Source organism: Rosa chinensis, chromosome 5 (genome assembly GCF_002994745.2).
Source record: "Rosa chinensis cultivar Old Blush chromosome 5, RchiOBHm-V2, whole genome shotgun sequence".
Taxonomy (NCBI): Eukaryota; Viridiplantae; Streptophyta; class Magnoliopsida; order Rosales; family Rosaceae; genus Rosa; species Rosa chinensis.
Genome location: NC_037092.1, coordinates 8,569,280 through 8,630,227, shown reverse-complemented (window position 1 = coordinate 8,630,227; position 60,948 = coordinate 8,569,280). Strand labels below are relative to the sequence as shown.

Here is a 60,948-nt window from a genome sequence, read left to right as displayed (position 1 = left end):
GACGCTCCGATGTTTGAAATGATTCCAGAGAACAAAGAAATCTCAAAGGATTACGAGAGTACGTATGAGTTGATAGAAAGATCTTCCATACACATTGATGATATATACTGTTGCTCAAGGAATCATAGAGCACGATGATATCGAACCACACTCTGTTGAAAAATGTCAACAAAGAGCAGATTGGCCTAAATGGAAAGAATCAATCCATGTAGAATTAGATTCTCTGACAAAGAGACAGGTATTTGGTCAGGTAGTGCTAACCCCACCAAGTGTAAAGCCTGTAGGACATAAATTAGTCTTTGTCAGAAAGCGTAATGAGAAGAATGAAGTCCTGAGGTACAAGGCTCACCTTGTGGCGCAAGGTTTCTCACAACGCCCTGGAATTGACTACGAGGAGACATACTCTCCCGTAATGGACGTTATAATGTTCCGCTACTTAGTTAGCTTAGTAATTTCCGAAGGACTGGAAATGCAACTCATGGATGTGGTTACTGCATATCTCTATGGGGATCTAGATTCAAAGATATATATGAAAAGTGCCTAATGGCCTTACATTACCCAAGTCAAGTGACTCTAAACCACAGAGTGCGTTTGCAATTAAGTTGAAACGCTCACTTTACGGATTGAAACAATCTAGACGGATGTGGTATACCCGTCTAAGTGACTACTTGATTGGGAAGGGATATAAGAACAATGAATTATGCCCCTGCGTATTCATAAAGAAAACAAGTTCCGGATTTGCAATTGTAGCAGTATATGTCGATGATATGAACGTAACAGGTACTCTTGATGAAATAAGAGAAAGCGCGAGCTACTTGAAATCCGAATTTGAGATGAAGGATCTTGGGAAAACTCGATTCTATCTAGGTCTTGAACTAGAACACCGAGTTTGTGGAATATTAATCCACCAGTCTGCATATGTCCAAAAGTCAGGCGATATAACATGGACAAAGCACATCCTGCTAGCACTCCCATGATCGGTCGAAGTTTGGATGCAAGGAAAGATCCATTTCGTCCAAAGGAAGATGACGAACAAGTGTTGGGAGCTGAAATTCCCTATCTAAGTGCAATAGGCGCATTATTGTACTTAGTCCAGTTTACTCGACCAGACATTGCATTCTCAGTGAACTTGTTAGCTAGATTTAGCTCAGTGCCAACGCAGCGTCACTGGAATGGTATCAAGAACATTTTCGATACCTAAAAGGAACCATTGACTTGGGACTGTTCTTTCCCTACAGAGAGACAAGAGGGACCGCAGATGGAACTGCAATCCCTAAAGGAAATGTTGATGGCGAAAGCGCCACTCACTACACTGAAACACCAAATGACGTTTTGGTTGGTTTTGCTGATACTGGGTACCTCTTTGACCCACATAAAGGTCGTTCCCAAACTGGTTATGTATTTACCAATGGGAACACGACGATATCTTGGAGATCAACCAAGTAAAACCTTGTGGCTACCTCCTCGAACCACTCAGAGATCATTGTTGTACATGAGGCGGTTCGTGAGTGTGTATGGTTAAGAACTATCATTGCACATATTTGAGGGATTAGTGGTTTGAGTTCTACCACTGAAGAGCCTACTTGCATTTATAAACACAATGCAGCTTGCATCGAACAGATGAAGCTAGGTTGTATTAAGGGTGATAACACAAAACACATATTGCCAAAGTTGTTCTACAATCAGCAACAACAGGCCCTTCTCAAGATTCAAGTGAATCAAGTAAGGTCTGAGGAGAATGTGGCAGATTTGTTCACCAAATCACTGCCTAATGCCACATTTGAGAAACATGTGAAAAGCATAGGAATGCGAAGACTCTCCAAACTCACTTGATTATTGTAATGATCAGGGGGAGGTGTAGACGTCAGGGGGAGTCTAACACACACATGTCATTCTCAAATGTAGAAGGTGCGTTGTGCTCTTTTCCTTCGACCAAGTTTTATTTTTGTCCCACAGGGTTTTTATTGTTACTTGGCAATGTTTTTAGTGAGGCAACAACTCATGCACCATTTCGTCTTTGACTTGGCACAAGGGGGAGTGTTAAAGGAAAAGCACATTATGTGCCTTCGTCAAAGAAACAGACGAAGAGGGAATCAAGCAATTACAAATCACAGTTCAATCAGCATTTAGTATCATCAATGTAATTGATATTTCCGTTGTAATCCTATCCCTATATAAAGGGGTTATGAATGAAATGAGTAGACCAATTCCAATCCATTTTTACTTTTACAATAAATTATTTCTATATGAGGATAAGATAGTCAATATACTATATCATATTTGAAAAACTTGCAATACCTCTCATGAAAAAAGGAGAAGCTTCCCTAAAATTAGGAGAGAAATTGCTGTAACTTTTTTAATTTAAAAAGAATAAAAGCCAACTGACATGTGCGGAGCACATGTTAAAGGGCTAGTACAAGTTAAGCCAAATGTCAAATGGTGAAACTTCCAGCTTCATAGGGAAATTTTACCAAATATCACTTTATAAATAATTTAAGCTCTCTCAAATTGGTCCATTGGTCGGGCCGTGATATTTGTCATCTTGGTGTGCGTTGAAACTCAACGAGCTCAGCCCAATAAGAAAATGTCATTTTGAATTTTTAGCACTGAATTGCTTAATCAATTACCAGAAACCCATTTTCTCAAGCTTACCCCAGTTCATCTTCTTCATTCTATTCTGCATTTCTTTCTTCACCATTCTCATACCAGAAACCCATGTTCTCAAGCTTACCCAATTTCATCTTCTTCAGTCTTAATTTTCTGCATTTCCTTCTTAACATTCTCATACCAGAAACCCATGTTCTCAAGCTTACCCAATTTCATCTTCTTCAGTCTTTTCTGCATTTCCTTCTTCACCATTCTCAAGCGTCAATCCCTACAATTCTATATATACTGATGGCCAATAAAAGTGTTTCGGAGGGTGATCATCATCTTCAACGCGACGAAACCGACCAAGATTCTGAGGAGGGTATTGATCTTCCTCCAAGTTTCGGTTCCCAACTTGCTGTGCACTATACCCAACCGGGATCATTCTTGGTTCAGTCCAAGAACGACGCGCTAACAGTGTCACTGAAGAACAAGGGAAAGCTTATTGAGGAAGACTCCGACTCCGACTTCGACGACTGCGAGTTTTACTTTCCCGTTTCTTTTCGCGGCGGTGTTGTCCCACCACATATCAGGCGCCGTGACGAGATGCTGCAACTTCGAGCCGAGCATTGCTCCAGGGGGTTGGATCCACATGAAGCAGAGTACTTGGCCTTCTTCCTCAAGCAAGAGAGCTCGCGGAATTTCAAGAGTGCTTGCCGGAATTCCATGATTCTGTGTCAGAGACCCAACTGTCTGCAGATGATTCTGTGCCACCGCCTGCAGACCTGGTGAAAGTGCAGAATAGAACCACAAGGTGGTAGGAGGCCCTTACGTTGTTGAAATCGCTACTGCCTACTACTTCATAACTTTGCCCGTGGCCGCTGTCATCCACCGCATCGCAAGCTTTGTGGCTGCGCACCCCTGGAGTGTGACGGCATTTGACTACTTGGCTCCGCCTCAAATCAAAACTGGCTACAAAGTCCATGACGTTTTGCTCCCGGATGAACAAGTATTTCGAATTTATGCGCTCATTGTCCGCGGATCAAATCAATATGTTACTCGATTACTCTGCGGAAATAGTAGCTGATGAACTTCAAAGGATGATGCATACCTGTATGTGATTCTTCAAAGGTGACAGAAGATCTGAAAGAGAAACACCTAGCCTGGAGAGGCTGAAGTAAGGGAGGGAGAAGGGGTCACACAAGACTCAAACGCAGCGGCTGCACAAAGTGGGGTTTCGGAATCTGAAAAGAGGGATGGCAATAAGATTCGAAGGCAGAAGCTCAGGCAGTGGAGTATTCAGATTCAAAAGAAAAGCCTCAAGGAGAGGAGGATTCAGATGCACAACAAAAGCAGCGGGACTAGATGATGAAAGGCAAAGGAGCTAAGAGTTACTTTTGGTAGCTGCTAATATTGTTTAGTTGTTTAGCTGGAGTGCATTACATTTACAACTGCTCTAGAAATTTGATGAAATATAATGATATGTCCTAGTTTCTACTTCTTGCTCTAATTAGCTTATTGACTGCTCTAAAAGGTACCAACTTCTCTCTCTCTCTCTCTCTCTCTCTCTCTCTCTCTCAAATAATGTCTTCGAGTTTCTTTGTAGGATGTTTGTTTTGGGATTGATATTGATGATTCTGAAGTGGGTATTTTACTTCTCAAAAAAAAAAAAAAAAGTGGGTATTTTAAATTCATAGTTTATTACATATTGCCTTAGCTCAATTTTGAAATGGGTCTCTATGCTTCGCTACCCCACATTTAGCTGAACATCCTTTGAATTCACAACTTTCATGTCTGTAGTTCAAGAGAAACATCATATTTTAAAGTCAAGGTAAAGATTATTTTGGTACATTAATTGTTTACCTTTTCATTCACCACTCGTTGTGTCGGAGAAGGCCAGAATAGCTTTCTTGAACCGTGGGTATTAGTATTTTGAATGCTCAAGAAAAAATCACAAGCACTTCGATTTTGAAGAGGAGGCACTATTTGCTCTTGAAGAGGAGGCACTATTTGCTCTTGAAGGGGTCCCCGTTTCAAATCATATGTTCATACTTTTTTTTTTTTCCATAAATTGGAAAGCAAAAATTAAAAATCAGTACGCTTCTGTCCCTATGTTATTTATCGCATATTTGATAATGATATTATGTGCCATTGTTTGTTGTGATGCTTGTATCATGATTGGTGCATATAAGGTTTCGATCTTTGCATATCATTATCATTCTCTCTGACCTGATTGTGGTTAATTTTGCATGTATGTAGTGACACAAATAGTTCATTGGACTCCTAAGTACCGTTCCTTCCCTCAATCGAGGTTTCAGTAAAGGCTTTACTTGTTCTATCATCAGCAGCTCCAAGTGCATCAATGCGAGCTTTATTCTGCAGACAACATCCATTCTTAGTTGGAACTGCAAAAAGATATGCAGTTTGGAGGTAAGTTTTTCTGTGTTATTTGTTTTTAAGTTTTTGGTGCTTCAGAAAAATTAGACATTATTTAGTTGAATTTGCAGATATTGAATTGGGGATTAAAGTTTTGAGTTGAGAAAAAGTTCATGGCCGGTGATGTGAATGAATTGAGAAACCTATATATGCTAAGCTGGTTTCTTTTCGATTGCCTCGCAGATAATAGGCGAAGACAAGTTTCAAGTGTAGAACCAAGTAGGTTTCAGCTAGAACAAATGGACTAGCAACTTGGAAAAATTCTTGATGTTGTGATTTCCAAGTACAAATGTGTGTGTTTACACACACACATACACACACACACACTTTATACAAAGTTTATCATTGAGTGCACTTCCTTACTATTCTGTTTGGTTTGGTTCAGTTTATGGCCCTAACTTGCTGGAGATATGTACATGTTCTTAAATTTTTATAGATTTGTTTTGCTTATTGTAGGAAAGACAAGCTTGGTGAACCAATAATATCTCAACGACAGCTTGTTTCGTCTATGTGGAAAGGTACACAATGACCCCTTTTATGTCTCACTCTCCTTATTTAAATTACAGGTCTTCATTGATCATTTTATGAATATTGTTTCTGAGCACAAAGTTCGTAGAATTGCAATTAGTAAATTCATTAGTGTATTTTATGAATATGTCTTCTACACTAGTGTATTTATCATCTTGTCTATATTCTTTACTTAACATTGATCTATTAGAGTGCTTTATGGATCTTGTTACTCTGTTTTGTTTTGCAGAGTCTATCATATGAAGTGTTTTTGTATTTCAAAACAACCATTACTTGTTCCTTACCAACTCATCCAGAATTCATATTTCTGCAAGAACCAGGTATGGTTCTCTCTATTCCTCGATGTACATTTGTATTTTTTCGAGTATTCTGTTATAGTAATTTTTAACTAATTTTATAGTGCAACCATCAAGTAACTTACTATCTGTGAGTTTGATTTTGTTGAGTTGTCACTTATCTGTGTATTCTTGACTTTATTGAATCACAGGTTTGACATTTTCAAATACTTCTCACAAATTTTACATGGAAGCAAAATCTATTGGGATTGGAAGGGTACTTAAGTTCACTGTTGTTCAATTTTTCTTTTCTTTTCTAGTTCTGTTTTAGAGTGAGTTTACTCTTATGCTTGTTTAATTGTTTCATAAGGTTAACTTGAATTCAGGAAACTGTTTGCAGGTCATACACTTGTTACACTTTTGAGAATGCAGGTTGTAAATAAGCAAGGTTTGATATTTATGGTTTGAAGTAATTTTGTTTAAATCTCTCTCTGTTTTGATTCTCTTAGCTGTAGATTTATTTATATATAGTTACCAGTAATCCTTCCCTTTGTCTTCTCTCTTAAATGTGAATCTCACCTTTTATTTAGTGGGTTTCTAGACATTTTACTTGTATGTATCTGTGTCTTTGGATAAGAAAGAAGCTTCTTAGACATTTCATCTTAGTGTTTTGGGTATTTGAATTTCAAATCTGAAATTAGCATCCTTAATTGGGTTTTTTGTTAACACTTGAGCAGGTTTGTGGAGAAAAATCTGAGCAACGATGGGTATAGAAGGATGCTATTCACATAGATATGTAAGTTCAAGATCATAATTAGTAATTTGATTAGTAATGTGGTACAACACTGTGTGTTTGTTCTTGTATGCAGTATTTTAATTGCTTAACCTGCTATTCATGATCCTTCTTTAAAATGCTTACACATATGCTTTGAAATTCTTAACTATAAGTTTACTGAAATTTTGCTACAACATTTAACTTGCTGAGAAATAATGTCAATCTTGTTTCATCTTGTCTAGAAAAGTCCTACTGGTTTTGCCCTTACATTATGCAATGATTAACCAAGTATTGGGCTATTTATTTTTCTTTGTTTATATATGTATGTTGCGTTCTTACTTCCAAGTTGTCATATGTTTAGCACGAATAATATGATCCTTTCTTATTACTTGTCATGTGTTCCACGCTTGAACTTGTATAAGTGGTGCAGGAATGGAGTATTTATAATGAAATAATGTATTTCCTTTTTTGTTGGATGACTAAATCTGCAGTTTTCTTGTTACAGGTTAATACGTCTCTTGAAATTTGCTGATTATTTATAATATTTATCCTTATACTGCTTGAAGATTTTGTGAGGTTAGTTCCTACTATGGTTGATCCGAGTATTCAATAATGAAGTTAGAAATTGTTTAAGACATGTACTCTCTAAGACAGTATTTCATGCTTATGAATTAGTTTTGCGTGTTATCTTCTTTTTAGCATTACTCTTAACATTGACAAATTTTATAATACTCTTCTTTAATCGTTTTTGCAGTTCAAATTTGACTTGCATGCAGTGCAGCCATGAGGAAATTGATGTAGATAGGAACTTGTTAGGAATTTTGTATTTGGTTTCATTCAAACAGTACTTAATTTGGTCAATAATACACAATTTTGGTTAGCAATGACATTCTTAGATCATTGGTTTCTAATATATATAAATATATATATATATATATATATTTTTTTTTGCTTCATATGGAAGTTTTAAGGACGTTTTTTTTTCATATATGTTGACATTTTTTGGATGTCCTATAATACATACAAGGACATCTTTTTTAGATTTAAGGACACTAATCTAGTGTCATAGTAAATATTAGAGGACATTTTTTGAACGTCCTAATAGATATTAGAGGACGCTTGTTCAAGTTATAAGAACATTTTTTCAATGTCCTAGAAGACATTAGAGGACGTTTTTCTAGAGATACAAGGACACTTTTCACGCGTCCTAATAAACATTTTAGGACGTTTTTCCAACGTTCTTAAAAGACACTTACAATGACTCCTTGATAGATGACCTTTTTTTTTGCGTGTCATTTAAAATTTTTAAAGACGGTTTTTTGAACGTCCTTAAATGCATTTTTTGTAGTAGTGATGTCAAATCCCTAGTCCCTGAGTTTATAATTTCCATTGAAGTTGATTTGGGTTTTCAATCAAGTTTACATGAAAATAAAAGGAGAGGGTAGAAACATCATTACCTCTATAGCTTCACCGCTCCCCTTCACCAGAGCATCCACTTTCGCGGTCAATATCTGCCTCTGTGCCGCCTCCGTCAAGGGCGGCTCGCCCACTTTGCCGCAACTACTGAGAGCTCTTTCTTCACCAGGCAAACGAGGCCAAAAACTACTACCGCAGCTCCCATAGTCTTGCACGTGGACATAATCGTAGCTCTCGCCTCGCTTTCTGGACACTTTGATAGATCAAAGATTAGTTTCACAAACTTCGGGATATACAAAGCGGAGGAAAGTGGAAACCCAACTGCCTCGGGGAGCTCTTTTAACATGTTTGCCACCTCGAGATACTTGTCACACAACTCATCGTATTTGTAAGAAGAAGCTTGGCCGAGGCGCGAGAGAAGAGACTCGTCACCGTCGTCGTCATTTCCTTGGCTCGGCTCGTCATCTCTTCTTCTTGCCGCCGTTGTCGTCATTTCCTTGGTTCATCGTTTCTTCTTCTCACCGCCGCCGTTGTCGTTTGCTTGGCTTGGCTCATGGTGATGTTGTCTCTTCATGACTAAGCGAGGGAGAGAATGAGAGAGAGAAATGCAGGAGGAGAGGAATGAGGCAGAGGAATGTGGGAGAGGAATGTGGGAGAGGAATTTGGCAGAGAATTAATGAAGGAGATGAGAGAGAGAGAGAGAGAGAGAGAGAGAGAGACGGAAGGGTTTGGAGAGGGTGTCAGAGAGTGACGTTCATGGCGGTTCGGTTCAAAAGCATATCAGTGACAGTGGCGTAGCCAAAAATCTCACTTAGGAGGGTCAAACTTTATTAACTAACGAATTATACTCATTTCCAGTCGTTCTCTAAAAATAACACAATCTTTTGCCCAAAAAAAAAAAAAAAAAATATATATATATATATATATATTAGAATAATTAAGAAAATTTAGGTGTAATATTTCTTGTACTAATGCTGAAATTGAAAGATCCTCAAATCATGTTGAATAAATTTTGGGATTTGAGATGAACGATAAATATGAAAAAATTATGTGTTACTTCAATTTAGCATATTAACAAAGAATCGTTTTCTCAAAAAATAATAATAATAAAGAATCGTAAATATGCGCATATGGGCATATATCGATCAATAGGGTAAGAAAACCTTGAAAAGATTCGTATTAATTAGATAAATGTAGTGTATTAATAGTGTAAAATATTATTTCATTCTATTAAAGTTCAAGGATAATTAAAACTAATTAAGATAAATTTGTATTGAATTTTGAAAATTGAGAGTAATTAAGGATTTTTCAAAAATTGAGAAGGGTCAATTTTATTTCATTCCATTAAAGTTCATAGATCATTAACACTAATTAAGGACTCTTTCCAAAAATTGAGAAGGGTCAATATATCACTACTAGAGAAAACCCATTTAGAGACAAAATTTTTTGGGACAGACCAATTTTTTGTCCCCCAAACACATAATTAGGGACAAATTTTTTGATTTTGTCCCTAAAAGTTTTGTTGTTCAGAATTGTCCATTCAATGCCATTAGAGACAAATAAATTTCAATTGGGGACAAAAAATATGTCCCAAAATTTAATTGGGGATGAGATTTAATTTGGTCTCCTATGTTTTTCTAATTTGTAAATAATTGGTAAAAATTTGAGTGGGGAATTATGCTGAATTTCAAAATTTGGACAAAAAGAAATAGGGACAAAAATTTTTGCCTCTAAATATGTTGGTGATATTTTTGTTTTATTGAAGTTTATTTTTGGCAGGGTTTAGCAAAGTTAATAAATATTTTGCTTTATTTACTTTTGTTTTTGGCGGGATTTTGCAAAAGTTAATAAAGCTTGGGGCAATAAAGAGTGGTAATTATCATTTAGGTCTCTATAAGTAGGAAATTATTTATCTTATTTCAACATATGGATGTTTTATGGAGGTTTTCATAATTTTTTTCTCTATTTGAAGACTTAATAAAGCAGCAGAAGTGCTTAGTTTGTTTAAGTTGATGTAGTTGGAACAATTTTTTTTTTTTTTTGAGGCAATGATCCATCTATTTGGTGGTCCACAATGGGGACTAAAAGGAGGTCGTCGCCACAATGGGGTTTCCTTATTACTTCTGATCTCTAATTTTACTTATTTACCCTTCTAAATTAATGTGGTTTTCATAGTATATGTATAAGGGGTATTTAAGTAAAAAAAGGTTATGATCATATGATGTAGGGTCATCTATTTATTATTTTTTCATAATTATATTTATCATATATAATTTATCTTTAATTAAAATTTACTCGGACATTTAATTTAGCCAATGCGCAACAAAGATTTGAGTCTCTAGATAGTCCGACCTTAACAAGTGTGATCGAGTTCTTCAACTTTAGTGATATGAATGTCAACATATTAGATTTACATATAACAAAATATGAATGTTAACTTCATTTACATCCAAAAAGATATTATAGGTGGTTCTATCAAGTTTTTAAATTACAATGAGTTACTTTTTGAGACATGGCTTCATCAAGTTTATTTTCTTTTGCTAAAATTGCTTCATCATGAATTATCTTCACCCAAATTCGTCTTGAGGAAATTTCTCCTCAACTGGATTCCACTCTTCACTCGGATTTCCCTTAAAAGGATTACTCTTCACCCAAATTCTCTTTTAGGAGATTTCTCCTCACCTGAATTCCACTCTTCACTCGGATTTCCCTCAAAGGGAATACTCTTCACTCAGATTCTCTTTGAGAAGATTTCTCCTCACTTCGATTCCACTCTTCACTCGGATTTCCTTCTAAAGGAATACTTCTCACCCAGATTCTCTTTGAGGAGATGAGAGATTTCTCCTCACACAAATTTGTATTTGAGGAGTTACTTCTCACCTAACTCTTTGAGAGAATTTTCCCTCACCCAAATACACTTAGAGGAGATTTCTTTTCAATTGGGAAAGCATTTTGTATTGAATATAATTTCAAATTTCTTATTACAACCAATTGAGGTGACTTGACTGATCTAGATATTTTGTTGCAATCTTTTTCATTCGATTTTCGACCACACGATTATGAGAGGGGCGTAAGGTTTAGAGGCTTAATGATGTCTGTGTTTTTCAATTCGGAAAATATTTTATATTAAATATAATATAGCTTAGAGGCTTAATGATGTCTTTGCCCCCAAATGCATAAAGCTTAGAGTTTATGTAACCAAGCAAGCAAACCAATCCTATCTCTAGGTGATTTTAGCTCACTACCCTCACATGCACACATGGTGTGCTTTCATGCTCCCTTTTGGCCTTAAAGTAATCAATCTCTATGAAAAACTTCATGTCATGGCAAACACATAACTCAAATTGATTAGGTCTAAGTAATGCATTCAACTATTGACTTAGCATGTGAGAATGACAACATGAATTTGCATCAATTTATAACAAAAGCATCAATACAAGCAAGTTTGGCTAGGGCTTTCAACCCTAGCCCCAACTAGTTCACTACTCACACATAGATAGATACACAAGCTTCAACATTCTATTAAACATCAAATACATAAAGAGATAGGGAGTAAAGGGTGACTATTGATGATGCCGGAAGAGGTGGTGGAGATGGGTCTCCAAGAACATGATGTGGTGGTAGTCACCTCCTTCTCCTTGCTCCAAGCTCTTGATATTGGTAAGAAAAGTGAAATTTGGAATCTCTAAGGTGAGTTGTGGTGTTGAATGGTGGAGGAAATGGAGATTGTAGTGATGGAAAATGGAGGTTTTAGAGATGGAGATGGTAGTTTTAGTGGTGGAAATGGTGGTGTCTTCTCTAGAGAGAAAATGGATCTTGGATAGGATGAAGATGATTGAATGGAGTCAAGAATGCTGAATAATTGGTCTTTGGCCTCTTTTTGATCAGCTAGGTGTGTCATCTTTGGTCCCCAAGTGTGCAAGAGATGCTCTTACACCATTGTCCCCCAAATGGTCCCAAATTGGCAAGGTGATAAAAGGACAAGGTGTAGGGAGATATTTAAATTCAAGTGATGGGAGATTCTCACCACCATGGTCCTCCTTTGCTGGAGAAAAGACCCTCCATGAGTGGCGGCTCGCCGGAAAAGTTTGCTTGAAAAGTCGCCAGAAAAGTTTGCTGGAAAAATCGCCGAAAAAGTCGATTTGCAATTTTCTTCCAATCTTCGTGTCTTCTTCCCCTAACTTCAAATCTCCACATTTCAAGCCTCAAATAGTCATTTTATTCTCAATGCAAGGTTTCCTACAAATAAAAGGAAATAGATTAAAAAGGGTAAAATAGCATGGAAGACAAATCAATTTTCATAATTATGGGGCACAATTGCATAAGTAATTTGTGACTCAACATGCACATATATGCTTAATTGGTCACACTTATAATCATTTTTTTTTATAGCAAAACTCGAACTCACGATTGTTGCATGCTTATGGGGATCATAGCAAACCAAAATTAAGGGGGGTGTATTCAATTCAGATTTTAAAAGATTTTGTTTAAGTTTTTATAATCCATGGATTTACGTACTTAATCCACAGATTGTTTAAATTCTACATGGACTCTGATTGATTCTAAATTTCTAATGGATTGATTTACTGGTATTTGTTTAGATTTTACAAGTCCTTATGATGTTTTTGATAGGTCAATTTTTCTTCTTCTTTAAAAGCAATGGATGTATGAATCCAACTATAATGCTATTTCAATGACAAAAAAGTATGTGTGTGTGTGTGTATGTGTGGCAATCTACCATTCTTTATGTTGTATATAATGATATATGAATAATAAGAGAAAACTATTCAGCCAAAATGTTACATAAAAAATAAAGTAGTAAACTAATGGGAAACAAAAAAATAAATAGGAAAACCCTAGGGTTTGAGCAGAGAGTGGCGGCAGATTTCTTCTGAGGATCCGCCGGTGGTCTAGAAGCGGCGAGACTCCTCAGCGTGGGGCGTGGACTCGCAGAGTTCCAGAGATGTAGTGATGAAGACGTTGCTTACGTCTTTGGTCGTGTTCTTGTTCTGCATCGGCAGGTGTGGAGCAGATCTGAGTTGGTGTTCGTATCCGATCTTAGGTTTTCGTTGCTGCACTTGGTCCAACAGAATGGGTTCGATGGGTTTTGATGCTGATCGTATGCTGTGGCGGTGGAGTAGGCCACCAGAAGTCGGCACGGCAAGGTTGACGATGAAGGTTGAGACGTCTGTCCTGGGGAGATTTTTTGGCCTTGGTTGTTGACTTTTGGATATGAGGTTGCTGGTTACTACGCGAGTTAGGAGGCCTGCACTCCTGGGCGCCATGATTCAGGGAAGCAAGATGGCGAAGGTGCAGCCATGGTCGACGTCAGAGGTGATGGTGGCGGTAACTCATGTCTGGGTGCCCAGCGTTTGGGTGTCCAGATCAGAAAACTAGGCGGTATGGATAGGCTGCCTTTGGGCCAATGGTGGACTCCATTTGGGCTTGAGCTCTACAGGGATTTGGGACCCAGGAGGTGTTTTGGGTATCTGTTTGATCAATTGTGTTATCCATATTATTTCGGGTGTACCGTGTTTATGTGCAGATAGGTTGATCATCTCTACATTCTATAAGAATTCTCAGTATAATATTACTGTGAGTACCACAATTGCGTGCCTGGCGAATAGTGATACTTGTGCTGGGACGAATATAGTTTTGATTGGTCTATCGATCTCTTGCATACCCGGATCGCAAATTCTGATGGTTTTGTCTCCAAATCTCAATGTCATGGCAATGGTCTCATTGTTGGTAATTATCTTGAGAAGGCTGGGAATTTACCTTCAATTGTTTGCTAGTTTCTCTATAAGTGATTCAGAGCAGTATTATAATGTACATGAACAACCTATTGGTGTAGTACACCTTCTGGTTTGTTCTAACTTAGCTCTAGCTTCAAGTCATTTATGGCTTGTGTCTGCTCCCAAGATTTTTCGAGATGCCATTCTAAACTATTGTAATCGTTAAAGTTTCAGTGAATTCACTTTTCAAAAAAAAAAAAAAAGTAGTAAACTAATGACATAATTTATTTCATATTCAAAGAAACATGTGTGTATGTATCATCTTAACAATACTATTGAAAGTGAGCTTAATTAGCTAGAAGGATTAAGGCTTCCAGAGCTATAGTGATAAAAATAAAAAAATTATTAGATGAAAGCAAAGGAGGATAGTGGGAAGATATGTCTAAGGCCAAATGGATGAGTGTCACCTATTGAAAGTTGCTTTTTTTTTTGGTGAAGAGGTTCTTCATTTTTTGAGTGAGAAAGAATCCATCAAAATATCCTGGAAAGTGGTTGGATTGTTTTTGAGTTTTGATATGTGTAAAATGCACTATAAAATCCTCCAAAATCCAGCATTTAATGAAATCCTTAAAAATCCGTATACTTTTGAATATCTGCAGATTTGAATGGATAATTCTAAATCTTAATTGAATACATCAATATTTTAAAGGATTGTTTAAAATCTCAATTGAATACCCATAAACTTTCAAAATATAAAAAAATCTTGTGGTCTCTTAAATGAATACACCCCCCTAAGTGCAGGATAAAAAATAAAAAACACCATAAATAAAATAATATTTAAACAAAGAGCTAAAAGAAATGAATTAATATGATTTGAAGCTTACAAGATGTTGGTAGCCTAGCTAGCTAGCTGTATATGAAAAGCGAGATATATCGATTGATCCCCTATTTCCGTAGTATATCCCTTCTGATCGTACAAGTTCTTTAGTTGTGAAATGGGTCCGACTTTTGTGGGTCATTTCTCGAATAAAAAGCACAATACATGATTAGAATAATAATAACCTTGTGGGATTTGTCAACCACTTTCTTGAAGCAACCCTTGTGTTCATAGCTTTCAAGAAGTTGAAGAAAATGGCATATCTCATTTCTCAAATCTGTGGAGCCTTTCACTCTCAAACTCAATGGCATAGTTAAATTTATCGACAACCTAAATTACTTCGGAACTTTTGAGTGCAAAATGACATAATGACTAGTTTCAACTCCCAACCTTAAAAAGTTCTTTATCTAAACTATATTTGGTGCTTATAAATTTTGTACATACTATAGTCTATACCCAAACGAGGATTTGTAACCAAAGTTCAACCTTGTACAACAAATGAACACTACCATACTGTAAAATAACTGCTGAATTTTATCTACAAATGGGAGACATTGTGGATCAATGAGGAGATTATCATCAATCTGCGGAGTTCGATTCCACATGATATCGATAGCAGCTATTACAGGAGACTGTGATATATTATGCAAGTACAAGAAACAGTTCAACTTTTCCTAGTGAAGCACAGAAAGAAATATGACATACCAAACAAGCACAAAATGCACAAGACAGTCACACCTTAGTAGTGTCATCAAAACATGTGTACAAACATTTGAAGAGAATGAGTAGTAGCTGACTATGGAAACACTTTCTCAAGTTTCCTCTTAGCCTAATTGTGTTGATTAAGTCTTCAGAGTTTTCTTCTCAAAAAAAGAAAAAAAGTCTTCAGAATTTCAGACTAAATGAAACTCAGGTTATGAACATAAAACTGAAAAGTTTGAATCAACAATTAGGGAAGGGGTGTTCAAAGATCATTGAGGGGAGTTCATAGAATCACTGTGCGCTTTTAACCAATTAGTGGATGAATTAGTATTTAACTTGATACTTCCGATTGCCGACGTATTGATCATACTTTCTGTTGCTCGTTATCCAAATTCAATAATTTCATGAGTCACCTATGCGTGTAATTCACATTCATGTATAAAAAATTGTTGTAAACAAAGTTGACCCACCACCAGATCAATCTCATTAAGCACAAAGCCAGCCTAGTTTGGCACAGGAAAATCTCTTTGGCATTTAGGATTCTGCCAACCACACATAACCACCAACAGACATTTGTATCAAATGAACCACAGTCAACCTAGGTTGTAAACTAGGCACAAAGTACGCGTAGATTGTAAAACAACAAAATTAGAAGCTCCTGAAGCAAAGAAATACATCCTCTCGCATCTAGGATTACACTGTGTATCTAGGATTAGCACTTCTCTCATCTTGCCTTGCATGTTCCTGCAGAGCCAAACCAAAACATAAATTATTACTCTTATAACTTAACAACATGATTTGAATAAAATCAACAGATAAAATACATGTATAGAGATCCTTACATGACATTTGAACCTTATAGTTTCGATGCTCTCCAGAAATTCCTTCCACTGTTTCCCAATGCTCTCCTGTGCAAGAAAGAGGATATGAAACATCTCCAAACTTCAGTTATGACTTATGAAAATGCAACTTTTAAGTGTAAATAAATGAAAGGGATTGTATATGATTCGCATAGAAGTATCTCATCATTTGTAATAAGGAAATAGTTGAGAGGCAATAGTTAGTTGGTGATTAGATAAAGGAATTAATTTGATTCTAGATTTGTTTTCAATCACTCTTTGTGGTTAGGGATGAAGATGAAGAAGAGAACAAGCAATTGATTGACTCTAGTCGGCCTTCATATAACATGATATAAACCTCTGGGAGGTCCTTGATAGGCACAGTAGCTATGGATTAAGAGCAGCCCAACAAATACATGGTGTTGACATGCATAATCGTGATTTATCATTTATGAACATGAAAGATTCAGGTTTAACAGATTTGGTTCGTCTATTAATTTGATCTAGTTCGGTACCTTAATGATTAACAATTTGAAATAAAATTTTCAGAAGTGATCTACTCATGTACATAAACATTTACCGGTTGATTTACCGTAATGTAATAGAAAAGTATGTCTCCCAACCCCTTGAATAAAAAGTCCTCATGAAGTCTTCATTTTAGTAGTTCTAATTAAAATATCTCCATGTTCTAGTATAGAAGCTTTTTTTCTTTTTTCTTTTTTGGTCCGAGCATAGAACTTGAGTTTGAGCTATATGTCTTGCAAATTAATACACACACACATGCATATATATACATTATTCGTACAATAATTAAGTTATACATCAAACAGCAATACTGCAATACCATATGTAAATTACACAATAAGTCTTAAGACTGGTATTTTTACACTGCAGTGTTGGTATTATACACAAGGAACGCTTTATTTGAAAGTAGTGAAGCAAACTATATATATGGATATATCGTGGAACTAAGCATGCAGGACAGCAGTAGTATTACTCAATTCTCATTCTGGAGCCTCATCTGGTCCAAGTATGATTTCCCATCGAGCTTACGGCGGGTGTAGAAATCTTGGACGTACTGTTCCATCCCCATCCTTTTGAACAGTGGTGGGTTTTCTGGGGTTATCAAGCTGGTCACTGGTCCAATTTCTGCCTCAAATTTGGGGTTGAAGAACATAGCGATTGAGATCCTCTCTTGCTCAGAGTTCACCATAACTCTGTGCTCCATGCTCTTGTACACTCCATTGCTGAGGATCTATAAATAGATGTACACATGGATATACTAATTCATACTAGTACAACTGTACAATGCACGTATTATTGATAAAACTAGAAAACATGTGAAAATTTCATTGTTTCCTAATTCTCATTTTTTCATATTATACATTTGATTTTTTTCATAATAATCATTTTAAATTCTTTTATTACGTATTTTAATTTTTTATTTTATTTTGATGAATATTATAGGCAACTTATAATTGGCGAAACTTGTGACGCTGAAACTCTTGCCTTCACTTTATAATATATCTATAAAGTAGAGAACAAATAGATAACAAAGTTTTTAATTCCCAAAATTGATTGTAATAAAATTAGACAAATTACAGAATTATGCATAAATCCACATTAAATACAGTGAAATCACTTTTGTATGTCGCATAAATTTGAATTTCGCTCATCCCCCTCAAGTCAACCTTATGTTGGGGAAATGGGGATGCATGTGTAATTGTATGTTTGTTAATGCTACATCTCAATGGATTGTAATCTTTTCTCGTTTTCTTTTTCTTTATTATGGTACCTTGGTCTTTATTCTCAATCAAAATTATGTCATCCTCAAAATCCTAAGAAACCTTTGAAAAAAAAAAATTTAGTCCACCCTCTGTTGGATACTATTTGAAAGGGAAAGGATTTCTAGTATGTATTAATTGTTCGAAATAAAGAACAAAAATATGCTTTTGTCATTGAGGTATCTACAAACTTTAGAGTACTACGTGATAAAGTAATTTGGGGTTCACATTCAAAACCAATTGGCAATAGATGGAGTTGCCCAAACTCTTATAAACTCACTAGCACACGTGGGTAAACCCGCTCTGACGCCATGATAAAGTAATCAGGGATTCACATCCAAAACCAATTGGCAATTGATGGAGTTGCCCAAACCCTTATAAACCCACTAACAAGGTCCCATTTTTTCCTATGTGGGATTATAACACTACATTCATCAAATATACCTACGTTTGCTTGATTCGTATGTTTTAATTAATAGAATAGTATAGTACTTTTATTTTGGTTGAGTCGAAAGAAGGGTGAATAGGACAAACCTCAAAGATGTCCCCTGCATTAACCACAAAGGCATCTTCACGGAAGTTGACAGGAACCCAAACCCCATCTTTCTTAATCTGTAGACCACCCACCCCGTTAAGCTGGTGGAGGATGGTGATCCCGGAAGCGTCCGAGTGAGGTGTGAGGCCGATGACCAGCTCTGGTTGTGGGCATGAAGGATAGTAATTCATCCTCACTGACTGCATCCCATCTTCAAACATCTCCTCAGTCTCTTTTATGTCTATCTTCACAGCCTTCCCCAGAAACCCAATAAGTTCCATGGCTAGTTGCTTCAGTTCCAAGTAGTATGACTCGAAGGTATTCCTGCATGACTTGAAACAAAAAATGTTAACAACAAAAAAAAATTATTGGTAAGGTGTTTATAGGGAATTTTCTTGAGGCAAGACAATTGTCCTGTTGTGTTGTGAGACCATAATATCAATATATGAAAAAATCTTTTTTTTTTTTGAGTTATATATGAAATCATATTAGAATATGGTCATGACATTTAATAGCTAGTTGATAATACAACAAGTTATGTATAATTTAGATAACGTGCAATCATTAAATTCACAAAGTAACATATATATTAATATGTCAGATTGTAATAACCATTAATTGGTTTTTGTGAAATTATGTCAGAACTAGCCCTTTAACATGTGCTGTTGGTTTTTATTTTTAAATTAAAAAAATTACAGCAATTTCTCTTCTCATTTTGGAAAAATTTCTTCTTTGTTCAGGGGAGGTATTATGGGGGTGGGCAAAACACAGTACAAACCGGCCAAACCGGTCGAAACTGACCGGTAAATATGGTTTGGTTAAGGTTTTTTAGCGTTAAAATATGAAAGCCGGTTCAATATCGAACCAAACCGTTTATGAATTGGCTTGATTTGGTTTTTCTTTTACTTAAACCGCGAAACCCGAACCGACATGTATGTATTAAATATAATAGGAAAAAAAATTTAAATTATATACATAATATATATATATATATATATATATATTTGTGGGTAGTTTTTATAAGTAAGTTCTAAATCTCCAATTATAATTTGATTCTCAAAATGATATACTACCATATTGAATCCTAGACCCAAAGGCTTAAAACCCAAATAAGTGAATCATTTTGAAACTATATATTTTTTTTTTTGACAAAATTTTGAAACTATTTTGGATTTTGTTATTTGAATATTAGTTTTGGATTTTGATTATTAAATTTTTATTATTGAGATTGAGTTTTAGTATTTTACTATGAGTTTTTCGTAAACAAAACGTTAATGCTATATAGGTTAAAACCGCCTTACCGACTGAACCAAACCATCTTTAAATGAATTGGATTGGATTGGATTAAGCTTATTTTTTTCGATAACCGGTTGTCTAAAATGTCTAAACCGCTTATTTTGGCGTAGAGACTGTTTGGAGTCAAAATCGATCCAATCCAATCCGCGTGCAGCCCTAGAGGTATTGCAATTTTTTCATATTTGAAATAGTCTATTGACTATCTTATCCTCATATAGAAATAATTTGTTTATTAATATCTATATTATGTGAGGGCATATGTGATAGTTTAAAAATTTAACCATTCTATCAAGAATTGGCTTAATTATATAAGATAAGATATACAGTGTATTTTGTCAACAAACATATTAGATCTAGCAATATTATTAGATCGATGATAATTCAACTTTAATTCGATGTATAGAGAGAGTGGCTAGACCTGAGGGATGAAGGGAGCTCTGGGAAGAGGTATGGCTTTCTCCTATGAACAGGGTTCATGGTCATGTAGAATCTATTACCCCAGTCACGTTTTTGCTCTTTATTTTGGGCTATGGATCCATAGCCTTCAACGTCACCAGGCCTTATCTGATACTTCATTTTCTCTTCCAAGGGAAGCTTAAAGAATTCTTCAACCTCGTACTTCAGCTTCTCCAAAAGCATAGGGCTAACTCCGTGGTTCACCAACTGCACGTACAAAAAGAAAAAATGAGTGTAAATTAAAACAAGAGTGTAAGACAAGCTCATTGGATGAATAAGGTGTACTAATTTCATTTTATCAAGTCCAACAAATTTTGAGATGTTATAATACGAACCTGAAAGATTCCCCACTCTTTGCAAGTTGAGCGCAGATTTTCCAGTTCAGAATCTGAAGCTTCTGATCCCGTTACTAGTTTTATCATATCGATGGTTGGGATTACGGTGGGCTTATCAGAGAGATCAGATGAAAGTTCTGGTTCTTCGAAACTACGGACGTAACATTGTGGGACTTCAGTTAATGACTCTTTGGTGATCTCCAGGAAGCTCATAAGAGAACTAGAGCTCTCAAAGCCTCCTGGTAGCCGTAGCTGGGGTGATGCCATTTCTTTAGTTGTTGAGTTATGAGCTCAAGTGCACTACACCTCCCAGGTATATATAGGCATGTTATACCTGTGATCAAAGAAAAAAAGAGCAGAATATCTCCTAATAAACTAACACCCAAGTCATCGTGAAGATAATCATCTGATGTACAAAATATGTGCCTCACTAGAGTAAAAATATCTCTAGCAACAATTCAGTGGGATTACCAACAGTACGTACTTACCTTGTATTAATGTTCATATTAAAGGAGTGCAGGATGCCTCTTGTTTAATTGAACATCAAAATAGATATCCCAATATTGAGCATAAGTAATAATTAACACAAAATTTTTAAAATTATATTGTGTGTAGTTAATTACGTACGTACTGTTTTTTTTTTTTCTATTTCAAAAGTTGCGTACTATACTACTAATTGTTAATTCATTAATTTCCATAAACCTATACATTACTGATTCATTTGAAAAGAAATATTCAAGCACAGCTCAGAACTACATGTTGAAATTAAGTAAAAAAGGAAAAGCATTTAACAATTTTGAAAGATTTTTTAACAGTTCAATACTTAGATAGATGAAAAAGTAATTTATTTCCATTGAATGGGAAGTGGATCAACAATAGAAGAACTTTCTGTGCGCATCAGGATTCAGAAAACGTTTTATCTGGAGACCAATATGCATTGGATTAGAAACATAGGAAATTAGGAAATCAATTAAGTCAAAAATTCTTTTCTTTTCATTTAAAGGACCAGAAAATGTCGTGGGTGGATATTTCTAAGCTTTGCAGGTAGAAATTTAAAGAAAAGCGATAAAATATTCTGCAGAATCCTTTAGATGCTTCTGCAGTTGCAGGCTTGAGGTCATATCAAAAGCGAATAGAGCTTGAAGATATACTTCTGAGGCTTTTAACCTTCATTCAGACACACGCGCGTATACACAACCACGTAGTATGTATTAACATAATTAGACACATAAAAATTCATTTATCCATGGACATAAAAGATTCATTACTAATAAGCTTGCTGGGAATACTAGCTAGTAGCCTGGTGCTTATCAAATTGATCACTCATGAGTCATATATGATTCTTGACCTTAGTAACTATAATATACTATATATCCAAATCAATCATTTTTTGCAAGATAATGTATATAACGAGCTCTACTTTCATTCTTTTTTTTTTTTTTTTTTAATAAAGTTAACCGCAAAATGAGAATAGTTGTATATGTCCCTCACTTGAAAATCAAGCGTTAGTTCGATAAGGTCATGCCTTAGATTGATAATCGGAATAAATTGTTTAACTCGGCCAGTAATGTTTGTCAACAATTAATATAGGTTGTCGAATAATACTAAAATTTAATTATAGTAATGGAATTGCTGAAATGATCTGTGTTTTTATTGCTTTTTCCGTAAGAATGATCGTTCAAAAAACACCTATGATATATATGAATGCTTTTGATCATCGAATTAAACTGCAAGTATCTAATGAGGGTAACCATGTCCACTTTTTCCAACTGTACACCAAGAAAGGATAAACCAGCTGTTTCTACTATTATGTGAAGAGATACAAGTTGCAAGATGCTTCTACTAGATGTCATTTTCAGATACTACTAGTTGCTTACGGAATTAATTGTATAAGCTTCTGCAGAACAAAAACGTGCTTAATGGTCCATTTTTTCTTTCTATGAAGTTGATACCTGTAATCTGGCTTATACTTTATATCCTAATTTCTTTATCTCCAAGAATAATTTACTACCAAATGTTAACACGACGTCTGACCTATGGAATTGTTATACATTATTGACCATTTTAACTTACTATATACTATAGATAGAGCACGTTTCTGATTAAGACAAACAAGCTCTTGCACTCTATTTTCTTAATTGATTGGATAAACATGTTCAATTAATCAAGTACTTGAATAATTAGACGATCGTCATCCATGATTGCAAAATCTCCCAAAGCTGAAAATAACAAGAAGGAAGATGTAGTCCATGAATCGTGCATCGTGCATCGTGCATCATGCATATGGATTAATTCTACCTGATTCATGCCCAAAATGTTGTAAAATTGGAGTGATTAATTTCAATACCTTATTTATCATCATATTTTTATATTTCATACAGGATCCTCTATGAGATGTAATTATCATATACATAAAGGTGTTCATATACACAAGCAGACACACAAATACAAGTCTGTTCTAGGACAGACAGTATAGACATACAGATTTTGCAAAATAAGCTGCACCGTTCGAACAGTAAAATTGCATGTTTTGAATGGCATTTGTATTGCAGTTTTTAGATCTGTTTCAGAACAGATCTTATATAGAACAACACAGTTTCGCATGTCGTATAGTACATAACTGTAATTATATATGAATCAACAAAACCCTAGCTAGCTATCACACAATTAAGACGTGAACCTGGATATATAGTCGACGTATGGGTTGATATGAGATGGGTCTTTCTAAATGTACCCAGCAAAAATCTATGCACACCCAGTAAATTAATTTTGTATGAAAAAGCAATTGTAGCCTCATAAAAATGACATTAAAAGTCATGGTAAATTAAGATAATAACAAAAGAAACCATAAAATTTGAAACTCTTTTTTTCTATTTGTACCAGCAGTTCGCTATGTTCACGTTGTTATGTTATTTCTTCCGACACAACCTTAAACCTAAGATATTATCTTGAATTCGATTATTTCAACGCTTTCGGGAGCAAATACTCAAAACGAGACGTGGAGCAGGAGATCCATGAATTTATGATATTGGTGAGGTAACAAGGTCGATTCTTTCAAATTGCAATTTGAACTTGATGCACAATCTCGTGTCAACCTTGATGAATGGACTCAATGGGCACTTACATAAGGGGTTGAATACCTTCATCTTCAACTTGGTTTTTGAATGATTCGAGGAGACCATTATGTTTTCTTTCACTGTTTATTTTTGGCTCAATCTTAAATCTAAAACTTTTGTCATTGGAGAGATGTACTCTAAGACCTCCTACAACCTATTGTGACGGATTCAATAGGCTAACTATTCTTCGTCTTTATGAAGTTTTCCTCGATAATGATGGCAAATTTCTTCTCTGCTGAGTGTTTGGTATTCTTCATCATGGGTTTTCGGTGTACAAGTCTTGCTAGGTTTAAACAAAAAGGGTATAATAGGAAAACTTGCTGTAGTTAGAGATTTTATAAATTTGTTGGGTATATTTAGAAAGACTCATCTCATATATGTGTGCAGAAGTTACCAAAATATATATATATATATATATATATATAAATAATACGGAGAATTCTTGGGTACTTTGGTGTTTGTCATACCCTCATTTTGTTAAATATTTTGGACCATTGGATTAATAATATATCTAATGGTTCAAAATATTTAACAAATTGGTAACTTGTTTAGCCCTTAGCCTTTCTAATTTTTTTGGTAACACAAACTACTAATTGAATTGAAAACAATAAAGATAGTGAAAACAATAAAACCAATAATGTTTGATTATCAATTGACAATTGACAATTATGATTTTTCCTTTTTCAAAAAAATTAAAAGAACCTTCTATCCTAGGTTCACCGAATTACTTTTAATTAAACAGTCTATATTACTAATTAATTTTATTATTAGTGAATTAATGCTTGATGAATGCTTATTATTAATGGACAATTACACAATTGAAAATTACGTTTTTTCCTTATTAAAAACAAAAACCTTCTAACCTAAGTTCGCAAAATTAGTATTAGTTAAGCAATCTTTATTACCAATTAATTATATTATTAGTAGTTTCCTTAACCAAATATAATTCTTTTTACATGCATTTTACGACAATGACAACAATTAGTGTAAAAATAAATAATATTTGTTTTAAATGTAGTCAAATGAGAACCTACTTTAGGACTTATTTACTCAAATGAGAATCTACTTTACTCTAATGAGAACCTATTACAATTACCACTTTTAGGACTTAATTACTCAGATGAGAACCTACTTTTCTCTAACGAAGACCTTATTTACTTTAATGCAGATTTTTTTTCTAATTATCACATGTGTCCTCAAAGTGGTTACATGAGTCCTCAAAGTGGTAAATAATATATAAAATAGAACATGTATGAATCTTTATGTTTTTATCATTAGTGAAATTATTACTACAATGACTACACATTTTATCACAACCCATAACACTTGATGTAAAAGCGGTAACTTTTGTTCTATTTGTAGTAATTACTCCACCTAAACTAATGTACTAATTTATAGACAATTTAACAAGTATGACTACAAATTTGTTGTCAGAGTGGTAAATCTTTATGTTTTTATCATTAATGAAATTATTACTACAATGATTACACATTTTACCACAATCACAACAATTGATGTAAAAGCGGTAACTTTTGTCCTATTTATAGTAATTACTCAACCTAAACTAATGTACTAATTTATGGACAATTTAACAAGTGCAACAACAAATTTGTTGTCAAAGTGGTAAATCTTTATATTTTTATCATTAATGGAATAATTACTCAATGACTACATATTTTACCATAACTTGCAACTATTGGTGTAAAAGCGGTAACTTTTGTTCTAATTGTAGTAATTACTTCAAAAACTATACCATTTACAAGATTACCAACCATTTTACAATTCCTACAACATTTGTGTTATGAAAATGGTAAAATTGAAATTAGACCAAAAGATATGTAACAACTCAATATTGTAAGGAGCTTCTCCACTTGATAATTAAGGTTCTAAATTTGATAAAAGTTGTCCAAATATGATATTTACATCTTTGACCACTTAATTACAATAACCACAACAACTATTGTCATAAGTCGTAATTGTAGTTCAACTATGTGTAATTTATTATTTTGACAATACTTGTTACATGATTTTTAACAATGTTACATATCAAGAAAGAGTGTGTTGTTAATATGGTAAATTTTATTTTTTAAATTGACACATGTCGATATTTAATTGGGTAACCTGTTGACCAGTTCAGTAGGTTTCCACTATATTAATTTACTAAAAGTAAAAAAAAAAAAAAAATAAAGGTATGACAAACACCAAGGTACCCAAGACGACCCCTAAATAATACATATAAATTATAAAAGATGCCCAACTTTCTCACAGTGCTAGCTTACTAGCTGAAATATATTAATTAGATGATACATCATACATACATGTATGGTTTCATCTTGAATCAGTGAAAATGGGGTTTAGTCAAATCATGCATAATCAACAAGTAATTTTCGAAATGATCAAGTACCTATTCTTACTCACATATATTCAAGTACACAGATGCGATAACATCCAACTACATGGGATAAATTTCCAGCTTCAACTGCTCCCGGGTGTGTAATTGAAGTAATTAGTTTCTTAATTTGATGAACTTCACACGTGCTTTGACTAATTTTTGATTCTCTATAGCTTGGTGAAAGTAATAAACTAACCATGCATTAACATGTACGTGCTAAAGGACTTGGTAAATATGATTGATTGAACATGATATTTTTTTCGTAGGTTTTGACATATTCCAAGAACAAAGCCATCTAGTAGTTTCCGGAGCATTTATCTTTAAGGAAAATGATTTGTGGCCTCAATGAGGCCTCAATGTGGCCTCAATTCTAGGTGTCATGTCATGTCACTTACACACATCACCTATTTGCCAAATCATGCCATGTAATTCTTGAGTAAAAAGACTATCTTATCCTTCCAAAATCTAATGGCTCTAAATTATTTTGGTTTTCATCTAAAAATAAAATATATTATTTTAGTTTTTTTTCTTTTTCTTTTTTTCGTTCTATATATAATTATATATACATATATATAATTCATCAAAAAAAAATTATATACAAATATGTGTTTGTGTGGATAAATATATATATATATATATATATATATTAATGTCATAATTCTAACCCACAAAATTAAAAAAAAATTTGATTAAAAAAAAGTCAAATTTAAAATTGATTCCACAAAAATGGAAAGAATATATATTAGGCCTATATATTAATATCTTAATTATAACCCATCAAATTTGGTAAATTGAAGTAATATTCAACTCTTTTAATAAATGAATTAAATAAAATTAATGGAAGATTAGTTTACCTTACACTAACAAGTTAATTAGAAAAGTCAAAAATTAAATTGGATCCACAAAAATGGAAAGAAAATGTATTGAAATCGTAATTAAAACATATGAAATCTGGTAATTGAAGAGGTAAGAAAATATCATTAATAAATTGAATTGATAAAATTCTAGATTCCATCATTTCAAAATTTCTCGATAATTTAATATTGTCTCATCCAAACGCAACATTAGGAAGTGTTCCTTAAAGGTCAAGTGAAACTTCATTAATACAACTGTTCGTTTATTTTTACATGAAAAAACAATTATAATGTTATTAATACTATGTAGAAATTCAATGAACAGTAGGTGTATAACATAGCAATAATCAAATAAAAAGTGCAATTAAGGAAGGTGTAAAATAGAAGTCATCGTCCACATTAACATTAAAGTCAACTAACATGTCTTACACGAACAAATAAGTAATAAGTAGCTAATAATGAGCCAGTAAAGTTTACTGGGGACTTTTCCCTAATGGCATATTTACACTGAAATAGAAATCATCATCCACACTGAAATTTAAAGTCAGCTATCATGTCTTACAGTAACAAATAAGTACTAAGTACTAAGTAGCCAATGATGAGCTAGTAGAGTTCACTGGAGACCTTTACCTAATGACATGTTCACACTTAAATAGAAGCTATCATCTACTGAAACTGAAAGAGCTAACATGTCTTGCACGAACAAGTAAGTATTAAGTAGTCAATGATGAGCTAGTAAAGTTTATTGAGGATCTTTTCCTAATAGCATAATTACACTAAAACAGAAGTCATCATCCACATTGTCTTACAGTAACAAATAAGTACTAAGTAGCCAATAATGAGCTAGTAAAGTTCACTGGGAACCTTTTCCTAATGACATAATTACACTAAAATAGAAGTCATCTTCCACACTGAAATTTAAAATTAGCTAGCATGTCTTACACGAACAATAAGTACTAAGTAGCTAATAATGAGCCAGTAAAGTTTACTAGAGACCTTTCCCGAATGGCATATTCACACTAAAATAGAAGCCATCATCCATTGAAACTTAAAATAAGCTAGTGTGTCTTGCACGAACAAGTAAGTACTAAGTAGCCAATAGTAAAGTTTAACGGGGAATCTTTCCCTAATAACATATTCACACTAAAATTGAAGCCATATATCATTCACATTGAAATTGAAAGTAAGCTAAGTACTAACATGTCTTATACGTACAAAAAAGTACTAAGTAGCTAATAATGAACAAGTAGAGTTCATTGGGAACTTTTTTCTAATGACATATTTACACTAAAATAGAAGCTATCATTCACATTTAAAAATCATTATTGTCTATTGAAAAATTTGGGATCAACAAAACAAGTATACTTTCAAAAATTAATTTCCTCATGTGCAATATATTGTATTCCATATTAAGCAATTTCTTTTCAGATATCAACTTCCCAATCAATTTAGATATCTAGGTTTTCAATCACCAGATTTTATGAGTTAAAATTACGATTTAAATACATTTTCTTTCCATTTTTGTGAATCCAATTTAATTTTTGACTTTTCAAATTAACTTATTAATGTAAGGTAACTAATATTCCATTAATTTTATTTATCAAAAGATTTAAATATTACTTTAATTTACCAGATTTCATGGATTATAATTACAATATTAATATATATATATATACACACACACACACCACATTCATTCTCCATCGAAAATATATAAATTTTTTGGGCGAATTATATATATATATATATATATATATATTGTTATAAATATTATATAAATGTGGTTGTCCACTGTAAATACTCATTAGTTATGTCCTTATGATGTAAACATTACTCCTATATAAAGGGGTCTAATGAGAATGAAATAGACACTTCTACCTCCTCCTACATTCTGTTTCTCTATTCTATCTCTCTCTAATTCTCTATTTTATAACACGTTATCAGCACGAATTTGCTCTTGTTTTTCTTCTTCTTCTTCTTTGAACTCCATGATGATCCACAAGCCTTATGGTGCAACATAGTTGCTTATGACCAAGGCTAATGATCTATGAGTTTTTCTTCTTTCTCTTCTAGATGAATATCAATTTTCATTAAGCGATCATTTACATATATTTGTATGTATCTTTTATATCATATAATTGTTGAAAATTTATATTTCATATACAACAATGAGAACTACATGTTCTATTGCTCAAAACTCGAGTCCTCTGACCGAGTAGTCTTAGAACCTATGGTTCTATAGACATCACATGAATGTTTTTCTCGTGTGTTCCCTATGCGATCCATTGTTCATATTTATGAACTCTTCGAAACTTTTGTTTCGTATATGAATTTTTCATAGAACATATTGATAATGTTCTAATAATTATGGATCCTAATATATCTCATATTTTCTGTTTGTAGAAAGATGACGCATCTAACAAAATTGGACTATGATCCTCTTAAAATTTCTGGCAAGAACTATTTGATGCTGAAATTCACTTTATGGCTAAAAACCTTGGAAATTAATGCCATCAAAGTTGACAATAAGTCATCTGTGCAAGATTCCGCCAAGCCTATGATTTTCTTGCGTTATCATCTTGATAAAATCCTAAAAGATGATTACCTTACGATGAAAGATCCACTTGAGATTTGGCAATCATTAGCTGATCGATTTGCTCACCAGAAAACCATTGTTCTATCTGGAGCACAATATGAATGGACGCATTTTGCACATTCAGAACTTTAAATCTGTCACTGATTTTCAATTCCGTTAAACATATGATTACCTCCCAACTAAAATTATGTGGAGAATCTGTCAGTGAAGATAACAAGCTCAAAGTCTCTGATTTTTCTGTGGACAATGGAAAACATATTGATTACATGATCAGTGGCGATTTTCTTGACACCGATAAATTTTAAGCCTATGTTTAGGCGCTTTTTTTTGTCTCTATTTATTTTGTTTAGTCATTTTAAGCCTATGTTTTGGCACCGATTAAACATAATTATGTTTCATTATATTTATCTGTTTAATCATATTTATTACGTTTAAATTATCTTTATTACAATTCTTTGATAACTGAATTTGTGAATTTGTTGCAAGAGTTACCATTATTCGATACTCACCATAGTTATTTATTTTATGCGATTATAATGAACATTTATTACTTATGATTATATCTACCTCATATAATTATGTCGTTTGTGAAAAATAACAAAATTATTTTTCCATCGCTGGGACTTGAACCCAGGTCTTTCTGGATGCGATCCAAATATCCTAACTAATTAGACTACAACCGTTTTATTGATTATTTTGTTATAATGTTATATTAATGCATGTTTCAATTATTGACTCTAAATGAATCTATCTCTATTTTGGAATATTCTGTTACTCACCAATTGATATCAACAATATCAATTATATTTTCAACAAAATTGAGGTATGTATTTTCATGAGTTTGACAACTTCAATTTAATTTCCTCTTATTATCTTATCTGATAATTTAATATAAAATTGTCACTTTATAATGAGATCGAAACTACATGTTTCTTGATCCAATTACATGTGGACTTAAAATTCCTCCACTGATTGTTATACAATCAAATAGATCGAAACCTCTTGTTTCTTGATCTCCAATTATGTCTGGACATTTGTCCCTTCTCTTTATGAGTGCATGTGAACCTCTGTTCACTCCACTTTTAGAACATGCTTCTAATTGTGAAGACTCAAACTAAATGGTTTGAGTATGAGGGCTATGATCCCTAAATCTATTATTTATTGGAGTATATGCTTATACCCATATGGACTAGTGTCCCAGACTCGAAATTTGAGTATATAATTTTGACATTTGTTTTCAGTGTCAAACAATAATATGAACCACGTGTTCATTAATAAATTCAATTTGAACAATGAATGTTCATGATAAATATAATGACAAACATAGTTGTCTTGCATGCATATAACGCAACTATGGACATGATCCATTGCAATTGTTGATAATTTTTCACAATTGATGCTTCCAAAAGCTAAAGTAACAATGATCTTGATTGATGGCCGACTCCAAGTGAGCTCATATTATGTTACATATATGGAATACCACCGCATATATTGGTGATGAAATTTCCACCTACTTTATGTTGTATATATTAATCAACTATGAGTATACTACTGTATACTATATCATGAATTAAAATTTTCATTGAGCCAAATTAATTTATTTTGGCGTGACTAATGTGTCATTACTATGTCATGTAGACTCATCTATATACATACATCTATATACATACTCTACATTGTTGTATAATACAACAACAGTTGCAAACCATCCTAACACGGAAATTATAATTTATCGCATATTTGCAAGTTGTCACTTTAATTGGACAATCCTCCCGCCATTAGGGGGAGCAATATAGTTTATGAAAAACGACATGCATGGGTGTGTAATATCTATCCACCATGTCTCATTTTAATTTTGAGAAAAAATCTCAATTCATTATCTTCTTGACCTAAAAATTGGTTTGGGTCCGCCACCCACCAATGGATTTTCAATCCAATATTTATAAACACATATTTTGTGTGGTCAAATCTGATAGTCTTCCCGCCGTTAGGGGGAGAAAATTAAAGACTAATGTAACAGCGTGAATTATGTGGTATATATCCACCAAGTCCAATGTTTTAATCTCCCTTTAAGGGAATATTATACAAGCCCTATAACACTCTTCATGAGGTTATACAAAGATCCACATTCTCTAATTAATTTGTCCCAAAGAGACAGTACATTCCTAAAAGAGGAATGAGTACTTGATATCAACAAAGCTTATTATAGCTAATGCATGCATATATGAATGTGTGAGATAAAAATTTGATGATATCTCATCTATAGTAGCGCTACTGAAAATCATCAGAGGCTGTATACTATACCACGTTTCGATGTGTATGTCGACAAATTATAATATTGGCCAAATTGGAAAGAGGAAATTCCAATGAATTTGAATATTGTAAACGTGATGATATATTTGGACTTTATAACCCCTAAAATACAAGAGGGTGTTCATTCTAGTGAATTAAAATCACTATGACACAAGTCTCTTTATAGAGACATGGGCTTATCATTCTTCTCCAAGCGACAACTTTTCTATAAGTACAGTGTTATATTGACGAGAGACTTATGGCATGTTGTCTTGGCTAATATGAAGATCTTAAAGAAAAATTGCTAAAAGCAAATCCCCAAATCCTATGTGTCATTATAAGCATATTGCTTAATCAAATCCTTGACCAATTCATATTGCCAAAGGCAAGTCCATTATTAATGAATGAGCTTAAAGCTCACTCATGGAATCAAAAGTCTAAAGCTCATACATACTCATTCAATTATGGTCAAAGTGACTTATTGCCTCAATGAGTACTATGACAAGACTAAGAAATCGAATTCGAATCATACTCATAATGTTGCAACATATTCTAACTTTCGCGAAGTTATGAATTTATCTAGAGCTCATATTGAGCCTATATGAAATTATAAATTACACAAATCGATATTTATGGCTAATTATGCCATACTTGAATTTCAATGCTCGGATAAAGGTAAATGTGTCAGTTGTTGTTCCTTTATATATATTGTTATTCTTTAACTAATATCTTTATCTATAATTTGAGCATATGAAATTGGTTTTACTTGAGGTAAGAATTATTATCATAGTTTATTGGTAATGCCCTAACTTTTGCAGGAATTGCAATTCATGATGAGTCCCCTTTATGCAAAGCATACATAGTCTCACCTATGTGATCGACACACCATATCTAATATACATGGTGCATGTATTTTATTATATACATGATTGAAGCTTGCAACAATCAGGGGGAGATTCTCATCAGGGGGAGCATTCAAAATTATGCTACCTAGGACATATGCGCGTTGTACTTTTTTTCTCCTTCGACCAGGGTTGTTTTTGTCCCACTGGGTTTTTGTTACCTGGCAAGGTTTTTGACGAGGCAACATTAAGCACGTCCAACACCATATCATTTAGTGGTGGACATCCAAGGAGGAGTGTTATAAATATTATATAAATGTGGTTGTCCACTGTAAATACTCATTAGTTATGTCCTTATGATGTAAACATTACTCCTATATAAAGGGGTCTAATGAGAATGAAATAGACACTTCTACCTCCTCTTACATTCTGTTTCTCTATTCTATCTCTCTCTAATTCTCTATTTTATAACATATATAACTTTCTTTTTAACGAATTATATATATACACCCATACTTTTTTTTGAATATGTATAATGAAAAAAAAATCCAAAATAATGAAAAAGAAAGAAAGGAAAAAAAACCAAACAATATTTTTTTATAGAAGAAAGTCAAAATAATTTAGAGCCGTTATATATTCAACAACATATATATATATATATATATATTTTGACGAATTATAGATAAATATATATATATATATATATATATATATATTCACAAAAATATATAAATATAATTTTTTTTAGACGAATTATATATATATAATAAAAAAAGAAAAAGAAAAAAATAAAATAATGTATCTTTTCTAAAAAAAAGCTAAAATAATTTAGAGCCATTAGATTTTGAAAAGATAAGATAGTCTTTTTATTCAAGAATGACATGACATGATTTGACAAATTAGTGAGGTGTATAGGTGACATGGTTTGACACCTAGGATTGAGGCCACAAATCTTAGGCCTCATTGAGGCCCTATATCATTGCCCTTATCTTTAATTACATTATCCCCAACTTATTGCTGTCATTAAAAAGCTGATCTGTGGTTCTGTATAATATGTAGCTAGTGTTAGAATAAAAATTAATCATCAAAGTGAATTTTAGTTTAAGAGAGAGTTTCATTACTTCCGGTTCTAGTATTGACATTACTTCCTGGATTGTAGTAAGCACTTGACATATGAACTTTGAGTCTTTGACATATGATCTGGTTGTTGCCGATAAAGGATAACATCGTTTTCTATGCTCCCAGAATACCTTTCTAGTTGTCGCATTCCTGCCTCTAGATTTTTCTTTTAAATACTTTTCTAAAAATTTTCAGCTTAGTTTAATTGAAGGTGCAATATTAAAATGTAACTTAGGGTTTACTTTAAAAAAAAAAATGTAACTTGGGTTTCTAGTAATCTAGCTCAATTAGCGGGAGGAATATTATCATCAATTAATTAGCCATCTTGGATAGAACATTTAATGGTTGCTCACCTAATTTTCACATGCTCTTGCACCTAAGATAAACAAGGCTAAGCTATCTGCGGAATCTTAGGGATGCATGACTGCATGAGTAGCTAATTAAATCTGGGGAGAGGATCCTCTCCTGAGGTCCTCATCAGCCCCTTAAAGCTGATGGGGTACGTTGGTGGTATCTTTCATTACTAGACAAACATGAAACTAGAAAGAATAGATTAAACAAGATTTCATCTTGTATATATATGAAAGAGATTCAACGATCCATTGAATGTGTAAAGATCGATTATAACCTTTAGAAATAAACTTGTCAAGGGTGGCGGATGAGTAGAGCATATAGTTATTGGTTAATTGTTTGAATGCTGGGTTATTTACCTTTAGCATTGATGTGACTCTAAACGAACTTTATTCAAGTAATTTGATGTATATATGCACGATGAACTCCTAATCTTCATCATAAAAGTGGTCCAACCATATATAATTTTATGGACGTATATATCATTTCTATATCAAAGGATAGATCACTCTATCTTCCAAACGAGCAGTTAGTCAACTTTAGGAGTTTATAGTAACTAAGTTATTGCTCAAAGTTTGATACCTATATGTGGATTTTAGAGTATTTAACGATCGAATGATGGTAGAGTAAAAAAATAATGATAATGTTAAATGGACAGATCGAAAATACTCGATCATATCGAATGATACTCGTTAATTTTGGAGTAGTGTCTGCACTAAATCATTAGTTTCATATAATACGAAACCCATTCACTGTTTTAGAATGGTCTTGTATTTATGGATTATTCTAGCCTAATAACTTCTTTATGAAGTTATAAATTTATCCGTATGGTTATTACTTTGTGGCGGAACCACAGTTCGATTTGCAAGGGTTAAGACTCTCTCAAGGAATTAAACTGATTACCTATTAATGAATGATTAATTTCTATAGAATCATGTATATCAAACTAAAACATATGATGAAGAAGATAAATTAACCACTGCAAGTGGCCTAGTGGTTCTTGCCTAGTTCGGTGTGCTCCCTAACCTAGGTTCGAACTCCGAAGCTGTCAAAGTGGTCAGGCACTGTGCTGCAATGCACAGTTGGAGCATTTCATATGCGCCGAAGGGGTTTATCTTGGGCCTAGAAAGCCTTTGGGTTCCCCTTAACAAAGTCAAAAAAGAAGAAGAAAATAAATTGTAATACAAGATGATCAGATATAAATATTAATTAAATCTCATAATTATGTTCTTACTAAAAAATATTTATTATTAAGTATTTACTAAAATTTAAAAAAAGATAAGTTTTAAATACAACTCCTAACTGTTTTTTTTTTTAAGAATATCATGTCGATATATTAATACTTGTTGAGTCACAAATTACTTATGCAATTGTGCCCCATAATCATGTCTTCCATGCTATTTTACCATTTTTAATCTATTTCCTTTTATTTGTAGGAAACCTTGCATTGAGAATAAAATGACTATTTGAGGCTTGAAATATGGAGACTTGAAGCTAGGGGAAGAAGACACGGAGATTGGAAGAAAATTGCAAATCGACTTTTCCGGTGATTTTTCTGGCGAACTTTTCAGGCGACTTTTCCGGCGAGCCGCCACTCATGGAAGGTCTTTTCTCCAGCAAAGGAGGACCATGGTGGTGAGAATCTCCCATCACTTGAAATTCAAATATCTCCCTACACCTTGTCCTTTTATCACCTTGTCAATTTGGGACCATTTGGGGGACAATGGTGTAAGAGCATCTCTTGCACACTTGGGGACCAAAGATGACACACCTAGCTGATCAAAAAAAGGCCAAAGACCAATTATTCAGCATTCGATCTTGACTCTATTCAATCATCTTCATCCTATCCAAGATCCATTTTCTCTCTAGAGAAGACACCACCATTTCCACCACTAAAACCACCATCTCCACCTCTAAAACCTCCATTTTCCTCCACTACAACCTCCATTTCCTCCACCACTCAACACCACAACTCATCCTAGAGATCCCAAATTTCACTATTCTTACCAATATCAAGAGCTTGGAGCAAGGAGAAGGAGGTGACTACCACCACATCATGTTCTCGAAGACCCATCTCCACCACCTCTTCCGACATCATCAATAGTCACCCTTTACTCTCTATCTCTTCATGTATTTGATGTTTAATAGAATGTTGAAGCTTATGTATCTAGCTATGTGTGAGTAGTGAACTAGTTGGGGCTAGGGTTGAAAGCCCTAGCCAAACTTGCTTGTATTGATGGTTTTGTTTATAAATTGATGCAAATTCATGTTGTCATTCTCACATACTAAGTCAATAGTTGGGGCTATGTGTTTGCCATGACATGAAGTTTTTCCTAGAGATTGATTACTTTTAGGCAAAAAGGGAGCATGAAAGCACACCATGTGTGCATGTGAGGGTAGTGAGCTAAAATCACCTAGAGATAGGATTGGTTTGCTTGCTTGGTTACCTAAACTCTAAGCTTTATGCATTTAGGGGCAAAGGATTGAGACCTATCCGGTAATTGAATTTGTCTCTAGGTAGTTAGATCTAGACTTATCCGGTTAGAGTTAATAAAATGAAAGGGGTTTAAGCCTTAGTAGTCATATCAGGATGTTAAGAGGGTAGTTGGACAATTAGCTTTACATCATTTATATTCAATTGCTTTAATGCTTGCAAGGGAGGCAAAAGGTGAAACTCGATGCCCTAACTCCCATCCATTTGATAACAACTTGTTTTGTTTAGCTTAGTTTATATTACTTGTTTCATTGTTTCAATTTGAATAGAAACCAATCTCAAAATCAAAATCAAAATCAAAATCAAATCTCTACACACCATCTTGCACATACTCACTATGAACTTTGATTCACTTGTGAGCCTTTGTTTGTGATTGTACATTTGCATATTCTTCTAGTTTTTCCTTAGGTTTTCCCTAGCTAGGAAAGGATTTATCAATCCTCGTGGATTCGACATCCTTACTTAATCCCCTATTCTATAACTTGTACCTCTTGCACTTGAGGGTGGCTTTAATGCTAACAAGTTTTTGGCGCCGTTGCCGGGGATTGGTGTGAAAGCCAATCCCTAGCTTGGGTAGCCTTAGGGACTAGCTAGAAATTTCCCTTGTTTTTATTTTATCTCTGTTTGCCGACCGGTCGTTGGTCTTTGCCGACCAGTCATTTGTGTTAATTTCGTGTGATTTTTGTCTCGCCGACCAGTCTTTAGAAATTTCCGACCAGTTGGCAAGTGTCATTTTAGGGGCCAGAAGCTCACCGACCGGTCGTTTCCCCTGTTTTCAGAATTTTTCAATCGTTTGTTTTTGGTTTCTTTTTGTATGTTGACTTATTTTTTACCTTTGTTTTGAAATTTTATAGGTGTTTATGTCTCACGAATCACCTATAAGTAGTCCAAGGATCAATTCAACATATTCCACTCCATCATCTCCAAGCACACCAAGTGGAGACAACATATCTATTGATCAAGTTCTTGAAGATAGTGGTGAAGAAACTCGGATACCGCAAGAAACTCTTGATCTCATAAAGAAATTGGCGGAAGAGTTGCAAGGTAAAATAGCCCGGATACCCACAATGGTTGAACCACGCCCCATGAAGGAGTACACTTTGCCAACAATCTCCAATCATCCAAGTTGCATCGTGCTTCCACCATGTGCCGTTGCTTTTGACATAAAGCCGGGGACTATTGCAAACTTACCCCTCTTCTTTGGCTTGCCAAGTAATGAGCCATACTTGCACCTTCAAGAGTTCAATGAAGCATGCTCGACCGTTCAACTTTTGGGTATTGATGAAGGCAACTTGCGTCTTCGGCTCTTCCCCTTTTCATTGAAGGACAAAGCCAAGAAATGGTTGTACAAGCTTCCCCCAAGTAGTATCCACACTTGGGAAGAGATGCAAATGGTATTCCTCAAGTTCTATTTCCCTGCTCACAAGTCTAATTCATTGAGGAATGAGTTAATGAACTTCCGAGAGCTACCAAATGAGTCATTCTATGAGACATGGGAGAGATTCAAGGATATAGAAGGTGGTGTTCCCAATCATAGCCTCTCTAAGGTAGCGGTTCTAAGTGCCTTCTACACCGGCTTTCACAAGACACAAGGAGGAGAGTTGATAATGCTTGTGGGGCATGTTTCATGAACAAGACCGAAGATGAAGCGTTGAAGATTCTAGATGAAATGAGTGAATCTTCTCAACTCTATGATAGTGCCTCGGATAGAAAGCCAATGATGATGAAGAGTGCACAAGTACCTATAAAGGAGCAAGAGCAAAGGAGAGGCATGTATAATGTTGACATTCCAAGTGTTCAAATGCAACAAAAGTTGAAGCGGATAGAAGGAGATATGCAAAAGAAACTTGACATGATTCTACAAGCACAAGGAAGACCCCTCAATCAAATGGCATCACTAAGCCAAATTCGGGAGCCTAGTTTGGGAGTCAAATCCATGGAGCAAGCTTGCTTGATTTGCGAAAGTGTGTACCATAGCACAACGGAGTGTTCACAAAGCGACATGTACCCGGAATTGATAGAGCAATGCAATCTTCTCAGCAACCAAAGCCAAAGAATGATGCTTATAGCAACACTTATAATACCGGGTGGAGGAATCACCCTAATTTTGGTTGGGGTGGGAATCAAAACCTTGAACAAGGTCAAGGAGGTGGATATCAAGGTGCAAGTAGCTCACACTTCAACAATCAAGGAGCAAACAATGCTTATCATGCTCCTAGACCACCTTATCAAGCACCAACTCAACAACCTCTACCTCTACAACAACCCCAAGTGCCAATTCAAGAAGCAAGAAAGACACCTACCCTTGAAGAAATGATGACGGCCGGCCTTTGTGAATAATCAAGCAAAGAAAGATGAGAAGATCAATGTCATTCAACAAAGTGTGAGCAAGCTTGAGGTACAAATGGGGCAACTAGCTAATGAGTTGAATCAAAGGAAGCAAAGTGTGTTTCCAAGCCAAGTGGAGAATAACCTAAGGCATGAAGCCAAAGCTATTACCACTTTAAGAAGTGGAAGGCAAGTGGAGAACAATGTGTACATGCCTACCAATGAGGAAGATGTAACTCCAAGGGAGCCACCCGGTTTTGAAAGAAGATCAAAGGGGAAAGCAAGAGAGTTGTCACATAGAGAAGTCATCTTAGGCTTTAATGATGGAGAAGAAGAAGTTTTGAATGATAAGAAGAAGGCTTATGCCGATGAGAAGCAAGAAGAAGCCTTGAAGGACAAGTTCAATGCCAAGGTCGGAACTCATGATAATGAAGCCTCTCCTTCTACTCTAAATGAAAGGCCATTCAAAAGAGGTATCACCTTCAACCCTCCTTTGAAGATTGTTCAAGATAAAGAAGTGACCCTTCCTTACCCTCAAGCTAAAAAAAAAGTGGCATTGAAGCAAAAGAATGAGGAGTTAAAGAGCAAGTTCCTAGATGTGTTTAGGAAGGTGGAGATTAACATCCCTCTTTTGGATGCAATCAAAACCATTCCTACCTATGCCAAGTTTCTTAAGGAGTTTTGCAACAACAACAAGACCACATTTGAGAAGGATGAGAAGGTGTGCCTTAGTGAGAGTGTAAGTGCGGTTTTGCAAAGGAAGCTACCACCCAAGTTGAAAGATCCGGGTTCCTTCACTATTCCATGCAAAGTGGGTGCCAAGTTCTTTGATCAAGCCTTGATGGATTTAGGGGCTAGTATTAACTCGATGCCCTATAGTGTTTATGAATCTCTTGGCATTGGAGAAATCCACCCCATTGCTATTTCATTGCAAACGGCGGATAGGAGCATTGTGTACCCAAGAGGAATTGTTGAAGACGTACTTGTGAAGGTTGATGAGCTCTTAATACCGGCGGACTTTGTCATTCTTGACATGGAAGAGGCTCCAATGGAGAAAGACTTGCCTATCATTCTTGGAAGAGCTTTCATGGCTACCGGTGGGATAAAGATAGATGTTAAGGAAGGGTTGATGACCATGACAGTCCATGAAACCACTATCGGCTTTAGAATCTTTGAGGGATTCAATAGACCATCACAAGCTTACACATGCCACCGGATTGAGGTTCTTGATGGTATTGACAAAATGGTGAAGAACACTTTTATTGAAACTGCATCCAAAGATCCTTTAGAGACATGCTTGCATCATAATGGTATGAAGTTTATTGAAGAGGCAACCAAGGAAGCCGATCTTACACTTGAGGCCATAAGGCCATGCACTCCACACTTGCAACCAAAGGTTGAGGTACCCCTTTCTAACTCTCCTCCCTTACTTCCCTCAATTAAATCTCCCCCTACTCTTGAAATGAAACCACTTCCTTCCCATTTAAAGTATGCTTTTATTGGTGAAAACCACAAGTTGCCTGTAATTATATCTTCATGTTTGAGTGATTTGTAAGAACAAAAGCTACTTAGGGTGTTGGATGATCACAAGGAGGCCATTGGATGGACTATTGCCGACATCAAAGGCATAAGTCCAAGTATGTGCATGCACAAGATTCTTCTTGAAGAAGATATGAGGCCTAGAAGGGATCCGCAAAGGAGGCTCAATCCTCCCATGCAAGAAGTGGTGAGGAAGGAAGTTATGAAGTTGCTTGATGTTGGTGTCATCTACCCCATCTCCGATTCAAAGTGGGTGTCACCGGTCCAAGTGGTTCCTAAGAAAAGTGGCATGACCGTGGTAGCTAATGACAAGGGATAGCTTATTCCTCAAAGGGTTGCTAATGGATGGAGAGTATGCATCGACTACCGGAAGCTCAACAATGCAACAAGGAAGGATCACTTTCCCCTTCCTTTCATTGACCAAATACTAGAGAGGCTTGCCGGCCATCAATACTATTGTTTCCTTGATGGATATAGTGGCTACAACCAAATTCCAATTGCTCCGGAAGACCAAGACAAGACCACCTTCACTTGTCCATATGGCACCTTTGCCTATAGAAGAATGCCATTCGGATTGTGCAATGCACCAGCCACTTTCCAAAGGTGCATGATTTCCATTTTTAGTGATATGGTGGAGAGGTTCATTGAAGTTTTCATGGATGATTTTAGAGTCTTCGGAGATTCATTTGATCAATGCCTAGAACACTTGACGCTTGTACTCCAAAGATGTGAAGAGAGCAACCTAGTCTTGAATTGGGAGAAGTGTCATTTTATGGTGCAAGAAGGAATTGTCCTTGGATATGTTGTTAGCTCAAGAGGTATTGAAGTTGATAAAGCCAAAGTGGAGCTCATTTCCAAGCTGCCACCACCACATAATGTAAAGGCCGTGAGAAGTTTTCTTGGTCATGCCGGGTTTTATAGAAGATTCATCAAAGATTTCTCCTTGATCTCCAAGCCTCTTTGTGATTTGCTTGCGAAGGATGCTCCTTTTACTTTTGATGAACATTGTTTGAAGGCATTTGAGACAATCAAGGTGATGCTCACGCAAGCCCCCATCATGGTTGCACCGGATTGGTCTCTACTATTCGAGTTGATGTGTGATGCTTCGGATTATGCAATGGGAGCTGTTTTGGCACAAAAGATAGAGAAGGAACTCCATGTCATTTAATATGCTATCCGTACCTTGAATGATACACAAGTAAACTACACCACAACGGAGAAGGAACTTCTAGCAATAATCTTCGCTCTTGAGAAGTTTAGAAGCTACTTGCTTGGAACCAAGGTTATTGTGCACACGGATCATAGTGCGTTGAAATATCTATTGTCTAAGAAGGAAGCAAAGCCAAGATTGATACGGTGGATCCTTTTGTTACAAGAATTTGACATAAAAATCAAGGACAAGCCGGGTAAAGGGAATCAAGTGGCGGATCATTTGTCAAGGTTGCAAGAAGGAGGTGATGATGCTTCTATTTCTTTGAATGACACATTTCCGGATGAGCAACTATTCAATGTCAATACCAAGGAGCTCCCATGGTTTGCTAACTTGGTGAATTACCATGCAAGTAAAGGGAAGTACATCCCAAATGAGCTTGATTATCAAGGAAGAAAGCGGTTTCTCAAGGAGGCACGCCATTATGTGTGGGATGACCTATATTTGTTCAAGTTCGGCAAGGACCAAGTGTTGAGAACATGCATAGCCCAAGAGGAGGTTCCAATTATCCTTTCTCATTGTCATACACTTGCTTGTGGAGGTCATTTTGGAGGAAAGAAGACGACATTCAAGGTACTACGTAGTGGTTTCTATTGGCCTACTCTTTTCAAATATGCATATGCCTATGCTAATACTTGTGATAAATGTCAAAGGAGTGGCAACATCTCCTCAAGGAACCAAATGCCTCTCACCAACCACATGGAAGTTGAAATTTTTGATTGTTGGGGCATTGACTTCATGGGACCATTCCCAAGCTCTTATGGCAACGAATACATCCTTGTTGGAGTTGACTATGTGTCTAATTGGATTGAAGCGATTGCAAGTGCAAAAAATGATCATAATGTGGTGCTCAAGTTCGTCAAGGAGAACATCTTTCAAAGGTACGGCACTCCAAGAGCAATCATAAGTGATAGAGGATCCCACTTCATCAACAAGCATTTTGAGGCTTTATGCAAGAAGTATGACATCAAGCACAAGGTTGGCACTCCATACCACCCACAAACAAGTGGTCAAGTTGAAATCTCAAACCGGGAGATCAAGAGCATTCTAGAGAAAGTTGTAGGGGTTACAAGGAAGGATTGGAGCATCAAGCTTGGAGATGCACTATGGGTTTACCGGACTGCATACAAGACCCCCATTGGTATGTCACCTTACCGGTTGATTTATGGTAAAGCATGTCACTTGCCGGTTGAATTAGAGCACAAAGCAAGATGGGCAATCAAAAAGCTCAATTTTGATCTTGACAAAGCGGGAGAGAAGAGAAAGCTTGATTTATGTGAGCTTGATGAAATATGGATGGAGGCTTATGAGAATGCAAAGTTTTATAAGGAAAGAAGCAAGCTTTATCACGACAAGAAATTGGTGAAGAAGGAATTTCATGTGGGACAACTTGTTCTTCTCTACAATTCAAGACTCAAGCTTTTTCCGGGAAAACTTAGATCAAGGTGGAGTGGTCCATTTGAAGTGGTGCAAGTTTTTCCCCATGAAGCTATCAAAATCAAAAATCTAAGTAATGGGAGCACATTCAAGGTCAATGGTCACCGGTTGAAGTCATATCTACAAGACATGCAAGGTCCAAAGGAGATCCTTTACCTTGAGGGTGCTCCTCTTGCTCCATCCTCTTGAGCCTAGATGATCAACGGACCGGCAAAATGTCCTTAAAGCTAAGCCCTACTTGGAGGTAGCCAAGCTCATAATGCAAGTGAAGGAAGAGGAAAACCCTTGGAACCATTCTTGAAGAAATGACACCATAAAAGTTTAGCTTGCAAGGCAAGGGCTTAAAGCCTTGCATGTTGGTGATTGTTGGTGAATCGAATGAACTTCATGTTCTACAAGGGGAAGCTTTCCTAAACCTCAATCTTGCATTTCAATTTCGTATTTCAAATTGTTTGTGTCAAAATATGCATTGTGTCATTTGTGTGTTTGCATTATGTGTTGTTTTTTTTTTTATTATTGTTTTTCGAAAATTTCAACTTTCAACACTCATATTAAAAATAAAAATAAAAAATAAAAAATTCAGTTTTTTTTTTTTAGTACAATAGCTGACCAGCAGATTCCCAAAAAAAAAAAAATTTACTTCGTTTCTCTCTCTCTTCCCCACGTCCTCACTTCTACTTTCTTATTCTTCTTCTGCATTTTTCTTTTGTTGTTCATCTTCTTCTCTTCCTTTCGAACACTCACACCTTAAGCCACCAATTTCTATCCAAGATCTTCTAATTTTCTGGGATTGTGAGTGAATTTTCGTGCTTACCTTGCTTCTTGGTAAATTTGGAGTGGATTTTGACGTTTTGGCTCGCTTCAAGTGGTATGGATTTCATATTTTCTTCTTCAATTTTTGTGATTTTGGTGTTGATTCTAGGATTTTTGTTTCGTTTTCCTTCTATTCTAGGTTGTAAGAGTCATGGGTTGTGTGATTTTGGTTGTAATTTGAAGAAATTTGATGGATTTTGTGTTAGACATCATGACAAGCATTCCAACCCAAAAATTTTCAGCTCTTTGAATTGATATTGTCAGTTGTTTTTGCTATCTAAGTTGAGTTTTATGGTTGTAGATCTATGGGTAATCAGATTGCTATCTTAGTTTAAATTCCTTTCACTCTCACCATCAATTTCTTCACAGTATACCTTAGTTGTTCTTGAGTACTTTGTGTTTCAATTTTCCTTTAATCACTTTGAATTATGATTGTTTAATTTAATCTAGTGAGTACATCCAATTCCATATTTGGCTGTTTTGAGTTTTGACATCTGCCTACTTGTTTGTTTGGCCGAACGGTCGTCCAAATTGGTCGACCAGTGGTGAAATGCATGAAATCTGTCCAGAAGGTCACCGACCATTCGGTCGGTTGGCCGACTGGTCGTCTAAAAAAAAAATTTAAAATTAAAATTACAAAAATAATAATAATAATAAACAAAAAAAAAAGTTTTTTTTTTCTTTTCTGGCACTTCATACATGTTCTTCACTTCTCTATTCTGCAAAAAAAAAAGAAAAAAAAAAAAGAATAATCTGTTAAGTTTGCTTGTGTTTGTTTAATTTTGCTTATGGTGTTAAGTTTCTTTTTGTCTCATAGGGACTGCCCATCCATTCTTTAAGATGGTAAGATCAAGAACTAAAGCTTCAAGCAAAAATGTTGCTAATGGTGCCTCCACTTCCTCTCCTCCATCCAAAAAGGCTAGAGTTGATAGCTCCTCCTCCTCTTTAAGGGTATTTTACCTGAGCGGAATGTTGATTTGGAGTCCCCAACTTCCGATGATTCATTTGTGGCCCTTAGGGAGTGTATTAAGGATAATCATTTGACACATTTAGCTTCGGATAATCACGGCTTTGATGAGGACTTGGTTAGGGAGTTCTATAATGGGTTCCCTAAAGAGAAGCCTCTAACCCGTGAGGTCATCGTTGGCATTCGCAAGAAAACCATCACGCTTACTCCCGAGTGTATTCAGTTGTTCCTTGCGTTGCCTTCCATTTCTCATGAGGAGAGTGAGAGCTTCTTTGAATATATAGCATGCATCAACTTCGACCATGTCTTGAGCAATGCTTATGTTGGTGCATCTCGGAAAACCATTTCCGTTCAAGGCCCGGGGAATGTGTTTATCACCCGCAAGAGGAATGATCTAGGCACGCTGAAGACCCCTTACCGCACGTTTTGGCAATTTGTGCGGCACAATCTCTGCCCCAACTCTCAAAGAACCGAGATTCCACTGCTTGGATTTCAAGTCCTAATGCCTATGGTAGCCAATGATTGTGCCATTCCAATTTCTACTATCATCTACGATGCCATTGTTGAGAGTGTTTATGGACACCCCAAGACTAAGTTGGTATTTCCTTACCTTATCACTCGTCTTTGTCAAAAAGAAAAGATTCTGAGGATCAAGGCACCTAGTGGTTGGTGTGCCCCCTTTGGTGACCTTAATGCAGTGGCCGTGTCTAAGAGTCAAAGGCAAGCAAAACCTACCTCTCTCATCCCCTCTCCCACTCATACACCCATTGCCGCTTCCTCTACTTCCCTCTTGGCTCCTTATGACACCACGGGTCTTGATTCTCAAATGGCCAGTTTCATTAACTTCCGTTTGGTGAACTTGCTCTCCAACTTAGTGAACTTGTTCACCAACTTAGTGCCACTAATGCTAACATCACCTCTTTGCATGCTCGTTATGACTCACTTTGGAAGCATCTATCATCTATGGGACTTGCACCCGTGTCGCATGACGGACCTAGCAACGCATTGGATGTTCATGATGATGATGGTGACAATGGAGTGGACGATGAATGCGTTGATGATGATGAGGCATGATGACTCCTAGTTGGGAAGACAATGGGCCCTTGCTTGAACTTCATGGTCTTCAAGGGGGAGCAATTTCTTACATTTCTCTTGTTTTATGTACTTCCTTGTATTTAAATTCCGGTCATTTCTTTGTTTTTGTGATAGTTTGCATGCTCTTTCTTACCATGCTTGAATCTTTCATTGCAAAGATTTCAAGAAAACACTTTTTAACATTGAGGACAATGTTAAGTTCAAGTGTGGGGGGAGGTCTAGTTTAAATTCAATAAATTCAAATTGTTAAAAAAAAAAAATTGTTTTTAGCTTTTAGTTGTTTCTAGTTTTTGTGTGTTTTGTTTGTGTTTAGTTCCTTCCACTGCTACAAAAATCAAAACACATAACACTCATCACACAACGGAACAGAAATCCGCTGTTGTGTGTTAACACAAACTCTGTCAGACAACGGTACAATTATGTTTCTGTTGTGTGAATGTAAGCAAATTGAAAAAAAAAAAAAGGAAGATATCACACAACTGAGTTAAGACGTTTCTATTGTGTAAATGGGAGCTGATTTCCCTCCATTCTGAGCTCATAATTCCCTCTCAGAATAAGCTCACCAACATGGAATTTGAACTCTACACACAACAGTTTTTTCTTATTCGTTGTGTGAATGAATGTTGTATGAAGTTCGAAAAATCCTACTAGGTGTACCTTGTGCAAGATGCACAAATTTGTACAACAGATTGTTAAAGATCTGTTGTCTGATCATGGAACTTGGTTGCAGAGTGCGGCAAAGTTTCACTCAAATCAAACATATGTAGGCATAGGCGGCAATTTTCCCTCCCATTGTTTGTCTAAATTTTTACCTATATACATTCACACAACAGATTCTTAACCATACGTTGTCTGACAGACTTTAAAAAAAAAAAAAAAATCACTAGCTTACCTACAACCACGTTTCAATAAACTTCTCTGTCTTCCCCGACTCTCTCTCTCTCACCCTCTCTCTCAATACTCCCTTATCTCTCACTCTATCCTTTCCCTCACACCTTCGCCACCTTCCTCTCCAGGAAGATGTCGTCGCTAGCCAAGCCTTCTCTCACCGCCTCCTCCACTCTTAGGTCCGCCTACCCCAACTTCCTTGCTTCTATTCTTTATCTCCTGAAATCCAAATCCTCTTTAGCGATGGAGGAGATAGATTGCCCTAGATCCACTTTCTCTCTCCTCCTCCCCTCCAAATCCAAAGAGATGCAGAAGACTCTTCAGTTTCTCCGATTCTATAGAAAGAAAGAAAACAAAACCTCTCTCGACCAGCTCTCAACCCTCTCAGTCATCTTCTTCACCACTTTCTCTTCCGCTTCTTATACAAAATGAAATTCCTGTACCCTCCTCACTTCTAATCCAAACCACTAATTCAATCCCTCAATTTTCCCCATTTTCCTCTCAATTTTTCGAAATCCATACCAAATTTTTCCTCAATTGAAAAAATTGGATTGCGAATTGAACATTCTAGGGTTCCAAGTAATCGAGCAGCAGTGAGATGAGCAACAACCCGGAGAGTTTAAATTTTCGATTCTTCTGGCGTTGAGACTGGTTGAGTCTAGCCATCCGCGACTCGACTCGTTTGGGGAATCTCGAGCCTCTGGTCGTCTTGGTCGAAGACCTCGATGTGCAGCAACAGATTCATTTCGTGTTGGTCGTCTTCCAAGCTCCACCAGTTTGGGCTGAACGACAAGGCGTCGCCGGTAAAGGACGGCGGGAACGAGGCCTACGAGAGCATTTTGATGCCGAATCTGGATCAGCAAGGCCACCTCCAGAAGGTATGTACTAGCTTATCTCTTCCTTCTTTTTCGAAGTATGGTGCTTTTTTGGTCAAGTTTTAATTGATGTGTTCATTTTGGATTTTGTGTTGTGATTAATGGAATTGAGAGGAAATGATACTGAAGATGTGTTTTAGTTAATCTAGAATTCACCTTCAGTCTTGCGCTTCCCTCATCAAGCTTCGTCACTCTTCCTCTTCTGGGCACTCACTCTTTTTCTTTAATGTAATGTTTAATTGCCAATAATTGCAAGAAAAGAAAAAAGTCTAGACTTAAAATTTTAATTTGATTTCAGTGTTGCTATAGAGAAGCAGAGCTTGATGCCTGGAAAGCATTCAATAGATGGTGCTGTCTCTTCATTTTTGTCCTCTGTTTAGTTTATATATGAGTATTTGGAGCAGTCGTAGTTTCATTAACCAAAAAGCTGATCATATATGCATTATCAGAACTCCTTGCAGTTACTTGAATTGAGATTGTATCTGAATACTTAATGAGCTTTTGTTCTATTGGTCAAGGACATGTTGAAAACTCAACGAAATCACAGGGCTCTTCTCCTTGCAATGGTTCTTCGAATGATGGTACCTCTCTTTTTCTTTTTTGTTTTACTTTTTATGAGGGTCAATTGTAGTTTTTTGTGTCAAATAACTCGTGTTTGATCGTTCTGCCATTGTAGGAGAGGTAGATTGGAATTGTTTAATCAATTGCATAAATTTGAATTGTTGGAGCTTTACTTAGGAATTGCATTCAATCTAGTTGTTAAGCTTTTAGGGTTTGTTTCAAACTATATTACCTCATTTCCATTCAGGCCCTTAGGTTGCAGTGATAATTTGATACTTTACATTGCAGAAAACACAAATGAAAGCTGTATGATTTTGCCACATAACTATATAAGAGTATTAATGATATGGGCCATTAAAATTTGTGTGAGAGTTCTATCTTTAAACTATATTATAGTTTTACATGAATTTACATAGAATGTGCTATCTAGCAAAAGGAGTCTAGTGCTTTTCGTTGTCCATAGTTGACTAGGTTGGCAGAAATTTACCCCAAAGGCAGTTTCTTGACACCTTTTGTGGCTTTGTTTGTTTGTTTTCTTTTCTTTTTTTGTTTCTAATGAGATGGACTGGATATTAGATCCAACTATTACCTTGTTACTGTAGTTTTATTTACCCTTTTTCTATCATTCAAATGGCTCATTGTGTAAATGGCTTTGATTGCAGCTTGACTTAGAAGCAAGTTAAATATGTTCAAGAACACATTCCAATCTGGGTTTCTCTCCATTCTATGCAGCCTTGGGTACGCCTCATCGTCTTTCGCTCTTGTGTTTTGAGTTTTCGTTTATCATACTTGTTGTAATTTTGATGCTTAAGCTGTGCATTTTTTGGATAATTAGGAGCAAACCTTTGCAGATATGGGATAAAGAATGTGAGTCCGGACAACCTAGTAATCAACTTCTGAGATGCTTTTTAAATTTCAAGTACTTTTATTTGTTGTTCTTGTCTCTCGAGTATGGTCTGGACTGAAGAAGCAACTCCTTAGTTTCTTTTTTTGCTTGGTCTGAGCTTCTTTGAATCTAAAATAAGTCTTAAAGTCTTGTGCTGCCATTTAAAACTTATATGGGCTTCTATAGGCTTATTTGGATCTTAAATAAGTTTGAATCTGTAGCTCAAGGATTAAAGTGGTATGTTTTTTCTATTGGGTTTACATCAAGCTTCTTCTTTGTCCATTACAATATGTGTGCATAGAAACTACACGTAAGATAATATCTTAATGCGTGAGCTCGTTTGTTTTCCTTCCTCTGTTTTGTTGGAAGTGCATGTCCAGCTTGTGTCAATTCCTGACATGTTGCTATATGTGCAGATATCTCCTAGGTCAAGAAGCTATGCAACTGGTATATCAAATGGTAATTTTCTGTTGGAGATGTTCCTTTTCAACTCAGAGAAATTTCTTTAGGTAATGGATTGTGGCATCTCGTGAGGTGGTATATAGACATTTTGTGTTCCTATTTGATTTCAAGGATTTCATTCTTTTAGTGTTGTGTTTGTGTTTGTGTTCTTGTTGAGTTCATCATTCAGCTCTCTAATAAATGATTGTATGCCATGGCCTTACCTTCTTTTTTTGCAAGTGCAAGTGCCAAATATGTAGATGAGACTAATGACCTATTTGTCTTAGTAGCTCCTCAGAATGCTGTCAAGAATTGTCTTAGTAGTATTATTTCAAATGGCTAATTACTTTTCAATCTTGTTATTTCAGCATCCTTGAAGTCCAAGGTGCAGAGGAATAAAATGAAAACTGCTGGTCAAGATAGTGATATACAGATGTCTTATCCATGCAACTTAAGGGATCAAGACAATATCTACTTCAGTATGTTCTCTTCATGTGTATATGATTCTGTTATGCTTCTTTTGTCATGAAACATGGACCTAGACATGCTTTTGAAATAGGGTTATAGATTGTATTTTTTTTTTTTTGTGCCTTCCCTTCTGGTATTGGATGTGTGATATATATGAAAGACTGCTAAATATCAGGCTCTTATTCTCTTGAAGTTTAGTAGTTTAGTCTATTAGTTGGGTAGTGAAATTGTTCTAGTTGCTAATGTTGGGTAAAACTATGAGTTTAATTGATGCCTTTGTGTTGTTGTCCTACTGGATTGGTATGAGTAGTTAAACCTGAGATTACTAGCCAAAGTCTCCATGCTCACATGTTTTTACTGTTAAGCAATATATTTACTAGCCAAAATATATTTAATTTTAAGCAACTGGATACATAGTGATGCATTCACTTTGAGGAGCAGCAACAGCTCTTATAGGAGAGTTAGTTTGACCTTTCATAAAGCTGTGAACTAACCCCCCTCCCCTCTTCTCCTTTCCTTTGTGGCCCTTAAAATTTTGTATTTGATTTCTATTTATCAGTGTATTTCACCTGTTTTTTTTTTTTTTTAATTCCTTGGACTCTAGTGTTTGAATCTCAAATTACTGAAATAACTATTTGAATCTTGGCTTGTTGCAGGGATATCAAACTAGACAACATTTACAAGTGATGTTGTCTTCGACATGTAAATTAAACTGATGTTTGGTAAATAATCTATGTTAAGTTCTGGATAAAGATATATTATTGATCTCCCCTCACTAGGTGTTATAGTTTTACAGCTAGCTTATGGTTGATGGAGTCACTAATGGTCTGTTTAAAATATTAAAGGCTCATTAGTATATGCATATGATTGTCATTTCCTTAGTGACAGAATGAATGAAACTTGTTGGAGTCTATTGGCCTATGTATGTGATAGGAACTCTTCTAAATACTCTTATGTAAAATTACTCCTTGGAGCTTATAGCTAGTGGATTTTTGGCATTTTGTTAATAAGCTGCAGTTAATGTCACGTTTTTACATGCGTCATTAATCTTTAAATGTTCAGCAGCAGATTATGTTGCCAAATTTACATAATCTTTATTGTGCTTGTATATCAATAAACAATCTCATGATGGCACTTTCCCTTTACATTGCTTTACGTCAATATTTCCCACTTTTCTGATTGGTTAGGGTATAGTTGACAAATTGACTGATTGCAATTCTAAGTTTTTGGTTAATCTGATAGTTATCTAGTCTGCCTCTTCTACCAACTCTCAAGACCTCCACTACTAGAATTATGCCCTCAGACATCGGCCAAAAACCGATGAGAAAAAAAGTCCCGACCGATGTCTTAGTGGGTGATGAGAAAGGTCCGAAAAATGCAGACATCGGTTTTTAGCTGATGTCTAGTATTAATATACACATCGGTTATCTATTATAAATCGATGTAAATATGTTTAATTGATAACAAACTTGTATGTTTAACTATTGTTAAACCTTCATTTTATTGCCTTTAATGCTTAAAGAAATATAGATCCTACAGCACAATTATGCATTTTAACATCGTTATTCATTTAAAAACGATGACTGATACTGTTTCACACATCGGTTTTCTGGTCTTCATCGATGACAATACTTATACTAGACATCGATCTCTATCTAAAACACGATGTGCACTAGTTTGTGGCACATCGGTTTCAACATAATAATTCGATCTCCTGTGGTTAATGGGACATCGATTTTTATTTTGAGACTGATGTATTTCTCTCAATCCCAATATATATGGAATTAAGAACTTTGATGATTAACTGAAAAAAACTAACAGAAGGAAAGAAACGAAAAGGAAGTGAAAGCACTTCATATTTGAATATAAAACATTGCTCCATTTCAAGTTCTAGTACTTTTCTACATTTGCAAATATACAAAGTTGAGTTTTCAGAAGAGCATAATAACAAGATCTTACAAGCAGAAGCCAGACCCAAAGGTAAACAAGATGGTTACTCAAAAAAAAAAAAAAACAAGTCTCTATGCATGCGCTCTCCACTCATTCCCTACCCTGCACCCTTAGGATCTGCAAAAGAAGATTTAGGAAACAATGAGCAATTGCAGCTCAATGAGTAATTAAAAGAACCTTCACAAACATAACAACGAATAATAATGGGATACCACTGCAACTCATAGTGAGCTTGGAACCTGCTCCAGAATTCAGTAAGAATACACAACGAGAGAAAAATGTAATATGAATGTACCTTGGTGTCCAGCATTATGGCTATAACCTTGTCTTTGAATTGAGAGCTGTATTCTTTGACAAGATCAATAGTTTTTTGGTGCGACGTATGGTCCCCATGAGACATATTCAAACGCACTACATTCATCCCAGTTTCTGCAAGTTACCATATCATTTCACGTCAGCTTGTGGAAGGACCAATTGTACAGACAATCTTAGTTTTTCTTCGACCACTTGCAAATGCCCTTCCCTGACCCACTTTGTAATCATCATCAGACTGAATTTCATAAGTCGAGTTCACCCCCTGAAACAAAGCAACAACATTTCAGGATTACGACTTCAACACACTGCCCTTCAATGCACTCTCATGGCACACCTTGCCTCACCACACACCATATACAAAAGCTAGGCCAGTCGACAATTCAACTAATCCAAAGACCTGTATATATTTGACAAATTAGTATCCAAGTTTCTTCATTTAGCCTAAACTTTCTCAGAGCAAAGATCATAAGACACTAAGAACAGAGGTGGTTCGAGCCTGCTTCAAGTAAGAGATACACTTTCTGCTAACCAAATAAAAACCCATGATCTCACATTTCGAAAGTTTCAAACTTTCAACAGTCTAAGCAAGCAAACAATACATAACAAATTCAAGAAGCACACACATAAAATCAACAACCCATATTGAGATAAAGGAAACTTACAACACCACCCATAGGACCATTGGGTGAGCTAGGATTGCCTTCACTGCTCTGCTGGGTGATCCTCATTGATCTAACAGTGAACATTTGCTTCTGGCCATTTTCTCTCTTGGGTCTATATTCAAAGCCAATAAATTCACTCAGGCTCTTGTAGAGATAACTGGGCCAGTTGCCTTCCACTTGCCATTTATGAACCCACCAGGATTTTCCGTAGCCAAGACGATCTTCCCCATAAATTCAGTCTTTTTCTGTGCCGAAACTCATCTCTGCTTATTAAGATTCACACATCAAAAACAAAACAAGCAAAACTGATACAAACAACAACAAGATAGAGCAAAACATAGAGCATCCATGATTATATCGATCCTTGTATAATCATGGAATCCCAAATTTTTCCAATTCAGCTGTTTAATCTATGTTATGATTTACCCCAAATTTTGAAGATAGAGAGAGATGGTTACCTCCGAATTCATCAACTTTTGAATTAAATACAAAACTTGGAAATGTGGTGGTAATATCCCTCTGAACACGAAATACCTCTTGGTGCTCAATAAAGCCCGTGTTATCCAAGTCATAGAGCTTAAATGAAACTGCAAAGTAATAGGAACCGTTAGGCAAAAATTACAATATAATAATGGTGGGACACTAAAAACTACTCTGCTCTGTGAATACTTCTCACTAAAGACAGCCATTACTTCTCATGTAAACAAAAAACCACAGAAACCAAGACATAAACATGTAAGCAAAGCACATGATGTGGAAGACATATGATATTGAGACTTTACCATTTCTTTTTTTATTTGCTCGAAAGACTGCTTGTCTAACTTGTTGATACTAGAATAAATAGTTCTGAATTTTTCAGCCGGCACTCTACATATTTCCAACATTCCATCCAACAACTTTCGGTGATTTAACTTAACATGTGCAAGAAACACCAATAGGAAATTATAAAAATAATCTTCAGCCAGAAGATTAGGCATAAGAAGTCTGAAAATTAGTCTAGAAAACACTTCAACAACAGTTATAAATCAAATGAAGAAAACTTGTTATATTGGCATAGCACCTCTAACAAGGTGAGGACAATAATTATGTGGCAGTCCATCTCTACATAAAGGTGAAGGGTATCAAAATTATATATATAAGCCTCCGATAAGCATCGGAATTTCAGAAAACCGATGTGCTTCCCGAACATATCCACTCCTTACCCAAAATATCAATCAAAGAATTAGAAACGACTAAAGTGATATGATATATAAGCCTATTACTGACAACTCTATCAACTGATGAGGAAATCATAATAACCAATTAACCCACTTGAATGGAATGAACTACCTGAATTAGAACTCGTGTAAGAGACATGGAACCGCCGTGTAAAATCCCATTTTCACTCTGGGTGTTCTTCAGCCACTGCTTAAACAAAGAAGAATCGATAGCACTCCTGCAAGATGCCATAGACTATAAACTACTTAATTCAACATCTCTATCACTCTATTTATAACTGGGTCTTAACAATACCAAAAACCACAACATTCTAAAAAGTAGAAACAAAGTGCAATTGTGACTCGCCTGAAATCGGAATCGGAGATATGGGGGGCAGCGACGATCTGGACGGGTTGACAGGATAGAGTAATGGAGTAAGTTAACGGTGGTGACGAGTCAGACGACATTTTGCAGCTGAAGGATCCAACCTCAGTGGGACTAGACGAAAGGGGAAGCCAACCCACGGATCCACCCCCTAGCGGCCGACGATGGAGAGAGAGAATACTAGAGAGACATCTGACCAAGAGATCACCACCATCAGGTCCACGAACGGTTCGCCGGTGGCGGGTTTGGAGCCGGGTTTGGATTCGGGTTGGGGTGGCGGCGGAGCGGTCGTGGTGCGTGAGGGTTTTTGGAGCTCAGGAGGACCGAGAAGCCTGGGAGTAGCCATGGCTCGATTTGTGTAAGCTAGGGAGGGAAGGGGGGGGGGAGAGAGAGAGAGAGAGTAGGGTTTGGAAAGACAAGGGAGCAAGAGAGAAGGATAAGAGAGAGAGGTGATGGTCGGAGGTGGAGATGGAGGGGAAGGAGGGGAAGGTTGGAGAATGAGGTCGACGCGAAGAAGGAGGCGCGCTGGAGTTGAAGTGAGAGTTAGTAATTAGGGTTCAAAAGTTTCAGACAAGTGAAAAAAAGTCTAAGTGTTGGGGGGAATGAATATTTTGGTCCCCCGCGTTTCTGAAATTTTCAACTTAGTCCCTCCGCGTTTTTTCAAAATTTTTGAACGAGACTTTACACATCGGTTAATTTAACGACTGATGTTTATAATCACAATAGAAATCGATATTTCATAAACCGATGTTAGGATGTATTTTTTACATCGCGTGCAATTCTGACCGATTTAATAGTGGTGATGTCTGATGGCATAATTCTAGTAGTGCTCATTACATGTTTTATTGATCTGCCATTTTCTGGGTTTCATCTTTTGCAAGTGTGCTGCCAAAGTATTTCAGCTCAGAATGGTCAGTGGCCAAATTTCACTTGCAGGAAGGTCTACAGCATATTGTTGCCTCTGGCAAGCGGAAGAATACCATCATGATCATTGGCATGGATGGAAGGTACCCAAAATTGCTTCCTGGTTTCCTCACTTTTGTTCATGTCTTGATTCGTGATTTCAATTTTGTAACAAGAATACAGTGAATCAATTGAAATTTATTGCAATGCTTATAAAATTGTATATGGTGAATCAATTGAAGTTTGTTTGATGTATCAAAATGGCTTATTCCATGTCATTTTGGCATCTTATAGCAGAAAATGATGCAAAAAATGAAGATGCTGATATTGAGGGGCTCATCAAAGCAGTTGCAGATCAGGTCGCCAAGTAGTTGTCAGTGGAACAGCAGTTGGAATGATATCTAGGAATAATTTTATATCAGCTTTTGATTCAAGTGTACGCAGTTAGGAATGATTTCTTGTTTGGTACATTATCTAGTTACTTGAATGTATGGATGTTTGAAAAATGGTAATGGAATGATATGAATTAGAGTATTGTTTTTGTGGTAATTACTACCCAATTTGATTACAATATTCACACCACAGCTAACCAAATAGAGTAGTTGTGTGAACTAACAACCAACAACAAAAGAAAACAAAGTTTTGTTGTGTGAGATTCATAACACACAACAGAAATGAAATCATATCTGTTGTCTGAGTAATTAACAGACAAGGGAGATAATTTCACTTCAGTTGTGTGTTATTAATATCAGATAACAAAGGATGAGTAATATCTGTTGTGTGTTACATATCTCAGATAACAAAGAATGAGTAATATCTGTTGTGTGTTATGAACCTCAGACAACAAAGAATGAGTTATATCTGTTGTGTGTTATGAATCTCACACAACGGTGAATTCCTTCTTCTGTTGTCTGAATGTACCGACACATCCCTGTGCATGCCATGCTAGGCACATGCCTGCGCAGAATTCACACAACGAAAACAGATATTCTGTTGAGCAAAGTATTGTCACACAACGGTGAAATCGCCGTTGTCTGATTTTTCAATCACACAACACTCGTTTAGACCACAGTGAGGCTGGTCATCACACAACTACAAATACCCGTCATCTGATTAACTTATTGTAGTAGTGTTCCAACTCCTATGATGAAACTTGAACTTGATTTGAAAAGGTCTAGAAAGCATGTTTATGTCTTGTGAACTCAATTTTTCAAATAAAGGTTATGGGACTTATGCTTAACTTTATTGTTACCTTTTGATTGTCAAGTTGATGCATTGGGATATGGTTGGCATGATGAGATTTGTGAGAACTATTTGCACCACAAATGTGAGTTTTGAGCCTAATGAAGGTGCATCCAATAGCTCTTAACACTTTATTCTTCATGTGTGATCAATCTTTTGTGAATTGTATCTCTAGAACTTGCTTTATATCTCTCAAAACTTTTGTCAAGCATGAATACATTGCGGAAATGATTGAGGCAATAGGAATTCCACCATGGCCAAACAAGCTCTTGTCCTAAAAAGATGATTATCCTTAGATTGCCAATTTGTGCATTTTGTTAGCCTTTCATTTCTTTGCTCCACAAATGTATTACCTTCTAATTTAAACACTAACCTTACCCTTTCCAAGTTTTCTTAGTGAGCAATGTGAGATTGTATATGTCAAGATGCTTCAAGAAACAAAGTTTGGGGGTACTTGAAAAGAAATAAGTGTGGGGGAGTATTATGTTTGTTGTGCAGTTGTAATTTGTCTTTACATTTCAAGAAAGTCAAGAAAGAAAGTCAAAAAAAAAAAAAAAAAGGAAAGAAAGAAAGAAAGAAAATCCAAAAAGAAAGTTTCTCTAGTTCAATAAATAGTTTTTAGTTTAAAGTTTGGGGGAATGGTTAAGAGAGTGAATCATATGAAGCATCTTAAGGTCTTAAGTTCGTAAAATCTCAGTAAGGGAGTTGCTTGCTAAGTTGCTTGGAATTTGTGATTTCCTATCCACTTCATTTCTCTAACCCCTTGCCCTAAGCCTCATTAATTACAACCTAATAAAAGTCCTTTTTGATCCAAGGTGGTTTGTGCATGACCCGTGGAGATGAGATTGAAAAGCAAGCATATGGCGGCATTTGCATGAGATTGTTTGAGTGATAGTGTAGCTAACCTTTAAACACTTGTGTGAAAATTAGAGTGAAAATCTAGTGAGTTTATGGTTAGCACGGTTTTGTTGTGCAAGCTTGGTTTTGGTACATCAAAGTGACAATCATAGCATGTCATACATTTTACTCTAGCATTTGTCCCATAGCTTCATAAACTTTTGAGACATGACTTGATTTTCTTGCCTTGAACAAATTGTGTTCTTTGAGGATAATGTTGGAAGGATTAGATTGTGTTAGTTTTGTTATGTTTCGGATTTGGGTTAATGCTTTTGCTTGAGGACAAACAATATTCAAGTTTGGGGGTATTTGTTGAGTCACAAATTACTTATGCAATTGTGCCCCATAATTATGAAAATTGATTTGTCTTCCATGCTATTTTACCCTTTTTAATCTATTTGTAGGAAACCTTGTATTGAGAATAAAATGACTATTTGAGGCTTGAAATGTGGAGATTTGAAGCTAGGGGAAGAAGACACGGAGATTGGAAGAAAATTGCAAATCGACTTTTCCGGCAAACTTTTCCGGCGAGCCGCCACTCATGGAAGGTAGTTTCTCCAGCAAAGGAGGACCATGGTGGTGAGAATCTCCCATCACTTGAAATTCAAATATCTCCCTACACCTTGTCCTTTTATCACCTTGTCAATTTGGGACCATTTCGGGGACAATGGTGTAAGAGTATCTCTTGCACACTTGGGGACCAAAGATGACACACCTAGCTGATCAAAAAGAGGCCAAAGACCAATTATTCAGCATTCGATCTTGACTCTATTCAATCATCTTCATCCTATCCAAGATCCATTTTCTCTCTAGAGAAGACACCACCATTTCCACCACTAAAACCACCATCTCCACCTCTAAAACCTCCATTTTCCTCCACTAAAACCTCCATTTCCTCCACTACAACCTCCATTTCCTCCACCACTCAACACTACAACTCATCATAGAGATCCCAAATTTCACTATTCTTACCAATATCAAGAGCTTGGAGTAAGGAGAAGGAGGTGACTACCACCACATCATGTTCTCAGAGACCCATCTCCACCACCTCTTCCGGCATCATCAATAGTTACCCTTTACTCTCTATCTCTTTATGTATTTGATGTTTAATAGAGTGTTGAAGCTTGTGTATCTAGCTATATGTGAGTAGTGAACTAGTTGGGGCTAGGGTTGAAAGCCCTAGCCAAACTTGCTTGTATTGAGGGTTTTGTTTATAAATTGATGCAAATTCATGTTGTCATTTTCACATGCTAAGTCAATAGTTGAATGCATTATTTAGACCTAATCAATTTGAGTTATGTGTTTGCCATGACATGAAGTTTTTCCTAGAGATTGATTACCTTTAGGCAAAAAGGGAGCATGAAAGCACACCATGTGTGCATGTGAAGGTAGTGAGCTAAAATCACCTAGAGATAGGATTGGTTTGCTTGCTTGGTTACCTAAACTCTAAGCTTTATGCATTTAGGGGCAAAGGATTGAGACCTATCTGGTAATTTAATTTGTCTCTAGGTAGTTAGATCTAGACTTATCCGGTTAGAGTTAATAAAATGAAAGAGGTTTAAGCCTTAGTAGTCCTATCCGGATGCTAAGAGGGTAGTTGGACAATTAGCTTTGCATCATTCATATTCAATTGCTTTAATGCTTGCAAGGGAGGCAAAAGGTGAAACCCGATGCCCTAACTCCCATCCATTTGATAACAACTTGTTTTGTTTAGCTTAGTTTATATTACTTGCTTTCATTGTTTCAATTTTAATAGAAACCAATCTCAAAATCAAATCTCTACACATCATCTTGCACATACTTACTATGAACTTTGGTTCACTTGTGAGCCTTTGTTTGTGATTGTACATTTGCATATTCTTCTAGTTTTTCCTTAGGTTTTCCCTAGCTAGGAAAGGATTTACCAATCCTCGTGGGTTCGACATCCTTACTTAATCCCCTATTCTATAACTTGTACCTCTTGCACTTGAGGGTGGCTTTAATGCTAACAATACTCAGTCAAGAAATGACCATTACATATCTTCCCTCTACCATCTATGGGTAGATAAAGAGTTTGTGGTGAACCACAGCGATACATAGATTAGGTCCAATCATTTGACAGTACCCATGCTCACTTATTCAAGAAAGCCTATAAACTATGTTACAAAGACAAGTAAATAGGCTTGGTTCAAAAGACAATAAACAAAATTTTCTCATTGCAATTAAGACTAGAGCTAGGAAGTTTACCCGAGCATATATATCACCCTTAGCCCTTCTTCAACAGAAACCTTCTTATCCTTGGCGGAGTTCTTATTCTTGGAGGGGTTTTTATTCTTTGAACCCAGTGGTCTTCCCTTCTTTTTCTTTTGGTCCACTTTGATCAGTTGCATAGTCTCTTTTGGGACATCCTCCTTAGGAACAAGGAACCCACCTGGAGCCTCAACCAAACCAAGAGACTTGGCAGAAAACTTAGTATGGAATTTTGGGACCTTCAACTTCTTTTGGAGCATAGATAAGCTTGCAGCTTCAATACTCTCCCCAAAGAGAGTGTAAACACGAATTTCCTGCAATGAATGAAAGAAAGACACGTGTACAAAATAATATATTTTTATTAATGAATCTGAGGATTACAATCTCTTTAGATGCTCTTTCACAAGAATCTCATCTGATTTGATCTCCGATGTTGATTTGATCCAAGGGTGGCAAGCACTTGATCTTGAATCGAACGGTTGTAGTGTGAACTTCTTGTTATGTTGACGATTTGAGGAAGACGATTGACCAAGGGCTGTAAAGGCTTGATCTTGATCAGATTTAGGCCACGAGTGATGTCACGTGGTGGGCGTTCTTCAGATTTGGTAGGGGATGAACTAGCACATGTGTTTGGTGTTTATTGATTCTCCACAAGCTTGATGAAGAACTTGTAGAGGATTTACTTTGTTGACGACTTGTAGAAGGCGGTTGATCAAGGGATGCAGAGATTTGCTCTTGATCAGATTTGAACCACGAGCGATGTCACGTGGTGAGTGTTCTTTAGATTTGATGGTGGATGAATCGGCACGTGTGCTTAGCGCTTGTTGATTCTCCACGAGCTTGATGAAGAACTTGGTAGAAGCTTTGCTTTGTTGACGCTTGAAGACGACAGATGATCAAGGGCTGAAGAGGCTTGATCTTGATCAGACCTGAACCATGAGAGGTGTCACGTGGCGAGTATGGCTTTGAGACTGATGAATCGGCACGTTTGCTTGGTGCTTGTTGATTTTCCGCAAGTTTGATGACTTTT

The 60,948-nt window shown here is 35.9% G+C and overlaps 2 protein-coding genes and 2 long non-coding RNA genes across 5 annotated transcripts; 2 read left to right on the top strand and 2 right to left on the bottom strand.

Moving 5' to 3' along the window:
- Positions 1-2,566: 2,566 nt before the first annotated feature.
- On the top strand, positions 2,567-7,482 carry LOC121049547. 2 transcript variants are annotated; one of them, XR_005800703.1, is made up of 8 exons: positions 2,567-5,016; positions 5,479-5,540; positions 5,780-5,870; positions 6,038-6,102; positions 6,226-6,273; positions 6,563-6,621; positions 7,106-7,176; positions 7,355-7,482. It is a non-coding gene; the product is annotated as an uncharacterized LOC121049547 (long non-coding RNA). The 2 variants fall into 2 exon arrangements; XR_005800704.1 differs by having other exon boundaries at positions 6,212-6,273.
- Positions 7,483-16,925: 9,443 nt separating this feature from the next.
- LOC112167500 (codeine O-demethylase) lies at positions 16,926-20,867 on the bottom strand. The gene is made up of 4 exons (XM_024304523.2): positions 20,576-20,867; positions 20,203-20,447; positions 18,488-18,812; positions 16,926-17,424 (listed from the first exon to the last, which is right to left on the bottom strand). The coding sequence occupies exons 1-4, from the start codon at positions 20,840-20,842 to the stop codon at positions 17,167-17,169; spliced, it is 1,095 nt and encodes a 364-aa protein (XP_024160291.1). The 5' UTR covers positions 20,843-20,867; the 3' UTR covers positions 16,926-17,166.
- A 26,855-nt stretch (positions 20,868-47,722) lies between these two features.
- LOC121049327 lies at positions 47,723-49,056 on the top strand. Its single transcript, XR_005799597.1, has 3 exons — positions 47,723-47,786; positions 48,302-48,364; positions 49,007-49,056. It is a non-coding gene; the product is annotated as an uncharacterized LOC121049327 (long non-coding RNA).
- Positions 49,057-54,221: 5,165 nt separating this feature from the next.
- Positions 54,222-54,830, bottom strand: LOC112166975 (nudix hydrolase 14, chloroplastic-like). The gene is made up of 3 exons (XM_024303913.2): positions 54,630-54,830; positions 54,396-54,501; positions 54,222-54,263 (listed from the first exon to the last, which is right to left on the bottom strand). The coding sequence occupies exons 1-3, from the start codon at positions 54,728-54,730 to the stop codon at positions 54,228-54,230; spliced, it is 243 nt and encodes an 80-aa protein (XP_024159681.1). The 5' UTR covers positions 54,731-54,830; the 3' UTR covers positions 54,222-54,227.
- Positions 54,831-60,948: the final 6,118 nt, after the last annotated feature.

Bases quoted from the DNA above. Each gene is read 5' to 3' on its own strand.
- LOC112167500 (XM_024304523.2), bottom strand. From the start codon at position 20,842: ATGGCATCACCCCAGCTACGGCTACCAGGAGGCTTTGAGAGCTCTAGT. The intron at 20,448-20,575 runs GTTCGTATTATA...TTGTACGTGCAG, and splicing joins AAGAGTGGGGAATCTTTCAG to TTGGTGAACCACGGAGTTAG. The intron at 18,813-20,202 runs GTCTAGCCACTC...CAAGTCATGCAG, and splicing joins GAGCTCCCTTCATCCCTCAG to GAATACCTTCGAGTCATACT.
- LOC112166975 (XM_024303913.2), bottom strand. From the start codon at position 54,730: ATGTCGTCTGACTCGTCACCACCGTTAACTTACTCCATTACTCTATCC. The intron at 54,502-54,629 runs GCGAGTCACAAT...GGCATCTTGCAG, and splicing joins ATCTCCGATTCCGATTTCAG to GAGTGCTATCGATTCTTCTT. The intron at 54,264-54,395 runs GTAGTTCATTCC...ATTTTGGGTAAG, and splicing joins TTACACGAGTTCTAATTCAG to GAGTGGATATGTTCGGGAAG.